Below are 71,029 nucleotides of genomic sequence, written 5' to 3' on the forward strand. Positions count from 1 at the left end.
GCTATGAGAGAAGCTATGAAGGGGTGGTGGGGAAGCATTTTTCTTCAGTGTCTGCAAATGAGTACAATACAGAACAGAATCAGGTAAGGGTCAGCCAGAGGCAGGAGTGGCAGAGGAAACAAGACTGCCTGGGAGAGAGAGGTAGCCTTGGGATGGGAAAAGGAAAAGATTTGGGCCTGGGATGGTAGGAGCTCTGTCCTGACCGGTCACCAAGACAAAGCATGTTTTACCTGGATGAAGTGGTATGGACAAGGCAAGTAATGCTCCTGAGGGCAGTCTGCTTTAAAGCTTAAATGAAGGGAATTCTCTGATGCTCCTGTGGTTAGGACTCTGAGCTTTCACTGCCGAGGGTGAGGGCTTGATCCCTAATTGGGAAACTAAAATCCCACAAGCTGTATGGCGAGACCAAAAAAATTGTTAATTAAAATTTTAAAAGCCAAAATGAAGAGCACGCTCCTCCAGGAAGTCTTCTCTGACCCCTTGGCCTTTCGAAATAACCCCCTATTCTCTGAGTCTCTGCAACATTACTGGCTGTACTCATTGGATATGTAATCAAATAAAGCCTTGTAAGGACTTCCCTGGCGGTCTAGTGGTTAAGGGCCAATGCAGGGGACATGGGTTCGATCCCTGGTTGGGGAAGATGCCATATTCTGTGAAGCAACTAAGCCCATGGGCCACAACTACTGAGCCCAAGTGCCCTGGAGCCCGTGCAACAAGAGAAGCCACCCCAGCAAGAAGCCCGCACACCACAACTAGAGACAGCAACGAAGACCAAGCACAGCCATAAATAAATAAAAGCCATTGTATCGTCCATTGCACAGTAGTTAAGAGCATGAGCTTTGGAGTTTGAATTCATCTCTGATGCTTGCCAGCTGTGTAAACTGAAAGTATGCGAGCCTCACAAGTCTCAGTTTTCTCATCAATAAAAATGGGCTTAATAAAACCTACCTCCTAAGACAACTGTGGACATCAAGTGAACTAACGGATGTGACATACTAAATGTAACAGTTAGGCCACGGTACAGATCCTAATAGAAACTTACTAGGTTCTTTACTTTTTAAAAATAACAACAATGACGACGATTAACATATATTGCTATTTGCTTCTGTTTTCTTAACTTGCACAGATTGGGAAGGGTTTGGAGCCAAGGTTTCAAGGGAATGAGGGGCAGTGAATATGCAAAGTCCATTGGAGAACTGGGGTTGCGGGGTGGGGGGGGGTGGGGGGGGCGTAGAGGGAACAGTCTGCCTCAGGTGAAGGAAAAGAAAAGGTTCATTGTGTGATGAGAACTTTAAAACAATAAAATTGACTAAAAGTCGGTCTGCTTTTTTCTTATCACCATGTGCCAGCAATTCTGTGTCAGAGATAAAATATTCCTCCCTTGGAGGAAAAAAAGAATCTTCTGTTGTGCTATGTTCTAAGCAATTACTGCAGTTACTGTTAAGTTTCAATAATATAGACAAGAACTTCAAATGAGCGCATCTCTGTTACTTATTCTTTCATAGAGATTGTACAGGGAGTTCGTTTGAAGAACTCTCCTGGCTACAGTCAGCTTAGAAAGCGCAAACCTCGCTACAGTCTTCACTCCCGGAGTCAGTTTGTAACAATTCAGGGTCATTAGTGCCGGTTTCAGTCTCAGTACCTCAGCTCCTGGAGTTCTACACATCCCTGCGACTAAAGGGCAGATTCAAAAATAAACCATGGTGTGCAGCGTTTCCAAAGACAAAGTCACAGACTCACTCCTGTCATTCTCTGTGCAAATCATTCTCAGCAGCTTGCTGACTTCAGTCTTTGGGGAGCTTTCCTCCACGTATTTCCTTCTCCCCAGCCCAAAAAAAGCCATTGCGTGCATGCTAAGTCGATTCAGTTTTATCGGACTCTTTGCAACTCCATGGACTGTAGCCCACCAGGCTCCTCTGTCCATGGGATTCTCCCAGCAAGAATACTGGAGAGGGTTGCCACGCCCTCTTCCAGGGGATCTTCCCCACCCAGGGATGGAATACGCGTCTCTTATGTCTCCTGCATTGGCAGGCGTGTTCTTCACTGGTGCCACCTGGGAAGTCCCCAAAAGAGCCATTAATGTAATTTTAAAGTATTAGTCAATTACTTTTATCTTTTCTGCAGTATAATATTCATGTTATTTATTACTTATTGGCTGATATGATTATACAAGATTCTTTTGATGTGTACCATTTTTAAAGTCTTTGTTACAATATTGCTTCTGTTGTTTGTGTTCTGGCTTTTTAGCCAAGAGACACATGTGACCCTATCTCCTCAACCAGGGACTGAATCCACATTCCTTGCACTGGAAGGCGAAGCCCTAACCACTGAACCACCTGACAAGTTCCCTGTATAAAGTTTAATGAAAGAACATTTTCACTGATTTTTTTCCAGCCATTATTGTTATTTATTTATTGTGACAATAATTTTGTTACATGTGGGGTTGTTTGAAAGGATTCACCTGGGCTGTCTAATAATTAGGTCCCCCACTGGTCTGAAAAGGTCTCCTCACCAGGCCGCCACCACCCAAACCCTCAAAGCTACCCTGGGACCCCTCCTCCCCCAAGGGGACTGTGCCTCTCTCCCACCTGTCTTCCCGAGGCCCTGCCTGTGCTAGGTCCCTCCCCCAGAAGCCCCTCCTCACCCCTGCCCCTTCCCCTCCGTCTGGCCCCCTAAGCCCCGCAGTCTCAGTGCTTACTGAGTAGGGAGAGCTCCCAGAGGAGACCATGTGTGACCTGAGAGGCAGGCACAGTTCAGCACTGGCCACCGCCTCTACAGGACCCAAAAGAACAGAATGCTCAGATCTGGGGAAATTGAAGCCCAAGGAGAGGTGGTACCCAGGCTGAGGGCACCCATCTTCTCGGTGGGTCAGGGGAGAACTGGAGCTCAGCATTCCTGGCCTCCATGCTGGGCTCTTTCCAGGACACCACCCAGCCTTAGCCCAACTGGAATGGGCTAATGGGGAACTTCAGGCATCAGGCACAGGCCTCCATGGATGTTCTTTCTGGCCAACAGAGCCATCCTGGGCCCCCTTCTGAGTCCAGAATAGCCTGGCTTGGGCCCACCTCTAGCTTGGGCTTCCCAGGTGGCTCAGTGGTGAAGAATCCACCTGCCAATGCTGGCGACACAGGAGATATGAGTTGGACCTCTGGGTTGGGAAGATCCTCTGGAGGAGGGCATGGCAACCTGCTCCAATATTTTTGCGTGGGGAATTCCCATGGACAGAGGAGCCTGGCGGGTTACAGTCCATGGGGTTGCAAAGAGTCAGACACAACTGTGCACAACTGTGAGCACGTCCACACACACACACACAGCCTCCTTTCCCCCACCCCGCCCCCCCCGCCCCCCCCCGCCCAGTGTGAGCTGAGAGCAGAGCCAAGTGTGAGATGGAATTCTCTAGATCCATGTCCGCATGACGTGCAGCCTGGAGGCATTGGTCTTTCCCTGAGGAACTGAGATTGGCCTCAACCCAGACCTCTAGACCCTTGGCCTAGACTGAGTAGGGGTGGATGGGGTGGAGGTGGGGGGGTGGATCATGTGACCCGCACAGGCAGGATGCCCTTTTTTTTTTTTTTTTTCCAGAAAAGGCAAATCCTGGGTCTCTTCAAGCCAAAGATGCTAGCATCTGTGAGTTCTACTTCCAAGAAGCCCCTTCCCTCCTCCCACTGGCTCTGCCGCTGCTGTGACGGCTGCTGCTCCCATTTCAACCAGCACCAGATCCATTAATAGCATCAATTTTATTTGCACCAGCCTTGGCTCCCTCACCGCTCCCCAGGGGCACTTGATCCAGAATGCCAGGCCCTGCTTCCTTTTCTCCTGGAACACGCTGACTCCCTCCCTTGGGCGCCCGGGGAGTTGGCAGGATAATAACCTGCGAGAGGAAAACTCTCTTCTCCCTGCCTCCTAATCTTCAGTGCTCACCAAATTAGAAAAGGCGTCAGAAGCCCATCGGGCGGACTGCCACAGGGGTGTCATGCCATTAACCCTGGGCTGCCTCCTGCTGGTATTGGCAAGGTGGGGGGAGGATGTTTCAGGCCCCCTAATCCTTTTCAGCTCCCCTCTCTAGCAGGAGCAGAACTCACCTTCACCTCTACTTTCCCATCCCCCATCCCCGCCTCCACCACTTGGAGTGAAACCCCTACCCCATCCTCCTTATGTTTCCCAACCCCCTCTTCCACCTCCACCCTCATTTTCCTTCTCCGCATCCCACCTCTATCAGAACAGCCAGCAAGGCCTCTGGACTCCGGTCCAAGCCCTTTCTTCATGTGTGAGAAGACTGAGACCCAGGGAGGGGAGTGCAGTTGTCCTGCTCCTCCTTCAGGACAGAGCTCAGCTGGCTCTTCACTTGTTCATCCAGCAAAGACTGGCTCTGTGCCAGGCCCCAGTTCTCAGGGCTGGAGATTGAGCAGTGGGAAAAACAGGGTCCCACCTCCGTGGGACCATCTATTGGGTTGGCCAAGAAGTTCATTATGGTTTTTCCATAGCATCATATGGACCTGAACGCACTTTTTGGCCAACCCAATACTTCTGCCAGAAGGCAGCCCCTCATCCCTGAGTTTGGGCCAAGTGTCCTCCATGTGGGACCACAACTGTGGGTTGACTTGTCAGCCTCCCCACTAGGCCAAGCTCATCAGGACAGCAGGACCATGTCCAGTTCCACCCCGCCTCCTCAGCGCTCCCAAGCATCTTTAGTGAATAGTCATGACGAACACTTATATTGCACTGACAATGTGTCAGGCGCTAAGGGCTAAGTGCTGTCATTATTCCCGTTTTAGAAAAGGAAACTGAGTCCTGGATTTGTCCAAGGTACCCAGCTAGCAAGCAATTCAAACCCAGGCATTCTGGAGCGCCAACTCCTCATATGTGGCTGTGAAGGAAGGACTGCATGACGCCAGTGATGGGCACGCCAGCCTTTCTCTGGGCCCTTGTTTCCATGCCTCTAGGGCAGAAAGTTCTTCCTTGCTCCTGACACCAGTCTCTTCAACTGCAAACACCACTAGAGCTTTGTTTTGTAACCTCCAAGGAGGAGGAGCATGCAGACAGCTCCTGATCTGTCAGATCATTTCACTAAGCGCAGAAGCCAAGCTGGAACCAGGCTCCTGGGGACCCCAGGAGCCCTCAGGTGTTCATTCTCCTCTCCCTGCCTCCAAGTCCTGCCATCCAAAATCCTACCCATGCCACCTCCTCCAGAAAGCCTTCCTGTGTCTGCAGTACCTGTCAGAGTAGGAAGGGGTCGAAGCCAGCCTGTGTGCCACCCCATGTGTGGTTCAGCCTGGTTGTTCTCTCCAGTGGCCTAGGGTGGGGACCCATGGTACGTGCCAAGTAAATCTTGGTGTAGTGCAAGGCCAGGGCTGAATCCTAGCCTAAGGCAAGCCACCCCCCTCTTGGAGCCTCAACCTCTTCCTGCTTCCTCAAGCCTCAACCTGCTTAGAGGGGTTGGGTGACTTAGACCATCTCTGAATTACTTTCCTCCATAAAATTCTAGGTTCGACTGTAAATATTCCTTTTATGGGTCAGCGTCAAGGAAAGTTTCCTTCCCAGATCCTGGGTGAGACCTGTCAGCTGAGACAGGTGATCATGTGAGGAGCATCTGCAAAAGGGCCTAGAGAGGAGGCGTCCTCTTCTGGGAGGGACTGGGCAACCTCTGGGAGGGTCTTTCCATAGAATCTGGGAGGCAGGAACAATGAAGGAGAATAGCAGTGTTCCTGCCCTGTGCCTGGCCCTGCTGTGGGTACCCTACGTGTTTCCTTGCAGTCAGTGCTCGCAGCCTCCCTGAAGGGAGTGTTCTCATGCCCATTGTACAGATGAGGAAACTGAGGCTCCTCTCCAAGTTCACATTTACAGCAAGTGAATACCTAAGGGAGGCATGGGGCATATCTGTCTGACTCCAAAGATCGGGCTCTGCCCATGGCCCATGGCACATAGCTGCATCTTTCAGCTGCCCTGATCTGCGTGTGCCTGGACCGTGTCCTATCCCTGCGTGGTGTACACAACTTCCACATGTGTGCGTGATGTCAAGGAGGGCATGCACGGGCTACCGTGCTCACACTTTGTCTGGAGAGGCACAGCGAGTGTGCCTGTGTGTGTGAGAGAGAGAGAGAACACAAGTGAGCTAATAGGGACCCCAAAGCGGGGACAGGAAAGAAAGGAGCAGCTGAAAGAAGAGAGGGAGGGAGTTAACACGCAACACAACAAGGCTGACAATAATAACAATAATAATAACAAGGAGAGCACAAACCTTGCCTTTTTTTTTTCCTCCAAGGCGAATGTGAGCCGAAGCTGGGCTGAGGGGATTAATCTCTTAAAAAATAAGTGCTGTGTGAGGAGACAGGCAGTGATTAAGGTTTTAACTGATCAGTCTGCATCTGACAGTGAACCAGCTATTATCTTAACGGAATCAAACGAACATTCAAAGCCGAGCTCAGCCCCAAACATGAAAGGAGATGTCATCTGCTGGCAGCTGGCAAGCGGGGGAGCCGAAGGGGAGAGAGAAGGGGAGAGAGGAATGGAGGGAGAGGAGAAGAGAGAGGGAGGGAGAGAGAGAAAGAGTGTCACGAGGCGGGAGAAGGGAAGATGGAGGAAAAGAGAAGTGACGGGAGCAGGACCGCTACCCCACTTCCTCCTCCGCTCGGAAGCCCTCGTGTGCCCCACTGGCGAAGATGAGGTGGGAGGAAGCAGAGGCCAAGGGCATGGGCTGCCAGCTCTGGCGGGAATCTTGTTTCCTAGAGAGGGGACATTAGGACCCCCTCGCTCAGTTCCCGCATACTGAAGGCTCAGGAAATTTATCTTAAATAAATGAAAGGGCAAGAGAAAAGAAACAAGGCCAAAAAAAGAGAGAGAAAATGGCTTTGTTAGACACTTCAGCTCATTTTTCTAATTTCATTCTCCCAACAACCCCACAGGAAACGTTACAGTCTGGATGAGGAAATACAGAGGCCAGTGAGGTGAAGCCTCTTCTTGCTGCAGATGCCACAGCTTGGAAGAGGTAGGGCTGGGATGTGAACCCAGGCCTCTCTGGCTCCCATGTCTCTGCGTTTCTCCCCAGGAGGGAGATAGGAGAGCAGAGAACACACTGGGAAACACCAGGGCAAAACCGGAGAGGTGCGCTGATGGGGGTTTCTGTTCTGATGCATCAAGCCTGAGAGTAAGCAAAAGATGTTCCCTTCCCATCCCACGCTCCCAAAGCAAGGATGCCGGGGCAAGGGGGACTCCAGAATCCGCTGGACCATGGGCCTGGACCAGTGCCTGATGCATCATTGGTGCCCATCACGTGTTTGTTGGGGGACAGATGGAGGGAAGAATATGGACACAAGGCAAGCTGGGCAGAGGCGAGATAGAGTGACTTGGTCTGTTACCCTAGCCCACTGCTGGCCAGGCTCTGACCCCACCCCACCCCCAGGAGAAGCCTGAGCAAAGGAGCAAAGGAGGGGGCACCCCCCGCTCCTTGCCATCCGAGCTGCCAGACGGAGGGAACACTGCCTGGGGCTGGCACAGGTGCGTGAGCCTGGGGGAGAGAGAAAGGGAAAAAAAGAAAACACCAGAAAAGGAAAGATTTTGAGAGAGAGAAAGGAAAATATCTGAAAAATCAGAAAAACTGACACACACAGGGCCCCGTGTGTGGGACAATTTATTTGCTAATGTGGAGCTGATCCCCTAACCCCACTTCTCTTCTTCCTTTGCTGACTCTCTCACCCACTTGAGGAGACATCTGTTTTCCAGAGAAAATAGACATATGGTCCGTCCTCTTCCCTCTTTGTCACACACTCACAGTCTCTCTCACACACACAGGCACACACGACAAATACACAGACAACAAATACACTCTCTCTCTCTTAACACATACACAATCTCTGTGTCATACACACACACACACACACACACACACACACACACAGAGGCAGGGCTGGGTTCCCCCTCCCAGAACTGCTTCTCTTGGCGGAGGTCCACACTGGGGACCAGATGGGGTCCAGTCATTTCTCTGGGGGTGGGGCTGACCCTGTGCTTCCCGCTTCCTGGATGCAGCTTTCAAAAAGCCTGACCCGGAAGGGAGGAGGCCAGAGTAGAAGCCAGAAGCCAGGCATGGTGGGTGGATGGGCAGGAGGCTCCCCTAGAGCTGCAGTGACTTCCCTCTCCAGGTGGCCAGTCCCTCCCTTTCCCTCCGCCACCACCTAAGTCTGGGACCTGCCCATTTCATGCCTGAATTGTGGCCGTGGTCTCCTAAGCCATCTCTCTTGTCTTTAATCCACCTGCACGCCACTGCCGGGGGCTCTTTCACACACAGCCCAGATGGCATCCCTCTCTTGTTAGAAAGCTGTGAGGATCAAGCCCAGACTACTCTAGCTGGGCTTGAAGACTCCCACGGTCTGCCCTTCGCACTCCTCTCTGACTTGGCGCCTGCTGCCCACGCCTCCACCCTCACTCCCGTACACTCTCCCCATCCCCGAGCAGAGACACAGGCACAGTCCCACTTTACACCAGCAGTCCCTGTGTTCATCCACCTGGAGACCCCTGTCCCTCCTCTCCACCTAGCCAAAGTCTCCTCCTAGGAGGGCTGATGAGGTCAACTCAGCTTGCTGAGCAGCTCTTCCATGTCAGACACTGCTGCTCTTCCTAGGAAGTAAGTCAGCTACTCCTCAGTGGAGCCCTGGGAGATACACACACGTAACAGAAAGGAAACTGACATATAGAGAGGCTGCTCATCTTGCAAGATCACAGAGGCACATCAAGAAAGTGGCAGAGCTAAGATCTGAAGGCAGCGAGCTTGGCTGAGTCTGTGCTGAAGCACTGGACTGCCCTCCGCTCCATGCACACCCCTCCCTCCTTGCAAGCCCTCACTGGCCACCCAGCCCCCACGTCCAGTCTCTTTGTCCTCCAGCTTCCTCAAATATGTTATCTGTGCCTCTCATGGGCTCTTTAATTACACAATGCCTTGAATTAGTACTTTGATCTCAGCGTGTGTTAATTTTATCTCATGAACTAGATTATTTATTATCAGGAGTATAAACTGTTTTTGCCATTACTCTTATAGCCCTCCCTCCCGCCTACCAGTTGCCTAGCACAGTGCTAGGCATATGGGTTAGAAATAAAACTAGCACCAGCTAACATGTAGTGAATACTTACTATGTGCCTGACACTGTTCTAAGTACTTTCCATGGATTTCCATGGATTCCATGTATTTATTCTTCACAGATGAGAACACAGATGGAAAATGAGGAAGGTTAAGTAATTTTCTCGCTCAAGGTCACACAGATGGTGGTGGGTTAAAGATGACTGCAGATCCTTTGTCATTCCTCCGCTAAGACGTGGCGCTTATTTCTTCTCCCCCTGAATTTAGCCAAGAGAATATGGCAGAAGTGAAGTCATTCTCCTTTTGGGCCTTCGTCTTAAGAAGGCCTGGAATCTTCCACTTGCGTGCTTCAGGGAGTTCTGAGCTGCTGTGTAAGAAGTCTGGTTGTCTGCCTGCAGAGTTCATGAGGAGAGGAGAGGTCCTGCGGGCCCACAGAGAGCAAGAAGCCTGGCCATCCCTTAGTTAATGGCTGAAAGCAACAGGTTCTCATGGGCTGGGTGTCTGGACACAGTCCGGGGCTAACTGTACTCTGAGAGTACGGAGCAGGAGGAAGGGTGGAGCCAGAAGGTAGGACCCTGGATACTACTCCCAACATCCCAACACCCCGCAAACCCTCATTCGTCTGATTTCTCTAGAACTTTCAAAAATGCATCCTGGGTTCTTTTGGTTTGTTTTGTTTTTCACTTACTGGGTCTTTATTTTGATGTTTCCCAGGTGGTGCTAGTGGTAAAGAAACCACCTGCCAATGCAGGAGACGTAAGAGATACAGGTTCTATCCCTGGGTCGGGAAGATCCCCTGAAGTAGGAAATGGCAACCCACTCCAGTATTCTTGCTGGGAAAATCCCAGGGACAGAGGAGTCTGGTGGGCTACATATAGTCCATAGGGTCGTAAAGAGTCAGACAGGACTGAGCACCGGCTCTAGAGTGCATGGGTTCAGTGGTTGCAGCTTCTCTAATTGTGGTGCAGGGGCTTAGTTGCCCTGAGACATGTGGGATCTTAAAGGTCCTCTGACCAGGGATCGAACCCTTGTCCTCTGCATTGGAAAGTGGATCTTAACCACTGGACCACCAGAGAAGTTCCCTGCATTCTGCTTTAAAAGCCAGTGGACCAGATAATCATCAAAGCCCCTTCTAGCCCTAACATTCCAGGATTCCATGAGAATGATAGGAATAAATGGATGAGTGGATGGTCAAACTGTCATGTTCCATCTCTGGATGAAAGGTGAAGGCTACTCAAGAGAGGAGAGGAATCCTTGATGCACCTGAGTGACTTGGAATCCAGAGGAGTTCTGGAAGTTGGCAAGAGAAAAGGTAGAGACTGAGATGCTAGAGATGCCTGCAGGGGCGAGAAGGGATGGAGAAGGGTGGCTTGCGCGGAGCGGGGGCTGGGAAGGCAAGCCGGGGAGACAAGCCGGGGAGTCTGGCACTCGCCATCAGGAGGCAGGGTGGTATCAGGGATGAGGCGCAGGAACTCTGGGACCAGCAGGCGTGGGTTTGAATCCCAGCTCTGCCCTTTACTAGGTGTTGCCCTGTGACACTGTGTTTCACTGCTCTAAGCCTCCATTTTCTCGTCTGTAGAAATCACCTGTTTCATAGGGCCGGCCTGAGGTAAATGAGATGATGTGGGTAAGGAGCATAACCCAGTGCTTGACGCTCGGGGAGCACATCTTATTCATTGATCGCGCTGCTGGGGCTTAGTCGCGGCACGCGGGAGCTTCCATCCCTGCTGCAGCCCGTGGGATCTTTAGTTGCAGCGTTCAGGATCTCTCAGTTGCAGCATGTGGGATCTCGTTCCTCCACCAGGGATCGAACCCTGGCACCCTGCTTTGGGAGCACAGAGTCTTAGCCACTGGATTACCAGAGAAGTCTCTGTGGCTTCTTTTTAGGAGACCTGGAGTGACTGGCTTTTGCTGAAGCCCTCATAACTTAGCTCACCCCAGGAAATCTAAAAAGGTACCCTTTCCATTCCCTCAGGGAGAGGTACACATGGAATGTGGGTCTGGGGAAGGGAGGTAAAGTAGAATCTGAGGCTGATGGGGTTTAGGGTGTCATGCACAGAGAGAGCGGGGACCAGTACCAGGTTCCCAGACACTTCTGGGCCTGCTGGGAGCTAGGGGGCCAAGAAATGACCTGCAGGAAAGAGAGTGTTAGGCCTGGGACGGGGCCCCACGCAATTGGGGATGTTAGTGAGGTCATGCAAAGGAGCGGGCCACTTGAAAAGGCTAGGGGTGAAGCTAGGAGGCTCGGGTGCTGTCACACCCTAAGAGCCACCATGAGGGTCATCCTCACTCATGAGGATCCTCAATATAAGGCAAATAGAATCTAGGAAGGATACAGCAGCAGGTCCACAGGGACACAGGACAGCGTTTTCAGGTCAGAGACAGTGTTCCCTGGCGGCCAAAAGCTCAGACTCTGCAGCCAGGCAAGTGGGGTTTGAACCCTGATTCTGCCACTAACTAGTTGCATGACTGTGGACAAGCATCTCTGGGCTAAGTGCTGTGGCTGTAGTCACAACTCCTGATTTCGTGGTACTTGTGCTCTAGCTGGGGAGGTGGAGGCTTAGAAACACGCAGGCGGCAGGTGACACATCCATTCACCAGGGCTGTCAGTGCTGTGAACTGGAGGGAAGGGAATGTCAGTGTGTTTTCTACAAAGTCTCCAGGGACCATGAAATGCCAGCTGGGTTTGGAGAGATTAAGGGGAAAGCTTTCAGGGAGAGGAGAACCTGGGGACAGGGACGCCAAGAATCTGTCCCCCCAGAGCAGGAGGTGGGGTCGTGGGATGGGGGTTATGGCTGGAGGGGCACTAGGATGCCAATCGCCTTGAATGGAGATGGAGAAGTTTGAAGCTCCAGGCTCCATCCGCTCCCTCTGAGCTGAGGCAGGTGTGGGGGCACGAAGATGAGTCAGAAGGCCTCACAGGTGCCCCTGCCGAGGCTGTGTCCACACCGCTAGCCCCTGCCAGCTGCCCCAGCCTCCCTGGGTCCCCAGGGTCAGGCCGTGATGGGGTGAGATTTATCATGGGCAGGTGTGCTCCGAGACGGTATATTATCCAGGATTATGAACTGTAACAGGATAATCTCTCTAATGTAATTCAAGCTCTCGACATGGCTTATGGCTCCTTAATGTACCTCAGACTGAAGAATTACAAGAACATTCTCCCCCAAGCTCCCCCATGTCCCCTCCCTCCCTCCTCTGTCAACCCCTAAATGATTTAGTCAATAGCCTGAAGCCAGATCTTGGCATTTAGTCATAATTCAGTGCAGTTCAGTAAACATGATGGGCAAGGAGCTTTCTCTGCCTGCCTTCTTCCACAAAGGCCTCTCTTTCCTCCTCCCCCAAAATCTATCCCCCAGGGACAGGCTGGGATGCAGGACAATGCAGGGAACTCAGCTCCCCAGGACTCACCTCAGCACCCTCTCTGGGCACCAAGGCTTAAGCTGCCAGGCTTAGGGTCAGGAGCGCCAGTCATTCAGCAGGGTGGTCCCTGGACTTGACACCCTCCAGACAGAAGATATCTCCAGAGCTACAGACTAACCGGTCCAGGAATCTTAGGATGCTCTGGTCCTGGGACTCCACCCTGTAAAACTCATGCTCTCGGGGAAACATTCAAATCTTCTGTAAGCTATACCACAAAATGTTGTGCCAAGCTTTATTTTCTATAGTTTTGCCCCTCCTGGGGAAAAAATAAAAAAACGTCCCCCAGAGAGCTGTGGTCACCAAACCAGAAATCAGTCTACTGACAGAGCCCCTTTCGCTGCACAGGTGATGATCTCGTCACTCAGATGGGTCTTTTCTAATAATAGATTGCATTTATTGAGCACTTACTATATCGCTGGGCATTTTCCTAAGTACATCACATGATTCATTCGTATAAGGCTTCCAAAAATCTCTGGGTGGGAACTACCGTTTCCCCATTTTATTGATAAGAAAACAGGCTTAGAGAGGTGAATCTGAGGCCACAGATCTATTTCTTTTATCTTATTCATTTATGTTTGTGCTGAGTCTTCATTGCTGCACACCGGCTTTTCCCTAGTTGTGGCGAGTTGCAGCTACTCTCTAGTTGCAGTGTGAAGGCTTCTCATTGCTGCAGCTTCTCTTGTTAAGGCATTCAGGCTCCAAGGCATGGTTGCTCTGCGGCCTGTGGAATCCTCCCATACCAGGGATAGAATCCGAGTCCCCTGCGTCGGTGGGCAGATTCTTTACCGCTGAACCACCAGGGAAGTCCCACAGATCTACTGAGTGGGGAAGCTGGGATGTGAACCCAGGCAGCCTGGCTCCAGAGCCCGCATTCCCGACCACTGCTCTGCAATGTACAGGGTCATACAGCACTTGAACCCGGGACCCAGTGTGCTCCACGCCCGATCCCAGGCTTTTCTCTATCCACTTAGCATCCTGCTGATGAAGCAATGGGACACAGCAACCACGTCTTTCCTGGCTCTTGGTCCATTTTCACAGTGGCCCTCAAGCCCAGCTTTGCTTTCCAATCCCTGCGGTGATCAGAAATCCAGGCCTCCCCTCAACCAGCCAGTGAGCCAAATGAAGCTATTTGAAAGCCCCCCAGCTCAATGCAGGCAGGCAACCCCTCTTCCTCTGCTGTATTCTTTGTGTCCATCACCCAACTCACCCTTTACTTTAAGCATAAAGCTAGAGGCCCCTCCAGCTGCCAGGATCCAAGGAAGCCAGCAGAAATCTCCTCTGTGGTAGGAAAGGGCTGCATGTTGCAAGGACTTCCTCCCAAAAGCAGCTCAATAAAAACGAGACAGTCTCACGGGCAAGTGTTCTGTCTGTCCGTGCCTTCTGTATGCACCATGATGGTCTTTCCTCAATGTTCTTCTTGACCTTGGCAAATCCCTTGGTCCTTTGGTGACTCACTGTTATCTCTAAAGTGGGCTAATAATAGCAAGAGCTAAATTAAAAGATGTAGGTTAGAAAATTTTTGGAGAAAGCAGTCCATACGTGCAACTACAGCACACACACCACCGTGCACATACCGCTCTGGCTGAGCTGGTCGTTTAGATGTGGATTAATTGTGCCCCCAGCCTCATCCCTGTAACCATACCCCAGTAAAAAGAAAAAAATCCAGGTGAGTGGTATATCTCTGATTTCTGGATCCAGGATACACTAACTCAAGTTATACCAGCCTCTCCGGCTACAGAGCCTTTGGCATTTGTTAATCTTTGCTCTGGGAGAGACTACTGCTTAGTCTGAGGTCCTTAGGAGGGATGCTGCCAGATATAGAGGGAATTTGCAATATACACTGTTCATTGAGTTGGATTGCATATGGTACCTGGTGTGACAGAATGAACCCAGCATAGGAGTGTATGGACACCTAAGTCATGGTCCTGCCCCTAACTTCCTTTTCCCTGAACCTCAGTTTCCTCATCTGTAAAATGGGGTCTGGGAGGAGGTCCCAGGTCCCTTCTAGACTAACATTCTGTTTCAGGATGTACTTCCTTTGCAGGTTTGCCCTGATCCTTTCCCAGGTCTTCAGGTCCTTCCCGCTCCCTCTTTGTGGTCAGTCTGGCCCTATATCTTATCAGAGACCTGTCTTGTTATTCCAGGAAATGCCACAAGGGGGAGCCTTCTTAGGATGTCTGGGGTCAGGAAGGAAGCCTAGGCCAGTAAGTGCAAGGCTATGGTGGGAGTCAGCCAGTCCCAAGGGGCTGCAAGACCCAGATGGAAAAAGAAAGTTGGGAGAACAAGGGAGGAGGCTGTAAGCTACAAAGACCATATTCCAAGCTCCTGAAGGACTGAGACCTTGCTTTGTGTTAATTCTTGTCTCTCTGTCATACACTTGTAAGTGCATATCTCATTTGATCCTCAATGTACTCCATGAGTCATACAGTGTGGGTGAAATTATCTGTTGCCTCTACAGTTGGGAGAACTAAAGCTCAGACAGGCTCCAGGCTCACCCAGGGTCACACAGCCAACCTGGACCAGATCTGTTGATGGCCCAAGTGTCCTGTCCGCTGCCCAGGTCTCCTCTGGGGTCTTGCCCCAGGCTGGACACATGGGAGACCTTCAGGGATGCTTCCTGAATGAATGAGTAGGTGCTCTGGGTGAGGCTGCAACCTCCGTGCATAAGCGTCCTCTGGTAACACCTTGGTTCCGCTTTCTACCCCTTGCTCTTACCTTCCCAAATCACAGCGTTCATCTCTTACCACATCACTTCCATGATCCAGAAGTGCTGGCACTACGGTCATGCCGTCGCCAAAAGCCCTACTCACCTCTGTTTATCTTTCAAGTCTTGCTCGGGTGTGTCACCTCCTCCAGGAAGCCTCCTTTGACATCTGCTCCCACCATGGATAGAGTTGCAATCATTCTCCTGTCGGCCCCCCAAATAAGCTTCCTGATTACAACACACCAATCATTGTTTAAAAGTTATTAGATACTAGTCTGAGCTCCCCCAGAAAGGGGACTGAGTCTAATTCATCTCTGACTCCCAGTGTCTATAAAAGCTCAGCTCAGCCATCAAAGACTCATTTTGGGTACTGCCCCCTTCTCCCTCTACAGTAGTGCCTCTGCCCTGGGGACCCTCTGGTAAAGGCATCTGAAGTGCATTTGGCCTGAACAAATGAATGACTGGTGAGCGCACTCCTCCCCGCTTTTCTCTCCCGACCCCTCAAGTATCAGGAAAGCTGACAATTCCAGATTTCTGAAGATACTTCAGAACCCTCCTCAGCCCACCTTCAACCCCTCTAAACCCCTCCCCTTGGGGCTATTTTATACAGAAGGCATTCCCCATGGCTTGGCTGGAATCCCCCATGGGACTCTCAAAGCTGAGGGGACTTTCATTGGATCCAACTCACTTGTACAGGTGAGAAAAGTAAGGTCCAGAAAGGGAAGGTGACTGGGTTGTTCCTTCATTTACTCATTCATTCAACAAATATTCACCAAGTGCTCACTATGTGTGAAACTCTGGTCTCCGTCTGAGACATTTTTTTTTTAACTAAGTGGACTTTAAAAATATTTATATGTTCATATATGTGTGTATTCAGCTGCATGGAATCCTAGTTTGGCATATGGGATCTTGTGGTACATGGGCCATAGCATGTAGGATCTTAGCTCCATGACCAGGAATCGAACCCACCAACCAGGAATTGAACCCACATACCTTGCATTGGAAGGCAGATTCTTAAACACTGAACCATCAGGGAAGTCCTGAGCCAAGACTTAAAAAAAAGTCTCTGACTTCATAGCATCTACAATGGAAGAGACAGACAAACAAATTAGCAGGTAAGCATGTAGCCTATATTAGATGGTGATAAAAGCCACTGAGATATGCAAAGCAAGGGAAGGGAGATGGAGAGCCTGGGGGTATTGGTTGGTGGAGGGTAGAAAAGAACCTTAGCAAAATGAGTGAGAAAGCACTGTAGGGATCTGGGAAAAGATTGTTCCAGGCAAAGGCAATAGTAAGTGCAAAGGTCCTGAGGCAGAAACATGCTGTCCTGCCTGTACAACAGTGACTGGAGTAGATAGAGTGAGGGGGAGAGGAGTGGGAAGGAAGGGCAGAGCACTGATCAGATCCTCTAGGGTCTTTGAAGGACCCTTTTCTCTGAGTGAGATGTGCACCCACTCGATTTTTGAGCAGAAGAGGGACAGGCTCTGACTTTGATTTTAAAAAGATAACCCTGGCTGCTCTGCTGAGAACAGACTGAGGGGACAAGGGATGCAGGGGGACAAGAGGGGCTGCGATATTCCCCGGCAGGAGAAGCTGGTGGGTTGGACCGGGGCCGGGGTGGGGAAAGTGGTGAAGGGTAGCAAGCAGATTCTGGACATATTTTGAAGGTAATGTAAACAAGATTCGCTAAAGCATTCGGATGCATGACAGAAAAAGAGAGGGGTTGAGAATAATTCTAAGATTTTCTTCCCGAGCAACTGGAAGGATGAAGTTGCCCTGTTCGGAGATGGAAAAGACAAAAAGGAGCAGGTCTGGGGGAAAGATCAGAATTTCAAAGTTGAACACGTTGAGTTTGAGATGCCCATTAAACGTTCAGGTGGAGATAGGAAACAGGATTGACAAGCCGGCAGGTCAGGAGAGAGATTACGGGAGAGCTAAGAGAACAAAAACAAAATCTCAAGCCTCCCGACTTGCCACAGTACAGAAAGGACTCTTCCCGTGGGTTGGAGAAGTTAAATACCTGCGCTCAAAACCTAGGGCGCAGGGAAAGGAAATACGGTAACCCTGCGCGCACGCCCCCACCCCTCAGTAGTGCCAACTATCAAGCAAGAGCAGGTCCGGGAGAGGGGGTGGCTATCCTGGGGCTCTTAGGCGAGACCAGAGGGGGCCAGGGCTCCGCACACACACACATCAGGGGCGGAGCGGGGGCCGCTCGGACTCGGGGGCGGATCTTCACTGAGGTCTGGGTTTCTTCTCCCGGCAACGGTCTTGACTCGTTTCCTTGAGTCACCGTCAGATATTTATTTAACCTCGTGGTTCAGCCTCCCTGGGGCCAGCAGGAGGGATGGAGGCAGGGCGGGGGAGGCTGGCGGAGATGGGGAGCGAAAGGGGAAACATTTTCTTCCCTCCGACAGGCCGCGGCTGCCTCGCTCCTACGTGGGGTCCCACCTCGGGGCCCTCAGACCTCCGGGGGTCAGCCAGCTTCTAGGAGTTAAGGGAAATAAGGAATCACGCTGGTCCACCCCCATCCCCACCCCCATCGGTTTAAGACCAGAGGAAACCTGGGGAGGAGTAACTAGTCTAACGGCCTACACTGAATCCGAGGCGGTGCCAGGCTGCCAGTCTCTGGGGTCCCCCATTCCTTGTCCATCCAATGAGCGCCCGAGGCCCAGCGGTGCCAGGGGAGCCCACAGACCTCTGAGTTCTGACCAGCCTCCTGTCTGGCCTAGACACTTCACCTCCGCGCGCCTCCGCTCCTCGGTCTGTAAAAGGGAGTCCTTACTCTTAACCCGCCTTCTTTGACTTGCTGAGGGACAAATAATGTTTTAAAAATACCAGCTGCCAGTTGCCGAGCGAGGCTGGCACCGTCCTGGGCGCCTCGACAGGGCCTACTGTTCAGCCTCGCACACCCCGCCGCGGTCTAGCCAGTGAGGATGGGGGGCTGGAGAGAGGGGCGCGGGGAGGTCAGAACCCAGCTCTCGGGTCAGAAAGGAACCCCCCCTTACCTCCCCCGCAAAACCACGTCCCCCGCCCCGCCCTCCCCCCACCCCGGCCTTAACCCAGGGGTCGGTGCTGGGAGCGCTGGGGGCGGGGAAGCTGGAGGCCCAGGGGGAGCGGAAGTCACCGCTCGGAGGCCCCACTTCCCCTCCCCCCGGCCGGCCCCGGGGCAGGTGAAGAGGGGACCGGGCTCCGCTCCAGGTGGCGGGCCAGCGACGGGGGTGGGGAAAGGCAACAATAGCACTTTTATTTGGGACTGTTTGGTTCTGAGCGGGTGGGCGGAGGAGGAGGCCGACGGGGCTGCGGGGGAGAGGGGTGGTGAGCGGCATCTGGCGACACACCTGCTCCTGCTTAACCCTGTGCGTGCCGGGGCCGGGCGCTCGGCCGGGGAAGGCGGGCGGACGGCGGGGCGACGAGCCCCCGGCAGGGAGTGCGCGGCTGCCGGGAGGGCCAGCCCCCGGGCTCAGGGCACGCAGGAATGGGGACCCCTGGAAGGACCTGGGGGAAGTCTCTGTCCCTGGGACTGTGCCCTAGACCGGGGCTGGCCTCGCGCGCAGCCCAGGGCTCGGGCGTCGGCTTCCCCAGAGCGCCAGCTCGCCTCGGGCGGGATCGGGAAGGCGAGGGGTGGCTCCAGGGCCTCTGCGCGGATTCCCTGCCGCCCTCGGGCCGTTCCGGGAAACCGGCCTTCCGGAGGCGGCGCGGCGGCCACGGCTATGCCAAGGGCGCGGGGCGCGGGCCAGGCCCAGCGGGCGGCCGCCGGGCGGGGGAGCCTCGAGCTGGGCGCGCCCTCTCGCTAAACGCTTCCAGGCGCGACGCTGCAGGTGAGCTGGGCGCCCGACGCTCCCCACCCCCTTCGGGGCCTCGCCAACGCTCCCTGCCCGCCGGAGCCCGCGCCGTCGAGCCCGGCGCTGCACCTGCCCGCGCCGGGACCCCGGCCCGCCCGCGGACCCCCACCCCACCTCCCAGCCCCGGGCTGGCGCGCTCGCCCGCCGTACAATCGGAGCTTGTTTGTGGGCGGAGGAGCCGCGCCGGGTGCGGCGGCCCCGCGCCAGCCCACTGATCCCATAAAATATTATTTGTGTTTAAAAATTCCAGTAATTGGCTATGCAGCCGCTTTTTCCGAGCCCTGTGCCAAGCTCAGTAAAATCGCAGTCCGGCTAGAGTTATTTTCATCATGCAAATTCCCATTTCTGTAAACAGGGTTAAAGCCCCTGGAAGAGGCTGGGTTGGAACCAGGGAAGAAAAGCAGACGGTTGTGTTCCCGAGTCAGGGAGTTAGTCAAACTCGGTCTCCATTCCTGCGGTGACCTGGGTAATTGGGGAGAGCTATTAAGATAATCCTCCCCGATCGCTTCTCTTTGAGTCCCAGTGACTGGACTCTATTGGTTAAACTCCCTGGTTTCCTTAACTTCCCAGGTCTCATCTGAATAACTTACATCAGATCACGGAATCATAATTCCTTTCTCCTTTGTTGAATCACAAAGCAAACTGAGGCTCAGAGAGGGGAAGAGACTTGCCCAACAGTCACACAGCAAGTCTGTGCAAGAGCCCAGGCCAGAACATAGTTTGCCCGACTTCCCAGCCATCAGGACCCCTTTAGAAAGAAAGAAAGAAAGTGAAGTCGCTCAGTCGTGCCCAACTCTTTGGGACCCCGTGGACAGTAGCCTGCACCAAGCTCCTCCATCCACGAGATTTTCGAGGCAAGAGTGCTAGAGTGGGTTGCCATTTCCTTCTCCAGGGAATCTTCCCAACCCAGGGATCGAACCCAGGTCTCTCGCATTGTAGACAGACGCTTTACCTTCTGAGCCACCAGGGAAGTCCCTTTAGGTTCTAGTAATAATAGTAGTAGTAGTAGGCTGTCTAGGGCAGCCAGCACCCAGAGCCCCAGGGCCTGGCTCTGGGATGCTGACTCTGAGTACAACAACTAAGGGAGGACTCCCCCCTCTTCAAACACACACACTTCCTGTCTCTCAGCAGCTGGGACCTGCCCAGAGATGAGGAGGAGGGCAAGGGAGTCCCTGCCAGGGTCTTGGAAACCCTGAGTAATGGACAGGGGAGCCTCTGCCCTGCCCTACCCAGGGATGGCTGCTGTCTGCTGCAAGGAGAACCACACACATGGGAAGAACGAATTTCTTAAACAGATACTGAAAGGGAGCCCAGATTCTGCAGCTGGAAGGAGAATTGGGGCTCAGAAAAGAGTAAATAATAGTATATTATTTGTAATATAATATTGTATTATATATAGTATGTTATTGCTATTTGGTATTGACACTTAGTATGTGCCAGGCGCTACTGCACAATTTGTCTCATTTAATTCCCACAACAAGTCTAGGAGAAGGATATTAACATTGTGGCCACTTTCCAGATGAAGATACTGAGGCTCTGATAGGTTAAGTCACTTACCCAAGGTTGTCTGTAAGGAAAGCCCTTTTTCTGGGGATGTTTGTGAATCTGGGTTTCCTTCACCAACCCCAAGGCTTTCATACCAGCCCAGCCTCCTCCTGCCTCCCTCCATTTCCCCCTACAAGCCTTTGTGCAGGCTACCTCTTTACCCCGAGTATTCCTCTTCCCTCCTATTCTCCATCTTTCCCATTGCCTCCCCTCTTCAAACTCTAGGCTCCTCAGTCCCAGAGGCCAAGGAATATCTGCATCAGTTCAGTTCAGTCGCTCAGTCATGTCCGACTCTTTGAGACCCCATGAATCTCAGCACGCCAGGCCTCCCTGTCCATCACCAACTCCCAGAGTTCACTCAGACTCACGTCCATCAAGTCGGTAATGCCATCCAGCCATCTCATCCTCTGTCGTCCCCTTCTCCTCCTGCCCCCAATCCCTCCCAGCATCAGGGTCTTTTCCAATGAGTCAACTCTTCGCATGAGGTGGCCAAAGTACTGGAGTTTCAGCTTTAGCATCATTCCTTCCAAAGAAATCCCACGGCTGATCTCCTTCAGAATGGACTAATTGGATCTCCTTGCAGTCCAAGGGATTCTCAAGAGTCTTCTCCAACACCACAGTTCAAAAGCATCAATTCTTCGGCACTCAGCTTTCTTGACAGTCCAACTCTCACATCCATACATGACCACTGGAAAAACCATAGCCTTGACTAGACAGACCTTTGTTGGCAAAGTAATATCTCTGCTTTTGAATATGCTATCTAGGTTGGTCATAACTTTTCTTCCAAAGAGTAAGCGTCTTTTAATTTCATGACTGCAGTCACCATCTGCAGTGATTTTGGAGCCCAAAAAAATTAAGTCTGACACTGTTTCCACTGTTTCCCCATCTATTTCCCATGAAGTGATGGGACCAGATGCCATGATCTTCGTTTTCTGAATGTTGAGCTTTAAGCCAACTTTTTCACTCTCCTCTTTCACTTTCATCAAGAGGCTTTTGAGTTCCTCTTCACTTTCTGGCATAAGGGTGGTGTCATCTGCATATCTGAGGTTATTGATATTTCTCCCAGCAATCTTGATTCCAGCTTGTGCTTCTTCCAGCCCAGGATTTCTCATGATGTACTCTGCATATAAGTTAAATAAGCAGGGTGACAATATACAGCCTTGATGTACTCCTTTTCCTATTTGGAACCAGGCTGTTGTTCCATGTCCAGTTCTAACTGCTGCTTCCTGACCTGCATATAGGTTTCTCAAGAGGCAGGTCAGGTGGTCTGGTAGTCCCATCTCTTTCAGAATTTTCCACAGTTTATTGTGTTCCACACAGTCAAGGGCTTTGGCATAGTCAATAAAGCAGAAATAGATGTTTTTCTGGAACTCTCTTGCTTTTTCGATGACCCAGCAGATGTTGGCAATTTGATCTCTGGTTCCTCTGCCTTTTCTAAAACCAGCTTGAACATCTGGAAGTTCATGGTTCACGTATTGCTGAAGCCTGGCTTGGAGAATTTTGAGCATTTCTTTACTAGCTTGTGAGACGAGTGCAATTGTGCAGTAGTTTGAGCATTCTTTGGCATTGCCTTTCTTTGGGATTGGATAGATAAACTCCATTTGGGCTTCCCTTGTGGCTCAGTTGGTAAAGAATCTGCCACAATGCAGAAGACCTGGGTTCAGTCCCTGGGTTGGGAAGATCCCCTGGAGAAGGGAAAGGCTACCCACTCCACTATTCTGGCCTGGAGAATTCCATGGACTGTATAGCTCATGGGGTCGCAGAGCCAGACACAACTGAGTGACTTTCACTTCACTTCACTTCAAACTCTATGTGATGTTGCACTTAGACCAGCAATTCAGGCAAGTAAAGGCAATCAGGTTATGAAGCTCTTTGCATAACGACAACGGAACTTTTTTCCAAGAAAACTGGTTAGTGTTTTAGAAGTGCCTCCTACATGCAACCCCTGGAAGAGGACACGGCAACCCACTCCAGTATTCTTGCCTGGAGAGCCCCATGGACAGAGGAGCCTAGAGTCCACTGGGTCACAAAAAGTAGGACAAAACTGAAGCGACTTAGCATGCATGCACCTACATGCACATCCAAACACACACACACAAACCCCAAAAACAAGAGTCTTGGTTGTGGTTCCCAAGAAGGAAAGTATTTCTGGTGGTGCAGGAGTATTCTGCCGCAGAATGGGCAGCCTTGTGAGGCACTGAGCCTCCCGTCACTTAAAATGTGTCAGCAGGGGCTAGAGGCCCCCAGCCCAAGGGTGGTGCCAAAGAAAGTCCTGAGTCCTCCTTGGCTTGTTTGCTCAGAAATCAATCTAACCCCAGGATTCCACCTACATTACTGTACAAATGTAGGTCCTCAGATCAGATCAGATCAGTCGCTCAGTCGTGTCCGACTCTTCGCGACCCCATGAATCGCAGCACACCAGGCCTCCCTGTCCATCACCAACTCCTGGAGTTCACTCAGACTCACATCCATCGAGTCAGTGATGCCATCCAGCCATCTCATCCTCTGTCGTCCCCTTCTCCTCCTGCCCCCAATCTCTCCCAGCATCAGGGTCTTTTCCAATGAGTCAACTCTTCGCATGGGTGGCCAAAGTACTGGAGTTTCAGCTTTAGCATCATTCCTTCCAAAGAAATCCCAGGGCTGATCTCCTTCAGAATGGACTGGTTGGATCTCCAATTAAATTGAATTCTGAGTTAGTATGTAGGTTTCTCTTCGATCTCTGAATTGAAACACTATCCAGGCAGCCGATGTCCATGGGAGAAAGGAAAAGGACCCTCAGGTGGGAGGACAGCTTTTAAGGGCGAGAAGAGATACATTATGGTGGCGGTCCTTGAGAAGTCCATGGTGTAGGGGAGGGGGTCCTTGAGAAGACGGAGCATCCCTGAAAGAGTAAATGGGAAACAGTGTCCAGTGGATTCTAGTCAGGGGAAGAGGTTAGCAGCAGAAGACTCTAGCAGGAGGAAGGATAAGAGAAAGCCAGGGACCTTCCTGGTGGTCCAGTGGCTGAGACTCTGAGCTCCCAATGCAGGGGGCCCTGGGCTCAGTCCCTGGTCAGGGAACTAGATCCCACATGCTGCAACTAAAGATCCTGCATGCCACAACTAAGATCCGATGCAGCCAAATAAATAAATGTTTTTTAAAAAGAGAAAGAGAGAAAACCAGTGCCTTGAATCCCCAGGGCCTAGTGGGGTCCCCGGAGGGCTCCCCTCCCACTGGGAGCTCATCCCAGCCCCGGGATTTCCTGCCTTCAGTCTTGCTCCCTGCTCTGGTGGGTTATGTGCAGTGTGTTATGTTCGGGTGGGGGTCCTTCTTCCTCCCAGCTCTGGAGGCCTGGATACGGGTTCAGGGCCCAGGGGTGTTTGAAGGATGCCTCTTCCTGCCCTTGCCTCCAGGTCCTATCACCCTCCTTCCCAGAGCTCATCACAAGAATTGAGATGTGGGGTGACTGCCTCATCCCTCAGGGAAGGAAAGAGCCTCCCCAATGAGCTGAGGGCCATCTGAGGGGCACAGGGAGAAATGGGGGTATGGTGGGCTTCCAGAGACTCTGCCCAGGCCAGGCTTGGTAAAGACACCATATCTGTGGGGTGTATGCCCCACAGATATGGTGTCACAATGGGATTTGGAGGTGTGGTTGGCACCTTTGAGCTCTCTTCTTTTTGGACCTTGAAGGACTAAGAAGGGGCGCCTCTTTCCTCCCAGGCCCCTGTCCCTTCACCCACCCCAGAGAGGGTAGGATGGAGTGGGGTGGGTTCCATAACCTAGAGGTGGGTGCTAGGTATAAAAGATGTCATTTTAATGTTTTACTTGATATTGGTATTAAAGTTATTTTTTAAGTCTGTATCTTTTTTTTGATACATAAATATTTATGGCTGAAGTAATATGCCTATGATTTGCCTTAAAACCATATAGGGAGAGATGGGACAAAATTGACCATGAATTGCTTCTTGTTGAAGCAGGTGATGGGATACAGGGCGGCTCTCATACTATTCCGTCTACTTTTGTATATGTTTGAAATGTTTGGAGTAAAAGCTTCAAATACTAGGACAAAACTCACTCCCAGTCGCCCCATCTAGAAGCCGTTCCCGATTGCTCTCACATAGCCTGCTATCTGCTCCTGCTCTGTAGGTGTCTTGGGTCTCTGTTCATGGCCAGCCTGTGGGTGGGGTGTCCCCTCGAAGTGGTCACCACTGGAGCATCCCCACTGTGGGGGTGCTCAGCCTCAGAGAGGGAGGAGCTGCCCCCACCCGCCATGCCCACGTGCTGAAGTGTGGCGGGCAGCGCACCAGGCATGGTCACAGATACAAATTATTTCTCGTCATACAGTCCTGGGAAGTGAACTTTATTCTTACCCTGGATTTACGGATGAGAAAACATAGATTAAGAGAAAAAGGTTAAGAGAACTTTCCCTCTTGATCCATTTCCCCCACTGTTCACCTCCCAAGTGCAAAGTCATCTAAGATGTAATAGAACCGCAAGAGTTCTGGTGTGCCTGCCTCAAGTTTTCAGGAAATGGTGTTCACATCCGCCAGTCTGCCCAAAGCTCAGCCATCCTCCTTCAAAAAAACATATGTATTATATATATAAACATTATGTTATTTGGCTGTGCTGGGTCTTAGTTGCGGCACACGGGATCTTCAGTCTTCCTTACGACATGCAGGATCTTTAGTTGAGGCATGCGGGATCTAGTTCCCTGACCAGGGATCCAACCCGGGGCACCCTGCATCAAGACCATGGAGTCTTAGCTACTGGGGCATCAGGGGAGTTCCATCGGTCATCCTTCTCTCCAACCCATCAGCCAGTCCTTCAGGGTCAAATTCATGCTCAGTCACTCTTCCACTGCTACCACCAAGGTCAGTCCCTCTCCCTTCCAGCCTGAGCTCGGCTCAGCCTCACCAGCCTCCTGCTCCCACCCTTATCCTCACCCATCCCTTTTCAGAGCAGCAAAGATGACCTTGGAGCATTCATCCAATGGCGTCTCTCTCCTCTTTCCTGTGACCTCCAACTGCATACAACAAGGAACTCTCAACACCCTAGGATGGCCAACAGCAACCTACACACACAGCGGGGCCTTCCAGTGGCCTCTCCCCTGCATCTTATTGGCTGCTCTCTTCCCTCCCGCCTCCACCCCAGCTTCCTCTGCACCATCTGTCCCTCTGCCATTGTGCTTTCCTCAGCTCCTTCTCATCCTGCAGGTTGGCTTTCCATACTGTGCTTTTGGATGACCAGCCATTTTAGCCTCTGTTTAATTTTCTTGCAATTATTTTGCAGTTGTCTTATCAGCCCTGGGATTTCTTTGGAAGGAATGATGCTAAAGCTGAAACTCCAGTACTTTGGCCACCTCCTGCGAAGAGTTGACTCATTGGAAAAGACCCTGATGCTGGGAGGGATTGAGGGCAAGAGAAGAAGGGGACAACAGAGGATGAGATGGCTGGATGGCATCACTGATTCGATGGACGTGAGTCTGAGTGAACTCCGGGAGCTGGTGATGGACAGGGAGGCCTGGCGTGCTGCGATTCATGGGGTTGCGAAGAGTTGGACATGACTGAGCGACTGATCTGATCTGATCTGATCTGATCTATGCATCCATTGATTTTTTTCTTTTTTTTCTTTTTGGTCTGTGTCACTCCACTAAAATGAAAGAAACATGAGGGCAAGAAACATGACCATCTCCTCAGCACAACTGGCCTAGTGTTGGCCTTGCACATAAAACATGTTAAAAAATTCTACATTTGATCAACACAGGAATTCTCCATCATTCCTAAAAGGCCAAGGCCTTTAGGAACTCGGTAAAGATGCTGAAGACCATTTAGTTACCATCTTGGTCCATCCCTGAACCCTTCCAGACTTTTCAAAAGGTCTCAGCACCAGGAATTCTTTGAGCCTGCTTTAGTCTGCCTGCCTCTGGCCACCTTGGCCTTTTCTCCTGCTTCTGCTCTCCCCAAGCATACCTTTAACAACATGCCTGGAATAAAGCTTCATTTCTAAAACACCTACTATGTGCCAGGTATAGCTAGTCCTCCCAACCAACTCCAGAAGATAGATTTAAAAAAAGAAATGAAAAGACATGGCCAGAAAGAGGCTAAATCATTTGCCCAAGACCACACTAGTGAGTGGGAAGTAAGTAAGTAAGTGTTAGTTGCTCAGTCATGCCTGACTCTTTGAGACCCCACGGACTGAAGCCCACCAGGCTCTTCTGTCCATGAGATATTCCAGGCAAGGATACTGGAATAGGTTGCCGTTTCCTTCTCCAGGGGATCTTCCCAATGCAGGGATCAAACCCAGGTCTCCTGCACTGCAGGCGGATTCTTTACTGACTGAGCTACAAGGATAAGAGTGGGAAATACAGGACAATCTGATTTACTTTAACTGTCCCAAATTAGTGGGTGGGGCTGTGAGAAGGTTTTTGTTTTTTAATATTTATTTTTTATTTGGCTGCACGGGGTCTTAGTTGTGGCATGTGGGATCTAATTCCTTGACCAAGGATCGAACTCAGACCCCCTGCATAGAGCATGGAGTCAGCCACTGGACCACCAGGCAACGTCCCTGTGAGAAGATTTTAAGGCCTCCTTCCTTGTAGCATGCTTACCCCTCCCTTGATGCCCCGTCTTGCCCTTCAGCCCTGGGGGTTCCACCAGAAGCAGGAGATAAGAAATCAGGACCCCCAAAGTTAGAAATCCAGGGAGGGTGAAGTCAGGGTGATAGTGTCGGGGGATGTGGGGTTTGGTCTTAGGCAGAACAGAGCTCGGGCTTCAGGTGGGCATATGAAAGGAGGGGATGGTAAAAGGGAAAGACGGCCTGGGTGGGGGGTGATGGGGAAATCTAAGCACCCCGGTTCTGAACGCCTGTGTCTCCTTGCCTCGCCTGCCACACAGCTCCGCTTAGGAGGCTGCAGGTTTGCCATTCCCACTCGGGCAGGCAGGGCGGGGCAGGAAGGGGACCGCTCCTCACTCCTTGACCTACCTGCCTGTAGTCCCCACAGCCCACCTGATAGGCAAAGCATTCGCAGGAGCTGAGTCGAGAAGAGGGGGGCAGGTGGGAGGGAAGTGGCTCTGCTCATCTTTGGGAGAGAAGAGTGCAGCCAGGAAGGAGCGGGGCAGGACAGTGCAGCCAAGTAGGGGTGAGAAGCCAGGGCTGGTGGAGAAGGAGGGGCTCTGGTGGGGTGGGGAGAGCAGGACCCAAGGTGGACCACTGTCAGAACAGCCTCCCCCACCCAGTTCAGCCCAGCCTGGGAAGGGAAGTGGGGAGGGGTCCTGTCACCAGGAGACCCTTTGTACTGCTAGCTTTTTGCAGCAGAAATAGCCCCTTTCTAACTGGCAGCCTCCTACTCACCGGGCTGATAGGAATTCCCTCCCACCCCCAGGGCCCCAGGCCTGGAGAGTTAGGGACAGGAGGACGTGTAGGCCAACCCCACACACCCCACCCTGAGTGTCGGCAGACTCTTGCCTCAACTTCAGACCCTGGTCCCATCCCAGCCTGGGAGAGGAGTGCCAGGGATCAAAAGAGTGAGATCAGGTGGTCTCTGGCATTCTTGAGAGCTTTCCCTGCTGCTAGGCCACTCCCCTAGCCCAGGGGTGGGTGGGTTTACCATCCCATCCCAACCCCCTCTCCTTCCTGTTCGGACACCTTCTTCCCACATGCATGAGGGGGAAGACTATAGACACTCAAAAACTCAGTTCAAATCCTGACCTTGCTTCTAAGTAGCTGTGTGGCCTTGGGCAAGTCGCTTAACCTCTCAGAGCCTGTTTCCCTATCTCTAAAATGTCATCTCTAAAAATCATGAACATAGGAGCTAGACTGACCTTATGATGTCTTAGGGAAGACGGAGCGACAGGACATCTGGTAAGCCAAAAGCATCTCACAGCATTGTCTACAGGTCTCTTTCCCAGGGAGGGGAAGCCCTGGCGAACTTCCTGGAGGAGGTGGCTGGGGAGTGTTGAGGGGCCGCCAGGGGTCGCTGTGAGTGCGCAGGCCCATCGGGACCTCCCTGGGGCTTTGGGGACGGGGGTGTCGGGGGTGGAAAGGGCAGTGGAGCTTCTCTGAGCTGACACGAACCCTCCCCAAACAGGCACCACCCGCCCAGTCTCTTGTTGCTCTCAGCCCAAGGCGAGACTCGGGCCGCACCTCCCGGCTCTCTCCGCCGCCCCCCTACCCAGGGCCCCCCTGACCCACACCCTAGGGCGGGCTGGTCTCCCCTTGGGGGGCCGGGGCCAAGAATGGGCGCGTGAACTGGGGCAAATTAACACGTAGGAAAACACCCCGGCACCTGGAGAAACAGGAGCTGGGGCCGGGGGAGGGCGGCCAGAGCCTTGGAAGTCAGAACCCGAACGGAGCGATAATTCACCCGAGTGTCCGCGGCCTCCCGCCCGCTCCCCGCCCCCGCCGCTCGGCCTCCGGTTTCAAAGGCGGACAAACAGCACACTGTGCTGGTCCCGGCTCCCTCGCTAAATCTTCCTGTCTTCAGCTTCTGGTAACCTGAGCCGGCAGAGCTGACCCTCCCTCGGAGGCCTAATGGGTACCGGGAGAGGGGAGAAGGCGGTGGGAGGAAGACGGAGGGGAGGGGATGGAGAATGCCGACCCGCGCCGCTGGGACCTCAGCCCTCACCCCCTCCTTCTTAGGGGCGCCCGGCCAGCCGCCCCCATCCCTGCACTTTGGGGGTGGTGGGGCGGGGGGTACAGTGGGCGAATGTTGCTTTAGAGCAAGCCTTTGCTTTCACATACACTGCCGCTTTGGCCTGTGTTTGCGCTTCTAGATGCTTCTGCGCGTGGACAGAGTGTGAGTCTGTGTGTGAGAAGGGAGGGGGGTGGCTGTTGTGAACTCACACCTCAGCATGTGGAAAAGTCATTTTTGTGCTTAAGTCGGGCACCCTCGTCGTGGGAAGACCGAGGAGCCCCGCTCCTTCCCCCTCCCTTCTCCCCTTCCTCCTCCCCCCCTCCTCCCCTTTCTCTGCTCCCTCCTCCTTCCCCTCCCCGTCCCCTCACCCCTCGGGAGAGTGAAGTAACCCCAGAAGGGCCTCCCACAGCCACTCCTGACCAGAGGCAGGGCTGAAGAGGTTGCCGTCTGCCCAGAGTCCTTCTCCAAGGCTCTTTAACAAGTGAGCCTGCCTGCCTGGGAACTTGGCCCTTAGGAAGTAATCTGGGCCAGAACATCCTGACTCCCTGTCCTCTCTTTGGGGGCAGGGTTGGGAGGGGGAACGTGTTCACCTCGAGAGGTGTGCGCCCCCCCACCCCCGTTTTGGGATTTCCAGTGGGAGGTCCTACTTCAGGGCCGAGGGTGGAGTGGGTCCTCAAAGCACAGGGGAGCTGGAGACTTCTGGGAAGGGCTGAGGACCATTTAATTAAGAAGGCGCTGACTGGATGGCGGAAGGGTCAAGATTTGATTGGTGAGGGCAGGGGTAAAAGCAGAGGTGAAGGGCAGGGCTAGAGCTGCAGTTGAATTGGGGGTCAGAGAGTAGGAGTGAGAAATGAGGGTCAAGAAATACTTAGGGGGAGGGGTTCATGTAGTGGCAGGCCTAACTGGAGGGGTGGACACGGAGTTGGAGCTCGGGTTCAGAGTAGGGAACTGTGGTGGGACAAGGGGCGGTGGTAAGTGCAGAGTTCATTCATGCTGTCTTTAACACGCAGTCTTTTAAAATTTTATTTGGCTGTGTCGGAACCTGCAAACTCTTAGTTGCAGCATATGGGATCTAGTTTCCCTGACCAGGGATGGAACCCTGGGCCTCCTGCGTTGGGAGCCCAGAGTCTGAGCCACTGGACCACCAGGGAGGTCCCCAACCAGCAAATATTAATTGTCTCCTGTGTGCCAAGTACTGTTTTACTTACTGGAAATAGATAGCAGAACACAAAACTCTGCCCCCCTCCAAGGTTCCATGCCAGTGGTGGACAGACAATAAAATTAGAAACTGGATAAATGATATTTTAGATGGTGGTAAAGGCTGCAGAGACAAAGCTGGAAAGGGGGAGACGAATGATGGGGCACGTCTTGCAATGTGTGATATGGCCTCACTGAGAAGGTGACACATGTGTCAAAACCTCCAGGAGGTGGGGAAGGCCGCCAAGCAGATACCTTGATGAAGAGCTCTGTAAGCAGAGGAACAGCAAATGCAGTTTCTGCTGTGTGTGTGTGTGTGTGTGTGTGTGTGTGTGTGTGTGTGTGTGTACGCCTGCGCAGCTTGTTCAATTCAAGGAACAGCAGAGATGCTAGAAGGGTGGGGAGGGTGGGTGCGAGCAGGAGGGAGGAGGCCAGAATGGTCAGAGGCTAGGGTCAGGGGTAGGATCAGAGTCAGGGGTCTGTATCAGCTCTATCTTCTCCCTCTTGAGTCATGGGGAGGCAGACGGCCTGTAGGCAGGGGCCAGCAAGGAGGAAATGGGTGAAGCTGGGAGGACTGGTGGGGGACCATGAAGCCAGCCCACCCCTGGGAACTGCAGGTCAGGAGAGCCTCTGCTTGGAATGGGGCATCTGACTTCGGGGACCTCCTGGTCTTATCCAGGATCTCCCCTCCAAAGCGTGAGACACCACTTCACTTGGAGCTTCAAGAACTTTGTCGCCCACCCCCCATTTGTTTGCTAATAAAAAGATGAAGGGGGGCCTGTCTGCCTTCTCCGGATCACTAGCCTTCTCCTTCCCTTCTCCCCTGCCTGCCTCCTCTCCCTCTCCTTTCTCTCCCCGAAGGAGAGCTGATGCAGTTAATTGGAGCGTCTTGGAAGTGCACATTAACACACAGAGCGCCAAGGAGACGTCTTGGCAGCGAAATATCATTATCACTTCTTGAGCTCCAGCCAAAATCCCCTCGCGGTCAAAACACAATTCTTTAAACTAAACAATTAAAGATTTGTGCAAGTGTGGCTGCCATGAGGTATCAGCCTGGGAACGGTTGCCCCTGCCAGTGTGTCAGCAGAAGTTAGCAACCTGCTCCACGCTCCGAGCCAGGTGACGGGCCGAGTGTCTCCCGGGAAGGAGGATAAACAGCAGGCTCACGGTGGTGGCCTGGCCACCAGTAACAACCTGTCCCCATCCTTAGAGGCACAAGGATTTTGAAATGCCAGGCCCCCACCCCCTTTTATTCCCTGCTTTGTCTGCAGGAGCTCCTGGCCCTAGAGGGAGAATCACTGGGCACCACACTGCCCCTTGTGGCTGGGGCTGGGAGTGCTGGAAGTCACAGGCTAAGTTTCCGGGATTCCTAGAGCCCAGTCTCACGCCCACCCCCTCCAGCTCAGCCCTCTGACACCTGGGCACACACAGGGCCATGCACACCACACAGCTGAGGTTAGAGCAGAGAGATTCTGGGCCACCATCCAGGCCTACCCCATAATGTGTAGTTTCTACCCTGCACAGCCGTCAGTGAGTACCCCAAGTACTGTCATGGGGCAAAATCTGGGCTACGAATCTCTCTGGATAGGTTGCAGGGTAACCGCGTCTCTCTGAGCCTCAGTTCCCATGTCTGTACCACACAACTTAGGCTTGATATCGAAGATTCTTCCAGTTTAAATATGCTGTGGGTCTTTGACTTTAGGTACCTATTGCAAGGGCCATATTCAGTGAAATGTGTCAGTCGCTCAGTCGTGTCTGACTCTTTGCGACCTCATGGACTGTAGTCTGCCAGGCTCCTCTGTCTGTGAAATTCTCCAGACAAGAATACTCGGGTAGGTAGCCATTCCCTTCTCCAGGGGATCTTCCGAACCAGGGATGGAACCCAGGTCTCTAAAGCTGGCATCTTGGGAATTTCCTGGTGGTCCAATGGTTAGGACTCAGCATTTTTCACTCTCTAGTCGTGTCCCATGGGTTCCAGAGCATGTGGCCTCAGTAGTTGAGGCGCACGGGCTTAGTTACTCTGCTGCATGTGGGGTCTTAGTTCCCCAACCAGGGATGGAACTCTTGCCCCCTGCATTGCAAAGCAGGTTTTTAACCCCTGGACCACCAGGGAAGTCACTGCATCACACTTGAATAAAATCCAAAGCCCCCCAAAGAGACGGCTCTACGGCCCACCAAACATAACATGTGCCCTGCTCTCCCTCCGACCTTGTCTCTCATCATCTCTTTCATCCTTTCTTCTGTTCCAAGGACTCCTCGTAATCCCTTGAACACACCAAATAGGCTTCTGCCCCAGGGCTTTGCTAGTGCCCGACCCTCTTCCCCCTATTTTCTCAACAACTCAATCCTCCACTTTATTGGGGTCCCTGGCCAAAGATCACCTCTTTGGGGGAGTCTTTCTTGAAATAGTAACCCCTCCCTAGTCCTTCTAATATTCCCTTCTCTGTCCTTCCCTGCTTTCTTTTTCCTCAGGTTACTCATTGCTTGGGCTTCCCTTGTGGCTCAGCTGGTAAAGAATCTGTCTGCAATGCGGGAGACCTGGGTTCAATCCCTGGTGTTGGGAAGATCTCCTGGAGAAGGAAAAGGCTACCCACTCCAGTATTCTGGCTTGGAGAATTCCATGGACTGGATAGTCCATGGGATCGCCAAGAGTCAGACATGACTGAGCAATTTTCACCTCTTCACTCATTGCTACCTGCTATTTTTTAAAATATACATTTTATTTAATTATTATTTGCTTATTTGGCTGTGTTGGGTATAGTTGTGGCACACAGGCTGTTGTGGCGTGTGCACTGTTCTCTAGTTGTGGAATGCGAGCTTAGTTGCCCTGAGGCATGTGGGATCCTAGTTCCCCCAGCAGGGATCGAACCCATGTCCCCTGAATTGGAAGGAGGATTCTTAACCACTGGAACCACAAGGGAAGTCCCACTACCTCCTATTAGACTGCACGTTTATTTATGCATTGATGTTCTGTCTCTCTTCTCTCCACTAGAATGTAAGCTCCCTGAGGGTAGAAATTTTGTTTGCTTGGTTGACCACTGAGCTCCAGGGCTTAGAACAGTGCCTAACACATGGCCCGTCTCAAGCAACAGCCGTAAGATAAATGAATCTCCCCTATTCCAGAGACGGGAACCGAGGCCTAGAGATGGGGCGGGGACTTGCCCAAGGTCCCACGGCTCCTTAGCCTGAGCCCAGCGCAGAGCTCTCCCTTCCTGGTTGCTGTCCCAAAGGGCTCCCCGCCCCTTTGCGGACGGGCGGCCACAGCCACGCCCTCTGTCACTCAGGCGAGCCAATAGCCCTCAGTTCCTTCAGTTGTTTCTGTCAAACAGTATTTACAATAAACTTTGTTTGAACTTTTGTCTAAGTGATAATAATAATAACACGATAATTATATGGAGTATAACGTACAGCCAGCTGTATTTAATTAAAGCTGTAATTTCACTAAGGGTTTCTGGAAACAGTAAACCGCAAGAGTTGTACCACCCGTACCCCTCTGTGGGGGATTACAGCTGCTCAGGAGCGGGGTGGCTGGCGCGGAGGCCCCAGAAGCCAGAGGCCACCAGCAGGGTCCAGCTTCCGGAGTCTGAGCGCTCCCGTCCTGGGGCCACATGCAGAGGTGGGTCTGCGGTGGCCTCGGGCCAAAGACCGAGTCTGGAACCGCTCAGAAGGCGCGCACGGGTTTCTTCCGGCCTTCGCTGGCTCATGAGAGAGTAGTTTCTCTCAGCACTCTGGGATAGAGGGCTGGGGAACCAGAAAGACACCAAATAGGAGCAGGGAAGATGGCTGGGAAGGCCAGAGGCCCAGGGTGTGGGTCAAAGGGAAGGAATTCGCGCTAACGGAGGGAGGGCAGGCCAGGCATGGACTCAGTCAGCACAGTGTCGATTGGTTGCCTATCATGTGCCCAGCACCACGCAGGGTTAAGGAGACTTCAGTTTTGTTCTGCCGAGAGTTTGGTTGAGCAAGGAGACAGTCTCTTTAAAAAAAAAAAAAAAAAGAATAAGTTCTTTATTCATTTGGCTGTGTTAGGCTTAGCTGTTGGGTCTTCGTTGCAGCACACAGGATCTTCATTGGGGGATCTTTCGTTGTGGCGTGTGGGCTTATTTGCTCTGAAGCATCTAGGATCTTAGTTCCCCAACCAGGGATCAAACTCACATCCCCAGCATTGCAAGGCAGATCCTTAACCGCTGGACCACTAGAGAAGCACCAACCACAAGAGGAACCCTCAAGAGAGGGCCTGATAGCCCAGTGGCTAAGAGCCCTGCCTCTGGAGCTAGAGTCCGAATGGTTCAATCCTGGCTCTGCCCCTCTCAGCTGGGCTTGCCTTTTCACCTCTCTCTGCCTTCCTCTTTTCATCCGCCAAATGGGGATAATTGTATTTACTTTAGTGTTATTATGAGGGTAAAACCAGGGAATCCCTATTGAGTGCTTAGGACAATGGGAGAGTGGGTCAATAAATATTAACTGTTATCCTTGGATATTCTGGGAGCACAGAAAGAGGCAGAATCATCTTGACCTGGAAATAGGGTGACCAACCTTCCTGGCTTGGTTGTGGAACATTCTGTGCTGAAACCAGGACAGTCACAGGAAAACTGGCCCATCGGTCACCCTACCTGGAAAGCCAGAGCTGGATCTCAGAGAGGAAGTGACGTCTGGGCCAGCCATGCACTAAGAATGACAGGGACTTAGCGCAACAGAAGACAAAGGATGCGTGGAAAGGTCATCTGTGAGCTCCCTAAGTGACCCTGGGCATTCTCACAGACTCAGTTGTCCCATCTGTAGCCTAAGAGGGGACTGATTGCTCCCAGAGGCGGGCCCCTTGGAGGTCTACAATCTGGGGAGACAGGGCCTGCAGGAACGTCTGGTGAGAGAGCATCAGGGTCACCTACTCCTGCCCCAGGCCTGTGCACACACATGCACACACACACACACACACACACACATCCACACACAACTGTAGGGCAAGGCTGAGAGGTCAGCCTCACAGGATAAGGGAGACACTTACCCATATGACACTTAGCCTTGTGGGGCCCGGAGTGGCCCCATCAGAAGGTCTAACTGGAGAGTCAGCTTTAATTGTCTAAAAAGGCTTGCTGCTGAGGGTGGGGGTTGAGCGAGAAGATCTCTGAAGAGATGCAGAAATATTCCTGGGTAATAAAATATCCCCTTTTCAGTGTCAAAGTTAATGTTCCAGGCCTCAGGTAAAAACGGATTCTTATCAGCCAGCGCTCTCCCTGGAGAAGGCTGGGCGGCTGTGGGGAAAGGAGGGGACAGGTGCGTTCTCCTCATCCTCAGAGTCGGGGGCTCAGTGGTCAGAGGGGGCCAAGCTCCCATTGTGAGCCTGCCCCTCGGTCCCTTGGACATGCCGCCTGGATGTCAAGCTGATGCCCCTCCCTCAGTCATTCTGCCCCCACCGCCATCCTTCCCTCATGGGCTCCTTTCTCCTTTTTTCCTCCCATAGAATTCTGCCCACCGGCCTGCCTCCATCCCTTCTGCATGTGCCGGCATCTGGGACTATTTCTGTCTGTCTGTCCTGCTGCAGTCTGTCCCCTGAGGCCAGGACAAGAGGCTGGAGGCCTGGCACACTGCTTGGGAGGAACACACGCGCGCCGCACGCGCATGCGCCCCCTGCAACTCTGCAGCAGCGGGTGGGGGCGCTTGGTGGTCTTGCCCCTGGACGCCTCGGCCATGCCCAGGGCTGCTGCCTGCACCCCTGCTTCTGTGCTGGGCCCCAAGCCCGCTGGCGTGTGCCAGCGGCGCAGCGGCTCTGACAGGCCACGGGTTTAAATATAGAGTTGCGTATGCAAGACGAGGCTAATTTTAGCAGGAATGTGCTGGAAACTTTCTGAGGGCTCTGTTCTCTAGCTGTCTCCCCTGTGCTCATCACTTGGGGCTGGGAGTCAACCTGCTGGTCCCCTGTCCCTCACCTTCCCACTTCTCTCTCCCAGGCACCCCTCTCCCCAGACCAGGACCCCAACACTGGCCCTGTCCCTTGCCTCCCCAGGGCTCTGCTCCCAGGGGCCCAAGCCCACCCAGCTGCCTGAGATTCTGAGTCCCTCGGGTCCCCTCTCTTGCCCCAGTCTCTGGGGCAATACCAAGACTGGCCAGCCCTGGGGAAAATGATCCATCCAGCAAAATTCTTCTTCCTCCCCCCAACCCCAGTGATGCGTCCTGGCGGAGCGATACCCCAGATTCATATGCTCACCCAGTCACTGAGCAGTCACTGTGTCTCAGGCACGTTGATGAGTGCTTTCGAGAGTTACTCGTTTAATCAGTACGACAACCTTGCAAAAAGCATGAGAAATAGCCCCATTTTACAGAACAGCACACTGAAGCCCAGAGAAGTTCAAGGACCTGCCCAAGGTCATTCAACATCACAGTCTGGTCATGAAATACACTAATTTTCCCAGGGAGGATGCTTGTGTTGTAAACGAGAACTCGGGAAGGAGGGGGTCACATTCAGCACGAAGGAATCACTGACACGGAAGTTCAAGGACTATGATTCTGGTGGAGTGCAGCTCCTTGGAGGCTGGAAGGGGGAAGGCTCTTGCCTCTCATCCTTCCTGTGTCCTGTTACCTCACCGGGGGCCTAAGGCAGCAAGCTACGCTTCTCCTCCAATCAAATCCCACATTTGTTTTGGTTCCTCTCCTGTCTTGCATCTATGGGGCACCAACTGTGTGCCCAGCACTGCCACGTGTGCCCAGCTACAAAGATAAAGGGAGTGAAGGGCCGGCCGGGCTCTGAGATCCTCCTGGCTCAGCTGGTGGCAGGCAGCAGCCTGCAGTAAACAATTAGCTGCACGCTCGACGGTAAGGATGATAATAGGAGCTGGGAGGACAGAGGAGAGAAAGAGTTGACATCCAGAAGGGACTGCATCCCCCGCGAGAAACTCCAGAAGGCATCAACTCTTCCTCCCTGGGCTGCTCTGACTGTTCTCCCCGGCAGCTCCAGAAAAATGCCCTGTCTCCCCGCGGAGCTGTGTAACAGGCTGCGTGGTTGTTGTGCTTGAGCGTGAGGACAGGTCCCTGTAATGAGGATCAGAATAGTAACAGGAGGATGACACGCTGCAGTTAGAGAGCAGCGGAGCTCGGGAAGCGCAGCCCAGCCCCAAGGGAGGGGATGCCATAGCCCCCCTGACGCGTCTGACGGTCCCTGGGCCTCTCCACTGGGGCCCGTGGGGCTCTCCTTACGCCCTGGCACTGGGGGGGGGGGCGGGGGCAAGGGCACCCTGGGAAGGCAGAGGACCCACTTAAGGTTGTGCCCCTCTCTCCCTCCTGTTCCGCCTTCAGGTCTGTCCACGGCACTAAATTCCTTCTTACACACGAAGTAAGTTCCTTATTCATTTTTCTTACTGTCTAGAGTGGACTCCGGAGAAGTCAATGGCATCCCACTCCAGTACTCTTGCTTGGAAAATCCCATGGATGGAGGAGCCTGGAAGGCTGCAGTCCATGGGGTTGCTAAGAGTCAGACACGACTGAGCAACTTCACTTTCACCTTTTACTTTCATGCATTGGAGAAGGAAATGGCAACCCACTCCGGTGTTCTTGCCTGGAGAATCCCAGGGATGGTGGAGCCTGGCGGGCTGCCGTCTGGGGTCGCACAGAGTCGGACACGACTGAAGCGACTTAGCAACAGCAGCAGAGTGGACTCTCCAGGTTTTGTCTCCTGCCACCTCTCTAGTGACTAGGACAGTGCCTGGAGCATGGTAGTTGTTCAAGAAATATGTGTGTGTGAACAAATAGTTGTGGATTTCCATGGGCTGTGTGGACTTGTCAAACCTATGGGACTGGAGATGGGCTTCCTGTGGCTGAGCCTGTCCGTGGGAGGAAGGCTGTGAGGGGTGTGTGTGTGTGTGTGTGTGTGTGTGTGTGTGTAGGCTTTCAGCCTGGTCACTGACTCCCTGCACACCACGGAGCAGGTGGTTGTATGGGCTCAGGTACTGGTCTGGGTCTTCTTTGCACAGATGCTTAGGGAGCAGAGGGGTGCAGGTGTGTGTCTGCGTGCTCCAGTGATGTGCGTGGTGTCTCCCTGGAAGATCCCTGCTGATACCCTCTCCCCCATGCCCACCGCACACTGGGTCTCTGGGACTGACTCCATCAGGTGTGCCCACATTTAATCACATCCCCCCGGGTGCTGGGGTCACTGTGCCAGCTTTGGGACAGAGGCCACTGTCTGCAGGAGGAGATACCATCCAGGGGAGGTGATGGTCCCAAGCCGGTTTCCATGTGCTCCTCATGGAAAAGTCAAGGCCTCTTGGGAAAATAAGAAAGATGGCCCAGCTTCAAGTCGTGCCTGCTGCGTGCCAGGCATTGTGCCAACAGCCTTCTGATTCCCCCAGCCCTGTGGGGTGGGTGCTGTTGGACAGATGAGGAAACGGAGGCACTGGGGGAAGAAGCAACTTGTCCAAAGTCACACAACTGGGATGGGGACTGGACCCAGCACCACACTGATGCCTCACATCTCCTGCTCTCGCCATCTGAGGGCTCCACCCAGGTGAGAAAGCTCCCTTCCCCCCTCCCCAGACACCCCCCACCTTGTGCAGGGGAGGGATGGGGAGTGCATGAGGGAGCTGCCTGCTTTCAAAGGGTCGCATGTGGGTTTATCACCCAAGCTTTACTGACAACCACCCCATCCTACAGTTATGTGCCCCAAAAGATGTATTCAAGTCCAGACCTCTCGTACCTGTGAATATTATTTTATTTGAAAATAGGGTCTTTGCAGATTGGTCAAGGTAAGGTCACACTGGATCGGGGGGTGCCCTTAATCGAATGTTTGGTGTCCTTATAAGAAGATGGGAACGCAGCCTCAGATGCAGAGACACGCGGGGAGAACACCCCCGCGACAGTGGGAGCAGAGCCTGGAGTGATGCCCCCGCAGTCAAGGAACATGAAGGGTGGCTGGCCATTCTGAGAAGCGGGGAGCACAGCGTGCAACAGACGCTCCCTCTGAACTTCCACACAGAACCAAGCTCACCTCAGCCCTGATCTCAGGCCTCTGGTCTCCTGAACTCTGAGAGAATCAGTTCCCCTTGTTCTAAGCCACCAACTCCGTGGTAACATGGCAGCCTTAGGAAACAAGTCTGCCCTCCCCTCCCAGTATGAAAGGACACGTGTACACACACACACACACACACACACACACACACACACACACACGGTAACTTAAATACACAATTACTGAGGCTCACACTTTGACCAGGTCACACAAGCCTGTGTTGGGTGTCTCCTGGGTCCGGTGCTCAAAGCTACCCCACACCTGCCGGGCACATGCTTCCCTGCACGTCACTGGATGGAATTCCCTTCTCTGGGCCCACCAGGAACTCACAGCGGAAGCCTTGCTGAGGACAGAAACCACACTCCTCCTGGGGCTTCCTCCCGGGTGTCCCCTTGGTTCACTTCCCAGCCTCAGTCTCCTGGTTTCCCTTCCTTCCTGTCTTCCTTCCTGCCTGCCTCCCACCCTCCCTTCCTCCCTCCTCCCCTTGCTCTTCCCCTTTGAGTAAACACAGCCCCATTGCAAGGCCCTGTTCTGAGAGCTGCACATTGCCACCTGTTGCTATGGAGAAGCCTCTTTATCACAAACACTGGGTAAACAGCTGCTGCTGGGAGCCCCTTTCTGCTGGCCAGGGGTTTATTTGGAGAAAGTCAATAAGGAAAAATAAACATTCCCGGCCCTGTGTATATACAGCCTTGGGACGAGTGCTCCACAGAGGCTCGGGGCCTGCCAGCTCCCCAGAGGGTCCGGCAGGCTGAGCCCCGCCCCTGCCTCTGATCCCAGAATCCTCCGTTCTGAGGCAGGGTGGGGGCCAGACAGCCCAGGACTTCCCTCCAGACTCACCCACCCTGCCCTAGGCCAGGCCCAGCTGAGGGGTCATGGCTTGGACCCCTCAGCAAGGGTGTGATGAAAGAAATCCTTTCAGGGATGCTCCCCCAGGACACCAGAATTCCTGGGAAGAACCAGGCTCAATTTGGCTAGATTAGGTTTCTCTCTTAAAAAATCAGTTTCTTTAGCTGCATCAGATCTTAGTTGTGGCGTGTGGGATCCAGATCCCCAATCAAGGATCGAACCGGGGCCCCCCACACTGGGAGCACGGAGTCTTAGCCACTGGACCACAAGAGACGTCCCTAGGCATCTCTCTTGTTTGGCATCTTAGTTTCAGTCGAATTCAATGTTACCTGTTTAATACTATAACCATCCATTCATTCAGCATGAACTTATCTGACAGTAATGATGTGTCAAGAGATTGTGCTGGGCTCTGCTCGCTCCCGCCCTCAAGGTGCTTACAGTCCAGTGGGGAGGACAGAGCATCAGTCACCATCCTGATGCACTCCGCTAAATATTTGTAGGGGTGTGACGTGCAACACAGGAGACGTATAGGTGTTGTGGGAGTGTGTAAAGGTGCTCATCCCTCTTACATGTTTTAATTCAGTTCGTCCTCAGAACAATCCTGTGAGGGGATAATATTTTTATTCTCATTTTACAAATGGGGAAGTTACTTTACCTAAAGTCAATTAGCTTCTAAGTGGGAAACTCAGGATTTAAGCCCAAGACAGCCAGAGGCAAAAGTCCCAGGCTCTAAATCACTGTGTAATTCTGTCAGGCTCTCAGTAGAAAAGCCACAATTCCTACCCTCAAGAAATTCGCAAGGAAAGTTTTCTTGAAATATGTCCATGTCATTGTGGACAGGCAATGATCCGCGTGGTCAATGAGGAGCACCAGACATTCATTCAGAGAACATCGGTGTGACACAGAGGGCTCGGGGCCAGAGGAAGCCATCGGGTTGAGCTTTGCAAGCTGAACAGAATTTAGATCGAAGCCAGATGGCAAGGGAGGGATCTCCCAGGGGCGGAGCTGGGGACAGTCTGGCTAGGGTGGGGGACCAGGAAGACCTGCTTTGGAGAGGTGGGAGGAAGCCTGCCACCTTGCTTTTCACTCCAGACCCCTATGCATCTCTTAGAAACTCACCCCCATCCACACCACCCTGCTTTGGGCCAGGACCTCATCCTCTCCCTCCTGCAAATCTAAGCAGCTTCCTTCCTGGTCTTCTTGCCTCCAGTCTTGCTCAGCTGTAATCCACTCTCCACCAGCACCCAAGATCTTCCAGAAACACAAATCTTTTTTTTTTTTCGGTTGTGCTGGGTCTTTGTTGCAGCACATGGTCTCTAGTTGTGGCACTTGGGCTGCAGAGCGTGTGGGCTCAGTAGTTATGGCCCCAAGGCTTCGTTGCCCCGCAGCATCTGGGATCTTAGTTCCCCAAACAGGGATGGAACCCGAGTTCTCTGCACTGGAAGGCAGATTCTTAACTGCCAGACCACCAGGGAAGTCCCCAGAAACCCAGATCTCCCCATGTTGCCACTCTCCTACTTGCCAGCTCCAGACAGACAGAGGCCATGCCAGCTTTGCTGTCATCGCTTCCTCTTTTCCGTAAGCATTCGTGCTTGTGCACCAAACGTGGAGAAACACTCATGCTTGCCAAATGCATGGGTCCCTCCTGTGCCTTTGTGCTTTGCCCTCATGCTTCCTCCTGCTTGGAAATCCTTTCTGAAGAGTCACCTTCATCCACAGACTCTCAATGAGCACCTATGTGTGCCTGGTGCTGTCCTGAGCCTTGGGAACAAAACAGTGAAGAAAACAGCAATCCTTGTCCTCGTGGAATGTATATCTCAGTGAAGGATCTGCACTACAACAAAACAAAGAAGGCCAATACGTACAAGAGTGGGTGCTGCGGAGTGCTGGGGGGAAAATACAGTGGGGAAGGGGAGGGTCGGAGCTAGAGGCCACTGTGATGATTCTGAGTGAGACGAGGGACTAGTTCTCAGGTTTTATGGCAATCCCTCTGGCTGTTGTGTTGAGAAAGGGCTGAAGAGAGGGTTGGGTGGAGGGCGATGGAGCAGGATTCCCTCTTCCTCACAAGGCTGGCAGGGGCTCTGTCCAGGGTGTCCTCCCCCACCTGCCCAAGCTCCCCAGGGGCTTCCTGAGGATAACCTAGGATGAGAAGACACCCTCTGCAATCCTCATCCATCACCCTAGGTCCCGCCAAGGTGCTCTGGTTTATGGCCACATCCCTGCAGCTCTCCAGGCCTGGCATTACCTGATTCTCTCCAGGCCGCCTGCCCATCTCCCCCGCCCCCACCCAAGGCTCTGGGGAGGGCAGGAGCCCTGCAGAGCAGTGATCCACGTATCAGGAGCAGAGGAATTAACATTCCCAAGCTGTAATTATATCTTCCACGGGTGACACCTAAGGAAGCATCTTTTTATAAAAGCAGGTAAATTGAAGGCTTATGGGATTGTGGGGAATGGGTATATTTTTAGCATGCTCCCCTCACCGCCCCTGATTGCCAGAACCCTGATAATTGCTCTGGTGCCAGTGCTCAGTGTGGGGTTGAGGGATCCTTGCGAAGGGGATCTGGGAGGCACTGAGAACCTAGTTAAGCCAAGTGAGAGTCTAGGAAAGAAGCCTGGAGAAACTCCTCTTGATGAGGGAATCATGGGATGAGTCATTCATGAATGGGTTGGGTGTAACCCTTAGATGGTACGTATTAAGTGCCAGATGGTGTTCTAAGTGCTTTCTGTTAATCTTCACAACAACCATACGAAGTAGGTATTGCTATTCCCCCATTCTGCAGATGAGAAAACCAAGGTATTGAAGGTTCAAGTGTGATTTTGAGTCAGACATTGGAGATACATACACATGTTTTATACACATATCAAAGAATGCTGACTTCAGTGGTGAATGAATGAATTCCTTCACTCTGTATTCCTCAGATGTTTACAAAGAAACCTAAAGCTCAGCCAATCAGAAAGCTCTGAAGTTAGGAAGTCCCTACCCTTTGGGGTGGGGCCTCTGAACACGCTTCCTGTTCCTGAGAGCTGGAGGTCCCCACTCAGCGTAAAGTCAGCCATTTTGGTTGGTGGATGGCCCCTCTATGTCCTGAAGCACAGAACCCTGGAGCTTGAGGCTGTGATAAGATGTTTAAGACGCTAAGAGGAGGGTCTCTCGGGCTTACAGGATCTTCTGCCCATTTAGGGAACTGGTTGGATTAGTAGATCTGCTGACATTGGAGGAAATGGAGACGAAGAGAAGAAGAGAAGGAGGAACTGGGGTCTCCCTATGTGTTGTCCAGTGGCTGCTGTTGTCTAGGGAGACCCCTTCTCCAGCAAGGACATCAGCCTAGAGAAGGCACAGGAGAGAGAGAGAGGCAGGGGGAAATGTGATTTTTAATGCAGGCCTCGGTAATCAGCTATTTGTGATGGAATTTTATCTGTCCTGGTCTCTGAGGGACGTGAAGCGGGAGTGAGGGAAGAGGGGTCAGAAATTAGTATGCAGAAATATCTGATCAGCCAAAGTAATTTTCTTTAATAATCGTATTCATACTGCCTGCTCTCTGCTCACTAGAAGAATTAAGTATTTAATAGTAATATATTTCATCTGGCAGTGGTTCCGTTTCGTTAGGAACCGTGATGCCTCGTTGGTGTATGTGGGTGGGTGGAGGTCTGGTGGGGGGACAGGTAGGAGGTGTGAAAGCAGAAAGAAATAGATAAGCGAGGAAGGGAGTGGATATGTGTGGGAAGGAATAGAAGAGGAGAAGCTGTGTGCCAGGGTTAGCCCAACAACCCTCCAGGACGCCATTCAGGTGCTTTCATCACCTGAGCTGGGCTGTCCAGCTCTGTCCTCTGGCCACAGTTAACATGTCCCAGAGGTGCCCAGTTCTGACCCAGTTCCTTAAGCTTCATCCCTAACCATCAAAGACGGGTTCTCCTTTCTGACCTCTGATCTGTCTCTAGCCCAGAGCATGGAGACTTTGCCGAAGACTGATAGATGAGCTGCATGGCAAGTCTTGCTGGGGGTAGCATGACACAGTGAATCCCAGATTACGCACTGACACCCATGTCTAAGCTTCTGGACAGACTCCTGGGGCTGCCTCCATGTATTTCCTGGGTTTATGTTGTTCCTGACTCATGCCTGAGTAGCGCAGGTACAGAGGAGAGAAGCAGCTTATATGCTGGCTAGCACAGCTGACAGCTGCCTCTCTGCCCCGCGGCTGCAGGAGCAGTGTGCTTTAGCTATTACATGATTTTAATAGTTAAAAAGCAGGCCCAGCGCGTGCCAGGGATGTAATTGATGACACCTAGGGCTTGGGAACTCATTCTCCACTGGAGGCACTTGGAAAAGCTTTTGGCCTCTTTTGCCAGGCTCTCTGAGCCCATCTGCCCCAGAGGAAAATGCCAGTAAGCAAGGTGCAACTACATTTGCCCGATGAGATGGAGACAAGACACAGAGGGCCGAGCTACAGAGAGCAGAGTTCAACTTCTCACTGTTCTTGTAAGAGCAAGCTCCACGAACTGATGTGCAGTGATGCTGGCATTTCCAGGCACCTGACAGGCTGGAATTAAACACCTGTCCGTTAAACTGACAGCCCCGGGAAGGAAAGAGAAGGGGAGAAAAGGGAGGTACGGGGGGAGGGCTAGCTGGTTATCCAAGCACAAACTGGCTCCTTCCCCGCAGGAGGTAACGTACCTGCTGGAGAGAGCAAGTCACATCTTGGTCCCCACTCTCCAGTTTCTGAGGCAGAGTGAGGGCAGACTCACAGCAAACCAGTATCCAGACGTGGACATTGCGGGTGGAGAACAGAGCATGAGATGTCCCCAAGAGGCTGAGCCAAGAAGAAGCTGGGGGAGTTATCCGCATTTACCGAAAGCTCCAGCTCATGCTGTAACAGCCTCCCTAGCCTCTTCTACACAGATGTTCTTCGTCTGCTCTGAGCCATTTCGGCATGTACCAGGCGCTGGGCAACTCATCCTGGGCTGCCCCAAGACACCTCTTGGGCTGTTGCTGAGCATCTGAGTGGGTCTAGCCTGCCTCCCCAGGCTTCCCAGATGGCTCAGATGGTAAAGAATCCACCTGCAGTGCAGGAGACCCAAGTTCGATCCCTGAGTCGGGAAGATCCCCTAGAGAAGGGCATGGCAACCCACTCCAGCATTCTTGCCTGGGAAATCCCATGGACAGAGAGGAGCCTGGTGGGCTACAGTCTTTGGGGTTGCAAAGAGTCAGACACGACTAGTTGACTAACACATACCCACACATCCTGGCTCCCCAACTCAGGTGTCAGCTCCTAGAGAGAAGGAAGTTCTTCTACTTCATAGATGCTCCCATACAAGTGCTCGAGTCTGTACCCAGTGGGTGGGACTGAGATGGAATGGGTTTATAAGGTGGAATGAGAATGTGATAATTGATGGGTGCACAGCTGGATGGACATAACGCTGAGAGTTGGGTGGTATATAATGGTGTGCCTGTCCTGGTGGTTAACATTTCCATACCAGTTAGTAAATCATCACTGCCCCAGCCCAATTCCCTACCAGCCTAGCCATTGCCCTGAAATTTATTGGACTTCCCCAAGATTCAACAGCTAAACATTAGCACCCAGCCCAGCAGGGGGCCTCAGGACCCTGCTCCATTGCTGTGACCAGTGTCCATCCCAGTGGGCCAGTGTATGGGCTTATTATTTTAACCCACACCCTTGGGTGGATAGATGAACAGAGGCCAAGATTGAAGAGATTAGATGGTCTTAGGAAAGGCGGAATGGGAAGGAAATAGGGTGGGACAGAAATGGCAAATAGCTTGTCAGGTGGCCAGGTTTTGGTTCTCACACCAGCCACCACCTTGGGCTCTTCACTTGAGTTCTCTGAGCCTCATCTTGCTCACCTCTTGAGTGGGGATGACATCTGCCTTCCCTTCCTTGGAGTATGTGCGTGCCCAGTTGGAAGCTCCCCCTCGGGCCTCTGCTCATTATTCTTTGCCATATGCCTCCCCATTTCTCTAATAGCTGATGAGCTCCTTGAAAACAGGGATACTGGGGCCAACATCTCTATATCCCAGCACATGCTTGGTAAATGTTTGTTGACTGGATGGATGGATGAGTAATGGAGAAATGAGTGCAAGAAGTGGCAGACTCTGAAGAGTATAATGGGAAAGGGAAAGTGAAGTTGCTCAGTCGTGTCCGACCATTTGCAACCCCATGGACAAGACCCCAGGAGCCCACCAGGTTCCTCTGTCCATGGGACTTTCCAGGCAAGAATACTGGAGTGGGTTGCCATTTTCTTCTCCAGGAGATCTTCCCAACCCAGGGATTGAACCTAGGTCTCCCACATTGTAGGCAGACGCTTTACCGTCTGAGCTACCAGGGGAGTATAACGGTAAGGGGATTACAAATGGGGGAAGCTATTAGGAAATGGATAAGGAAGTGGTGGAAGGAGGCCTTGGGATGGTGCTGCCAGGTATCAGAAGAGATTCTCTCACACCTTTGGCCCACCCTGCCATATGCCACCCCCCAGTTCAGGACCACACAATGCATCACTTAACTAACAATGTCTACTAATTATCAAGTCCTTACTATTTCTTTCTTTTTTCTTTTGGCTGCACCACGTGGTGTGTGGGATCTTAGTTCCCTGACTAGGGATCGAACCCGCATCCCCTGCATTGGAAGCTCAGGGTCTTAACCACTGGACCACCAGAAAAGTTCAGCATTTACTTCTTTCCCATCTGGAGTAATTCCTGATTTGCTGGTGTGAGTCTGGACTGCCCATGAGGGCAGTCTCCCAGGACATCCATCACCCTCGACTCTCTGGGCTAACACAGCTAATCTGTCTGGGCAGGCCACTATCCTCTCCATCAGGAATTCCAGCAAGATCGAAGCTGCCACAAGTTGGGCAGGGGGGCGTGGTGAGCAGCAGCTGGCTGGACCGAAGTGTGTTCCTGGTTGCCCCCCTGCCAGAAATCACATGTATGTGAGCATGGATGTTAGAGTCCTGGGTTCAACTTCCAGATCCATCATTTATCACCTGGGTGACTATGGACAAGTTACTTAACCCCTCTGAATCTCACTCACCCACCCTGCCCCACTTTAAAGGGCTGTCTTGAGGATTTAAGGCGAGGAGGGATGTGAAAGCTCCCTATAACTAAAACGATACGCAAATGCCCAGGAGCCATGCCACCATGATTGGTATCATTGTGACGGTCACCATCGGTTTGGGTGCCGCTGAGAAAGCAGGAAGGAGCGACGGCCGGATCTTATTAAGGCTCTGCCGTGGAGCAGAGTGATAATGTGCAGACTTGTAGGGGAGAATTCTTTGCCATCTGTTTGTGTTAGAGCAGAGCCTTTAGCTGCTGCTCCAGCCCACACCGGCCTCTCTGAACCGACCCTGAACCCCTTCAGGACTCGGCATCGGCACTGCTCATCCTAACAGCAAGCTGTCCCCTGTCCAGCTGCTTTCAGCCTCCTCTGACTGGTCTCATCTCCTCGCCCGGATGGACTGTAAATCTTCCCTGGCCAAGATGGCTGTTAGTATATCTTTATAGCATTTATCACTTGGGGGGTGGGGGAAGAAGATAGGTGGAAAGGAAGGAGGGGAATGCCGGTAGGGGGGCGGGTAGGAAGAAGAGGAAGACCAGCCCTGGTTTTGGATCAGATCCTGGCTCCCCCCAACCCTCACTAATTTGAGTGGCCATCACCAGGCAGCTCAGCCTCTCAGTGCCTCAGTCTCCCTATCTGCTCATGGACCTTCCAGCACCTTCTGCAAAGAATTAGAGAACCAGAGACTCTCAGACCTCCTTTCTTGCCCCCCACGTCCTCTGCTAGCCCCATCTCTGCAGGGAACCAGCCCCCTCATGTTCACTTTCTGGACCCCTGGTCCCCCACAGTCTTTCCTTCCTCCCCCCGCACCCATCTCCTCACAGGGGCACCCCGGCTCCAAGCCTGTGTTTGTGAGCTCACCAGGAACTGCGGGACACGGGCCTTTCTCTCTGCCGTAATGAAACCCTTTAATCATATTCAAATAGGTTACTGTTCAGGGGGAAAATAGAAATATGGATTTGATAGCAATAAATTTCCCTGGCTGGCTAAGCCCAGTTCTTAATTGTCCTGTCCCAGGGCTCGCACATTTCATTGTTCGTTAGGTGCTTAAGTCCCCACTCTCATTTTGTGGCGGTGACATTACCGTTGATGGCTCTAATACTCTCATAATTTGAAAGGGGATTTGCATGATAGAACGCAGAGTATTAAAGAAAAAGAAAAAAGGGAGAGAGAAAAATGGGAGGGGGAAAGATGGGAGGAGGAGCTCAGAAGGGAAGAGGGATGGCAAGGGGGGGGGGTGAGGAACTCAATCCAGTTTTCACTTTAAAAAAGTCACTTTCTTCAAAGTCAAATCATTGTTTTCATTAAAGTAAAAAGGGGGAAAAAAAAGGAAGAAGGAAAAAAGCCGAGGCTGCACATTGGGCTGACTGGGCACTGGTATTCCTTATTGTTCCTAATGGTTATTAATTATTATTCTCCGGCTGTGCAGGGTTCTGTGGACGTGATGTCCCCAGTGTCCTTGGAGTGGGTTGGGGGGGTGTCAGGGGAGGGACTGACTGAATGGGGGGATGTACTCCTGGGCCACTGGAAGGTGCCTGCGCCCATCTTGTGGCAGATGACAGGAGGAGCCAGGTTTGGGGAGGTGGAGGGGAGAGGGGACACTTTCCTGGAAAGAAGGCCTCTGTCTGAGGAATCTAAGTTTCCTGGGTCACGGCCAACTCTTCTTGAGTTTCCTAGAAGTTTCTTCTTTCTAAAAGCCAAGGACTTGGACACCACCAGCCTTGCTGGACATGAAACAATTTTGGTCACTGTTGGGGTCTTCCAAGTCCCTTTTAAAAACTGGATTCTGCACCCCACACACACCTCGCCCCCACCTTTCCTGTTTGCCCCAGTCCAGAACTGAGGCCTTGCACATCTTTGACTGGATTCCCAAAAAGGAGCTCTCCTAACTCCACCATTAGGGTCAAGGAATGCTAGGGCCAAGCTACCCTTTCCTCTCACTGGGGAGTCTCAGGTTCCCATGATACCATCACCCCACCCCACCCCCCTGCAACAGACACACACACTTAGCATCTTTCTACCTAGGGGGACATAAGTTCTAGAAATCACTGCAGCCCTGGGTTTCTGAGGGTTGAGGGATGGCTAACTCAGCTTTTGTTGAGGCAATGGATCTGTGTCTCAAGGGCTGAGGAGTATGGCCAGTCTAGGCTCATGAGTTTAGGTAGTGAGTCCCCTACCCTCTCTGCAAACCCCACCTCTTCAGTTTTGTCACTTTCTAATCATCACCCTCACTGGCCTGAGCCCCTAGTATGCTCCCTCTGGGGACAGAGCTGGGCCCCCCAGAGAGCTCAGCCCCCCCCAGACACCGCCAGCCCGGGAGCTGCTCATACCTGCATTTCCCTGGTTCCTGCCTGGCCCATCCTCACCCCCTCCATTTCCCAGGGACTCTCTTCTGGATTAGAACTTTAAATCAAATAAATTCCAGGATTGGAATAAAAGTCGTCTGCAGAGAACTTATTCAGCCTCCTGCTTCTTCCTCTTTTGGGCCTGCTGTTGGAATTCAGGGTGCCGGGAAGGCACACCCCAGGGCCACCTCTGTCCCCTTGCCCCAACATGGCCCCCCCAGCCCTGCCCTGTCTGTTAGTCCACCAGGCTGCCCCATCCCCACTCACCCCACCCCCTCACTGGGAGTCCAGGACCATCATCGGGGCTAGCAGACACCCAGTTTCTGAAGGATGGGCTTCCTCAGACAGGTGGCCATTGCCCAGCCCTCTGCAACTACAGAAATCTAGATTATTCCCCATTTAATGGGGCTGAAGTTGTAGGGAGAGGGAGGAAGGGGTAAAGGAACAAGGGGAGGTGATGGGGAAGAAATCTAGATCCCCACAGAACGAACTTCCAGTCTATGCCAGACTGGAAAACCGTGTCAATACATTCTTTATTGGCTTTTGTCAATTTTTTTTTTCAATATTTATTTGCCTGAGCTGGATCTACATTGCAGCACATAGGATCATAGATCCAATCTTCCTTGCAGCATGGGAGATCTTTAGTTGCCGCATGTGGGATCTAGTTCCTTGACCAGGAATAGAACTCTGGCCCCCTGCGTTGGTAGTGCAGTCTTAGCCACTGGACCACCAGGGAAGTCCTCCGATTATTGTTTTATATTGTGAGGATCCAAGTGGAGGATGAACCAGGGACAGGAGGGTCCTCGTCTCTCCCTCCACACAAGCATGGCAGGGCCTGGCCTTTCCCACCCCCTCCCCCTGCCTCCCCACTCCACCCTGGAGTGATGGAACACCACAGACCCAGCCTGCTCCCCAGCCTGCTCCCCTCTCTGCTCCCTAGCCTGACTCCTGGACTCGTAACATTCCAGACATGACGGGCCTGCAGTCTGAAGCTGCAGGGTAACAAACTTGGTGCCCCTCTCCCTGTATCTCACCATGAGCCCCCCAAGGAGAAGCTGTTTCTAGGAAAAGGGAAAAAAAAAAGCCAGAGAGACAAAGTGATTCTTAAATATTTTCCTTCTCTGCAGTCACTCAGGGAGGAGGGCGTGAGGGGCGAGGGAGGCTGGAAGGGGGGACAAAGGGGGTTTAATAGGCTCCGGTGACAGCACAGTGTCCACATTGGGAAAAGATTAATGACGAAAATTAATCGCCTGACCTTTCTTTCCAGGAGCTGGAGGTGAGGCGGGCCATTAAAGCCTCTTATGTTGTAATTAACGTTGGAGGGGAGAAGAGAGCTGCCTTCAGAATGGATGTGATCATTTAATTAGGCTCAGGCGTAGGTGCCACAACAGGTCCGGAGAAGTCATAATTTAACTATGGCTTTAAATTACACAGGCCGAGTGGGGATGGCGGACTTTGAGGGTAGGAGAGCCTGGCGCGGAGAACTCAGGAAAACAACGGCATAAACACCCCGAGTGAGGGAGAGAGACGGTGACAGACAGACAGACAGAAAGACAAAGCAGAAGGTGCTGACAGCCGGGGCTGGTGGAGGTGCAGATAAGGACTGGGGAGAGCGCTGCTAAAGGGGCAAAACTGGGAGTCAGGTGAGGCAGAGAAACGTGGGATCGCCAAGAGCTGGAGTGACCTGGGGAGGGGTGTGTGTGTGTGTGTGTGTGTGTGTGTGTGTGTGTGTGTGTTCACATGCGGGTTCTGGGGCGAGTGCCTCTGAGCACCTTCACCTCCGACCGCATTCCACGAATACATCCCGACCTTGGAGAATTTTGCAAAGACGCCGAGCTTTCAAAATGCAAAGTGGGCCAAATATTTCATTTCGCCCAGGCCCTCGCGGGGCGCCCCTCTCCCCGCAGTCTCGCCACCAGCACTCGGGCGAGAGCGGATACCCCCTTCCTAACCTGGAAAGTCTGGGGGATCCGAGCGCTACGCACCGCCCGCGCGTCCTGGAAGACGAGCAGGGTCGGGCCCCGCGTGCTCGGGCCGATATCTAGGCGAAGGGCGCGCGGCCGCGGGATCTAGAGCCGGGTAGGATGGCGTGAGCGAGCGGGGTCGACCCTGGGCCGGCGAAGTTCAAGGCCAGGGCACTGCGCCGCGCGGTGGCGGACGCAGCTGCGGTCGCCAGGGCGCCGGGGCCGGCTAGTTGCTCAACCAGCCGGATTAGTCACCGTCGGAAAACCGCGAACAGGCGCTTCCGCGCAGGGGGAGGAGACAGAAGGGCCTGGAGGGCGGAGGAGGAGGGACTGGCGATGCGGCCCAGGCCAGCGTGGACCGGAGAGTGAGGGCCCGCGGGGCTTTTGCCGAGCGCCTCGATACGGTTGCCGCCGGCTTTGTTCTGGACGGTGGGAAGGGTGGGAGCTGCTTCCTTTCGGGTCCAAGAAACGCCACGGGCGCGGCCCTGGGACACCCGGCCACTGCTCTGCCTTCAGATGCCGGTCACTGTTGGGGCTTCCTGGGCCCTGGGGGACCCTCTTGCTCTCCCTCACTGTCCCCTCTTGCTCTAGAAGGGATGGAGTCGCAGACGTGAGGCAGGGTAGGACTTCCCTTAGGGTGAAGCCAAGCCACCAACTTTTTTTCTTTCTTTCTCTCTCTCTCGTTTTTTTTTTTTAGTTTTTATTGAAGTTACTGTGTCAGTTTCTGCTGTGCAGCAACTCTTCCTATACACATATCCCCTCTTTTGTATATTTCCTTCACATTTAGGTTGCCGCAGCACTGAACAGAGCTCCCTGTGCTTTACAGTAGGACCTCGTTGGTTATCTGTTTTACACATAATAGTGTATATATAAGCCACCAACTTTTAAAACCTGGCCTAAATTGCACTGCTCCCTCTCGCTACCATCTAGGTTGGAAGAAGAGACAGGAAGGATCAGAAGGAAGACAGAGACACCTCACAACTTCCCATTCATTCACTAGCCCCCACCCCAGATTGTCAAGCCATGGGACCCTGCCTCCTGCCCCACCCCCAGGGCAAATACAAAAGGCATCAAATGGTCAACTGTAGGACACGGATTCAATCCCTGGGTTGGGAAGGTCCCCTGGAGGAGGGCATGGCAACCCACTCCAGTACTCATGTGTGGAGAATCTCATGGACAGAGAAGCTTGGTGGGCTACAGTCCATGGGATGGCAAAGAGTCAGACTCAACTGAAGCGACTTAACACATCACAGGACACTTAGGGCTTCACAGGTGGTGCTAGTGGTAAAGAACCAGCCTCCAATGAGGGAGACATAAGAGATGTGGGTTTGATCCCTTGGTTGGGAAGCTCCCCTGGAGGAGGGCATGGCAACCCACTCCAGTATTCTTGCCTGGAGAATCCCATGGACAGAGGAGCCTGACAGGCTGCAATCTATAGGGTCACAAAAAGTCAGATGAGACTGAATCAACTTAGCACTCATGCAGGACACTTTTACCCCACAGAGCAAGGCAGAGTTTCCATTTTGATTAGACATCCACAAATTCTCCAAATTAGTGAACCTCTCAATTGGAGTTTTGTCCCTGCCTACCTACTTAATTGATGGATGGAATGATTGATAGTCTAATGGGTATTTTTGAGCTCTCTTGCAGCTCTGACCTCTGTCCTGAGAATCTCCATCCTGCCCTAGAGGTGAAGGGGGAGCTGTGGCCTGAGCTGGGAGTGGGACCAGGCAGAGAGGCAGGGGTTCCAGATGGAGGATGGGGCTCCTCTCCTCAGACCAGGGCTCCAGCTGGCCCAGGAGGCTTGGGGTCATGTCTTGATGGTGCCCTGGGCTGCTGCTGCTGTGTGGCTGACCTAAGGGCTCCACAGCCCAAATCCAGTCGCCACGTCGTGTCTGACTCTATTGCGACCTCATGAACTGTAGCCCACCAGGCTCCTCTGTCCATGGGATTTCCCAGGCAAAAATACTGGAATAGGTTGCCATTTCCTTTGACCCTAATCAGAGTCAGATGGGGAGGGAGGTGGAGGTTGCCGGGCACCCAAAAGGCCAGATGGGGAGTGCAGAAAGAAGGTGGGGAATGAGGCAAGCAGAGGGGAGTAGGGGTTCGTGAACAGAGAGGAAGGGAGGAGGAAAACCCGACCAGGCCCACAGGCTTCCTTTAGCCCCTTCATTGAGACAAACAGGGAGAGTGCCTACCCCCACCCCCTACGTGGGCAACATCCCTCACAAACCCCAGCTCATAGGAGACCTCTTGTGGTACCTCCATGTCAGATGATCCCTTCCTCCCTCTACAAGACTGTGGGCCTCTGGGCACCTCTCTCCTGCCCCTCTTGTTCTGATTAGAATAAAATCCGAAAGGGTGAGGACTTATAAGACCTCTTATAAGGTTTATAAGGCTGTGCTTCGGTCCTCTTTCTCCACTTAAGTCTCGTCTTCCTGGTCCCCCCTCACTCTCCTCCAGCCATACCTCCCAGCTTTCTGTCTCAACTAGAATTTAAGCTCCTTGAAGCCCAGACCAGGCTGTCAGGATCACTCATCTTCTGCAGAGCCTTAGAATGGTGCCTAGCCTGTGGTAACCACTGGGTAATCAATGTTGGTTGATTAAATCAATTTCACAGTTCTGTTTCTGCAAGCCTCCCCTACCCCCGGCACACACAGAAGGCCTCTCCCTTTATGGACCCTAATGTCTGGCTTTAGCTCTTCCTACGTTTTTTTATAATGTTTCCTTCTTTGCGAAGCCTGGAATTGAGTGTTTCTGGGAGGTTGTTGTACAGGGGCCCCAAATTACCCCCTGCCAAAAGAAAACCCTCCACTTAGGGCATCTGACCCAAACAGCCGGGAAGCACCAGGGCTCCCCTGGCCAGCAAAGTGCCCCCAACCCACCCCATCCAAGGCCCCAGCAGGGCATCCCTGGAAAATGGGGCAGGAGAAGCAACTGGGATATTCCAATAAAATTAAAATAAATTGAAAAGCAGCTGGGGGAAACAGCTTTTGGGCATGGACAGCAGGCTTCTCCCCTTTGATGAGCTGATGCGCTGAACGGAAGCGCAGGGGCCCTGCCTGGAGGAATTTAGTTGGGGAGAGTCTGGGGCTGGGGGAAGGGAGGATGGGTCTGCTTCTCTGTGAGAACAGCCCAGGCCTTGGCCTGTTTGTTTTTCTGTCTGACTATTTGTTGGATGGGGGGGTGGGGAGATAAGGACATGGAAACAACCTTAAAATAACCTCCACAATTCCCTAAGCACCCATGGGGACCCGGCACAGGGGTCTAGCTTGGGGCCTGCAGCGTGGCTGAGGAGGGTAGGGTTCTGGGCCGTTCTGGCCTGTGTGTCTGTCTGTCTGTCTGCATGGGTGCACTGCACTCTTGCCCTGTCCCCGGCCCCCGGCTTGCTCCCTGAGGGCTCTGGGTGAGCCGGAGTTGACTTCAGCCCTCTCAGCTGACACTAGCAGGAATAAATAATCCCATGACTTGAATTAGGAGTCAGGGCTCCAAGGAGGCCTAGCAGCTGCATAAATCCTGAAGATGTGGGGCTCAGGTGGGCCCCACAGAGCACTCAGGTCAGTCCCTGGGAGTTATGGTGCCTTAATTCAACTCTTGCCTCCTCCTCCTCCTCCTTTATTTCTGCCCAGTGGTGTCCCACAGAGAACCTCTGCTTGGTGCCCTAGGAGGCTTGCGGAATGGGCTGGAAGTCCAGTGATGTAAAGACTCCCTCTTGGGCCCCGGCTCCCCGACGCACCTCTCCTGGACAGGACTCCCTTCTCCCTTTTCCCCACCCTACAGAGCATTCACAGCTAAGCCCTGGAAGCCAGACTCTTCCACCTAAGATTACACCTGCATCTAGGAATCCACAGGGAGGCTCAAGATAATCTACCCTTCCACCTGGGCCTCTCTTTGCCCCAGGGTCTTAGATAACAGTGCAGAATGTGGAATGTTTGTCTTGAAACCTACGCCCTTTGATTACTCTTCTCTAGGCCTGGACTGGGGCTCCCACTCTGCTACACTGGGAGCTTGACCTTGAGCAAACAGATTGGTCTCAAAGGGTTAGGTCTGAGTTTTAAAAGAGGGGCTTTTTCACCTAGAGATTTTGTCATTAGGTGGGTGTTTGAGGATGGGGGATATTTCTGGAGAGGGACTTTCTAATGGATGGTCCCTGGTCTTGGAAGACCCCTTCACATAGCAGACATTTGCCAGTTGGCCCCTTAACTTTGCAAAGGATGGGCTCTCTGTCATCTTCACCCCAAACCCAAAATAGCTGGCACTGGAGAGTTTTTAAATGTTTCTAAACTCAGGGAGACTGGGTCCCAAACTGCCAAATATAAAATCATTTTCCAATCAGACTTGAAAAGAGCATGTCATTCATACCTTCAGACATTAAACATTTATTGAGCAACACATTCAAAGCACTGGGCACCCACACCAAGATCAAAACCAAGATAAGTAAGACAATCTAGGTTCCATCTGTGTGTTGATGGCTCACCGTCTAGGAACAGGAAGTCAGTACAGCCATTCAGTGAGACAGAGACAAGAAAAAGAACGGGACAGGGACAGGGAAGGGACAAGAGTACAGTTAGGCCAGGCCCTTCTCTTCCCCTTGACCCTAAGGGGTACTTCTCTCTCTTGCTGGGTGGCTGACGTTCACTGGCTTTTTCTCCACCTCAACTGTAACTGCTAGATTGAGCCTGAAGCTAGACTTGCAAATCACAGTTTCTGGGAAGCGGGGTGTTCTGCAGCAGGTTACACAGGCTATTGTTGATTCATTCAACAGGTATTTCCCAAGCACAGCTTAACAAAAGACTCCTAAACCACAGATGAAGGAAAAATTTAGCCAATGGCGATGCTGGTCAGAGTGTGCTCAGCATCCCACAAAGCGGAGGGCTGCAGGAGCTCAAAAGAGGGCAGTCGTGCCGAGGTGGGCTGGGGATGAGCAGTAAAGGAAAGCTTCTGGAAGGAAGTGGTACTGCTGTTGTCTTTTGGGGATTGGTATGGCTGGCACAAACTGGTATAGACTAGTATAATGAAGGGAGAAAAACTTCGGCCCTCGGGAAAGAGGAAAGATTGAGATGGAAAAGAAAACATTGAGTTAGGCAACTGAGAGCGAGAGGGAGTGCTAAGTTTCATGGGATGTTGGATGGACTGATTTGGCTGGACCTGAGTTGCTGGAAATGGGACTGGAAAGGTAAGTGAAGGGAGACCCGCTTGGAGATGACCTTGAGGCTATGTTAGTCAGCCAGCACCACAGTAATGCTGGCCCGCAAATCACAGGAACATGAACACTCATGGTTTACAACAACAAGGCTTTGTTTCACTCACAGACTGTGGGTGGGGCTCCAGACGGCTCTGTGTTCTCCTTGGACCAGCAAGAGCTCAGGAGACCAAGCCGAACCTCACATCCCTGTGCCCTGGCCACATCCACGGCCAGGTCATTGGCCAAAGCAAGTCACGTGACCAAGCCACCCAGACTGCAGTGGGAAAGTAGAGTCATGTGACAAGGGATGTGGCCACAGGATCCCTTTGCTGGGAGTGAAGGATTGAGACAATGATCCAACCTCAGCTGCTATGCAACAGCCATCGAAAGTGCCTAAGCAGTGAACTGGTGTGACACCCTATGGCTGCCAGATTCCTCAGTCTCTGAAGCTCTTTTCCAGACGCTACCCCATTTTTTCATCTTCCCAACAATCCTTTGAAGGAGGAGTCGTCCCATTTTACAGATGACAAAGAAAGATTTAGAGAAGCAAAGTGGCTCACCTAGATGACACAGCTGGCAAAACATGGAACTGAGATTGAAACTGGGATCTTTGGGCTCTAAGCCTGCTCCTCCCCGACCTCTTCCCCACCGTTTCCCCAACAGCTGATTTAGAAGGATGCATATGCTGCTGTGTGCAGTCTGGGGAGAGGCTGCAGATGGCTGACAGCTGAGAGATGAAACGGCCGTCCCCACCCTGTGAGGAGCCCAAGCTAGGCTGGGGGCAGAGGAGGGGAGATGGTGATCTAAGTGTTTTTTTGGTTTATTTTTGTATTTCCTTCCTTTATTGAGGTATAATTTTCATAGAGTGATAAACACACAGATCTTAAGTGTACAGCTGATGAGTTTTGTCAAATGTAAATGTGTTATCAGTACCCCAGATCAAGGGGGAAAACATTTCCATAATCCCAGAAAGTTTCCTTTGTGCCCCTTTCCAGCCAACCCTCCTTCCCCCAGGAAGTTTTTTTTTGTGGATCCCTTATCACCTTAGATTAGTTTTGTCCATCTGTGTACTTTATAAATGGAGTCCTGGGTTACATGTTCTTTGTGTCTGGCTTTCTTCACTCAGTGTAGTGTCTTGAGAATTCATCCATGTTATTGCATGTAGCAGCAGTTAGTTTATATTCTTATTATAATGCCTATTCCATGGGATGAATTTACCATAATTTAATCCATTTTCTTGTTGGTGGACATTTGGGGTTCTTTCTTTTTTTTCGGTTTTTCTGTTTGTTTTGGGGGGCCTCTTTCTTGTTGGTGGATGTTTGGGTGGTTGCTATCAGTTTTGTCAGCTGGGATGAAATTCTGGTGCAAGTCCTTGTGAAGAAAGATTCTCACTTCTCTGGGTATATCCCTAGAGTAGAATTGCTGGGCCAGAGGGTAAGTGTATAAATAACTTCCATAGAGATTGACAAACAATTTTCTGAAGTGGCTTTTACCATCTTGCACACCATCTGCCAGGTGGGAGAGTTTCAGATGCTCCCCCTCCTTGTCAACATTTGGCAGAATCCATCTTTTTCATTTTAGCCATCTAGTGAGTATGAGGAGGTGTCTCATTGTGGGACGGTCCATTTTCAAGTCCGGTTCTCCTCTCCCTTGCTCTCTTCTCGATCTCAGGCATCTGCTCCCCTAGGCCGCCCTGTGCTGTCGTTTAGTCGCTAACTCTTTGTGACCCGTGAACTGCAACAAGCCAGGTTTCCCTGTCCTTCACTGTCTCCTGGAATTTGCTCTAATTCATTGAGCACTGAGTCGATGATGCCATCCAACCATTTCATCCTCTGCCTCCCGCGTCTCCTTTTCCTTTCAATCTGTGTCTCCGGCCACATCTGCACAGATCCAGCTCCCAGCTTACACCTCACCATGGCTGCCACTTCTGCTGAATGACTCCCATCTGCGGGGTCTAAAAACACCACTTCCTCCTTTTGTCTCTGTTGACTAGTGGCATCCATCCATTTGTTTCACCGATGCCTCTTTGTCTTCTCAGCTCTTCCTTCACCTGTGTAACCATTTCTTTTCTTTTTATTGAAGTAGAGTTGAGTTGCAATTTTATATTAATTTCAGGTGTACAACGTAGGCTGTGTAACCATTTCTTGCCTCTGGGATCTTGTATTTGCTGTTCCTTCCATTTAGAATGCTCTCCCTCTCCTCCCCACAGATATCAACTCGGCTCTGCCGGTGTTTGCTCAGATGTCTCCATCTCAATAATGCCTCCCTCCCATCACCATCCAACTTAAAATTAACCTTGCAGCATCCTACCCCTTTGTCTTGCTTTTTTATATGTATTTCTCTATATTGGCATCTTCCTTCATACTCTTCTTTATGTGTTTTACTTATTTCTATTCTAATTGCCTTTCTCCCTCCATCAGAATACAAGGTCCACGAGGGCATGATTTGCTGTCTGTTTTGTCTCTGGCTGTAGGTCAACTGACCAGTGACCTAAGTAGGCAACCAAGCCTTTGTTGAGTGAATAAATATGGGTAGAGAAAGCAGAAAGTCCCCAAATTCTGCAAGAGAATCCCAGAGTCAGAACTCCACAGGGCATCTTTTCTTTTTTCTTTTTTAATCATATTTATTTGTTTGTTTTTTGGCTGCACTGGGTCTTTGTTGCTGCCTGCAGGCTTTTCTCTAGTTGTGGCCAGCGGGGGCTACTCTCAAGTTGCAGGGCTCGGGCTTCTCAATGCAGTGGCTTCTCTTGTTGCAGAGCACAGGCTCGTGGGCTCCTGGGCTTCAGTGGTTGCAGCACACAGGCTCAGTAGTTGTGGTACACAGGCTTAGTTGCTTCTCAGCATGTGGAATCTTCCCAGATCAGGGTTGGAACCCGTGTCTCCTGCATCGGCAGGCAGATTCTTTACCACTGAGCCACCAGGAAAGCTCCACAGGGCATCTTTAAATCTTGTCATGGGAGTCCAATGGGTGGTAGAGTCCCAGCTGAAAGGAGGGAGTGTGCTTCATCTCTCTCCCCGGTTTTCCTCCTGTGCCAGGGCACTTCCCAGAAAGAGGTGAGCCAGGCACAATTCAGAACCACACTTGTTGAGAGCTCTGCCTTGGACCCTACATGGAGACCCAGAGGGCTGCTTCTGAATTTGACTGTGAAAGGGCACATTTGGAAACAAAAGCCTTTCTTGATTAAAATAGGTCTTCATTTGAAAGTGGATGAGGTAGGTCTGAGGTCAAGATGATGCTAGCCCATGTTTTAAAAATGAATCTTAAAAAAACAAAAATGAATCTTGACCCATTACCTAAGAGTATACACAAAAATCAACTCCAGATGGGCTAGAGATACAAATATGAAAGACAAGACAATAAAGCTTCTAGAAGAAAACATAGAATATCTTCATGGCCTTAGGGTAGGCAAATCATTCTTTCTTACAAATATTTGTTTGGCTGCATCAGGTCCGAGTTGTGGCGCCAGGCTTAGCTGCTCCACAACATGTGGGATTCTAGTTCCTTGAGCAGGGATTGAACCCGTGTCCCCTGCATTGCAAGGTGGATTCTCAAACACTGGACCACCAGGGAAGTCCCCATAGAGTTCTTAAAGAAAGGACACAAACCTATTTGTAAAATATATGTCCACCAAATGACTTATATCCAGAAGATAAATGTCCCCTATAGATCAATAAGAAAAAAAACAAAAACAAGAAAAGAAAAATGGGCCAAAGACTTGATATTCATTCCACAGAAAGCTGATATCCAAATAGCCAATAAACATAAGAAACAGGATTCAATTTCCTGAATCAGAGAAATACAAAACTAAAACCACAATGCAACACCTCCATACATTCAGCAAAGTGGTTAAAATAAAAAGACAGAGAATATCAAGTGTTGATGAGGATGTGGCAGCATCAGAATTCAGTTGCATTGCTGTTGGGCATATAAATTGGTTCATCGGTCATTGAGATCCATTGGCATTATCTAATAAAACTAAAGGCATGCATGGTCTGTGACCCAGAAATTCTATTTGTCGACAAATATTCATGGCAACTTTATATGCAGTAGGAAAAAAATCTGGAAAAACTCAACAGTAGAATGCAGCAATAAATGGGGATAATATTGAAGCAATGGAACACTACAAAAAGTGAGGAAGAACATGCTATTGATATACAACAGTACAACAAAGCATATACAGCAGCAGAATGCAACACCGATAATGTATCTTGTCAACAGAACATTCAGCGAAAGGAAGAAGATGCAAAGTGCCTACGTACTGAATGATTCCATGTATATAAGATTCTAAAGCAGGCAAAACAAATCAATGGTCTTAGAAGCTAATACAGAAGAGTGGTGACTTTGGGGGGCAGTGAGTGGGCAGTAACTGGCAAGGGGCACCAGGCAGTATTCCAAGGCACTAGTAAATGTTCTCTTCCTCCTCTGAGTGTCGGTTACACGGTTGTATTGGTTTTGCAAAATTTCTTCAAGCTGTACATTTATGACTTATGCACTGCTCTATGTATATTGTACATCAATAAGAGGATTATTTTACAGAAGAAGGGTTAGACTGGGGGAAACTAGAGCAATGAAGGCAAGTAACCCAGAGGGGGAGGGTGGCACGGGGTAGAATGATAGGGAGGGCTTCTGGACTTGCCTCTCTTATAAAATCTGGTTCTTTCTCCTCGGGTATTGCAGCTATTCTTGGGTTCTGGGGCTGAGGTGTACGTAATGGAAATACAAAGAGGAACACGGTCACGGAGCAGCTCTGCTGTTCCCAGAAAGCGTGTCACATCTCTGAGCCTCAGGAAAACATAAGGAGGTCACTACCTGGTGCGTGGCAAGGAGCGCTACATCAGCCCACTGGTGCCGACTGGTGAGCGCTGCACCAGTGGGAGCGACAGGGGACTCCCTTTTGCTCCTCAGGGTGGAAAAAGAGAGACACACAATTATAACCTGGAGATGGGGTGTGCCCCAGTGAGCTGGGATACAGGGCGTCATCCGACAGCCATCCATTCTTCCCCATCAGCCCAGCACACCTCCCAGGGCCCGAACATCTCCCTGTCCATGAAGAGGCTCATGTTTAAAAGAGAATTTTTTTTTAAAATTTATGTATGTATTTATTTTTGGCTGAGCTGGATCTTTGCTGCTGCACACAGGTGTTCTCTGGTTACAGTGAGAGGGGGCTTCTCTTGTGGAGCACAGGCTCCAGGTGCGCGGGCTTCAATAGCTGTGGTGCACGGGAATAGTCCCACAGCATGTGCCGTCTTCTGGGACCAGGGATTGAATCCGTGTCCTCTGCATTGGCAGGCATATTCTTAACCACTGGACCACCAGGAAAGTCTGAGACTGATTTTTCAATAAGCGAGGGCCCTGAAAGGAAACCAGCTGCTTCTTGGTTGCCTCGTCCAGCAGTGGAGGCACTGGCAGTGGAGGAGCCGCAAATGCAGGGCAGCAGGGAGGCCTCTGGAGAACGTCGCAGTAGATGCAATCTGCTCCCACCACAGTCGAGCCCTCAGTGCTGTGTCCGGCCCTTTTGTGCCCCTCACCACCAGCATGGCCCTGTCTGAAAAACCCCACTGCCCTTTAGCCTGTCCACCATCACCTGCTCCAGGGAGACCAAACGCTCATTTCCTCCCAGACTCAATCCCTCCATCTTCTGGAATCCCCCCACCCCATTCTCAACTCCTGCATTGACAGCCATCAGAGCTCTTCTCACTGGTCTCCACAGTGGGGTCCACCTCCAGTCAGAGAGCTTCTTGGGAGCAAGTTCTGTGTCTGATTCACTTTTGTGTCTCTGACGCTCAGCAAATAGGAAGTGAACAATAGATGTTTTCTGAAGAAGGGGAAGGAGACTATCCCATAACTAGGGTCAAATTATAAAGGATCTGCTAAACTCATTCCCATGACGATAATAAGCCAGTGAATTTCAGGCACAGTTTAAAAAAAAAAAAAAAGGATAAATACCTTAACCCAAAATACTGATCACAAACTGATAAGGGAAAATATATTTCAGCTGGGATCCCTTACAGTGATGTCATTGTGGGAGGAGTTATCTGCAGGAGAGCAGTCGGCACATCCGTCATCATACCATCACCACCATCTCGGGTCGTACTCCAGCAAGGTGTGCTGTCCTGTTAATCCTCCCTGAGCCTACGAGGTGGCTGCTACTGTCATCCTTATCTTACGGATAAGGAAGCTGAAGCACAGAAAGATGTAGCAACTTGTCCAGAGACACGAAACTGCTGAACAGCAGAACAGGAATCTGAACTGGGGCTGGCTGACTCCCAGGTCCAGGTGCGAATCACCCAGCTAGCTCCGAGCCTTCCTATGACCCTGCCCAAACACCCTCTGCAGGGTGGTTTAGGAGGTCAGGGTCCCAGCCTTTTGAGCGTCTTAGAGTTTAAGGTGAATGTCCTAAATTAAGGCTAAAACATATATGAAGTCTGAGAGGTGAGAGAGGGCCAACAAGAGCCGCGGGTATCTGTGCTCGCGTGTCAGCATGTGTGCCTGTGTGCCTGTGCACACATCTGCGTGCTTGTGCGTGTGTGCATGTGCATGCACACACATACATGGGTTGTGTGTGGATGCCAGAGCCGAGGGGAGGGGTTGGCCAATTAGAAGAAGGTAATCGATGTGAAGGCTCCTCACATGGCCAGCACACAGTAAATATTTGCAGAATTGAATTGAAATGCTAAAGAGAGGGCTCTCCAAACGTGCGGTGTTATTATTACTATTATCTCCAAATTGCAGGCTTTAGGAGAAGAGAGGCAGGTGGGGAGTTGGTTCGTTGGCCTCCAGACCACACTAGGCTGACTGCCCCACCACCACCACGTGGACTCTCTGTGGCTGGTTGGCCTCCAGAGCTGGCTGGAGGGGGGTTCTTGCAACCCGTGAGGATGGCGGCAACAATGACGAGGGTAACTAACAAGGATGGAACCCTCCGTGTGATCTGGCCCGGAGCTCAGGGCCTGTTCCTCTTTCCCAGCAGTCCATGAGGTGGGCACTGTTCATCTCACTAGCATCCTCAAGGTGCAGAGGGGGAAAGTGAGGCTCAGATGGGTTGGCCCAGAGAATGTGTTCATGGCTGGGTATTGAGAACAGATAGAGGCCTGGGGCCGTCCTTTCTCCACATCCAGAGACCAGTCCTCCTACACAACACTAGCACCCGACGGGTTTACAGGTGGTCAAGGCCCTGCGGCCGGCTGGCTAGTATGGAGCCATGGGCCCTTGATCCGGTCAACCCAGAACCGGGCGCTTCATCCCCCAAGACCTTGGTGTTCTCACTGGCAAAGAGGGACTGCAGAGTTGCCACGCAGAGGGTCGTTGTCATGAGAGGCCACATGCAAAGCACCTAGGGCATTGTGAGCGCTCAAGTACATCAGCTATTATTCTAAACGTGCTCGAGTTTTCACTTGAACCTAATATTCACTCCTCACAAAGCCATGACGTTAGAGAGCTGGTGCTCTAAGTGCAGGAATGACCCAGTTCAACCCCTCTGGCGACAGGCAAGGAAAGTGAGGTCCCAAGAACAGCACCAAGGTCCCAGGGCTCCCAAGTGGCAGGGCCTGGATTCAAACACAGATTTGCTGCTCCCAAGTGGGCCTCTCCACCTGCCAGGACTGCCTCAGGGCTGGCCTGAGGGCACAGAGGGCCCCGCACAAGTGTGGGTGGAGGGGGCACTGGGGTGTTGGGGCCCCTGCCCCAGCCTCCAGAGGAGGGAGGTGGGAGATTCCGAAGCACGGCTGCCACATACCTGGGAAGGAGGCCAGAGGGGGGCGAGGACGAGGGGCTAAGAGCTGGCCCAGTGGAGGGTGGGAGACCAAGTGTCTCTCGCCAAGGCCCCGAGCCCCTCAGCCCTCCTCTTCTCATGAGGGAAAGCCCTGTCTTCTCCCCGCTCACCCCCCTCAAGAATGTGGGAGCCATGACCAGGCCCGGGGCGAGGGGGAGAGTGCCACTGCAAGCCCTGTGTGCCCCTCACCCTCTGCCCTGCCCCTGGGCCTGCCCCCTGCCCACCGCTTCCTAAGGCCTGTGCCCGCATCCTCAGCCCGTCAGCCTCCCGGCTGCCACGGAAACCCAGAGCCCACAAAACGCCCCTGTCAACCTGCCTCCTCCCCGGAGGTCCAAGGCCTTAAAACTTAATAGTCTCTCAAATGCTGTAACGCTAGAGGGGGCTTTTATGGACTCAACAGGGATAATAATATGAAGGGGCGTTAGCCGCCTCAAGTGGGCTGCTCACAGTGGGCCACCCCCTCCAGCCCCTCACATAACACTTGGAGGGCCTCTGGAGGGGCCCCCTGCACCGCCTTCTGATGAGGTTATTAGAGCACAGTTCTCTGCGATAGGGGCCTAGTGCGGGGTGGGGACCCCTGTGGCCCTGGCTCTCGGAAACCGGACCGGTGTGTCCAGGGGAAGGATCTTGATGACTAATGAGCAGGCAATTGAAAGTGCCTTCATGTCAGTGGGGAGCAGATGGAGAAAGAGGGGAATTCCTGTGGCCTGAACTCAGAGGTGTGGGTGGCTGGGAGGGAGGGATGAGTGAGCTGTGTGGGGTCAGCAGGTGGGGGAGGGGAGGAACGCCCCCCCAGCTTCCACCCACACACAGAGGCTACAGGTTCCCGGGCCCAACCCAGGGGACCAGGCGCTGAGCTAGAGGCCACGCTCTGGCGTCTTTTGGGCCACTTGGCTTTACCCTCTTCTCCTCTTCCAAGGGCCTTATTTTTCTGTCGTTCCCTTTCTTGCCCCCTCAGTAAGCCCCTCCTGGTCTGTCCTCACCGGGCCCCCTTCCCTGCTTTTCTTTCCTGTTCCCGCTTCTCACCCACCTCACCTCTTATTACTGGGAGACCTCAAATAGAAATTCTACCCAGTCTTCAACAGAAGTAGGCGGCCCCTCCCCCAAACAAACAAAATACTAAATAACACTAAATAGAATACCCTGGCTGACGTGCCACCACCACACACACACACACACACACACACACACACACACACACACGCAGGCCACGCTCACATGCCACCACCACACACACACACACACACACACACACACACACACACACACACGCAGGCCACGCTCACACATATTTTCTTCATTACCTCCCCTAACACTGTCTTTCTTCCATCTTGAGTTCAATGTTGTTTTTTGTCTCTTTGCAGCCCTCCCCCTCCACTTCCCCTCAATTTATTCCAGCTGTGAAAACCTTTTTCCCATCTCCTCTGTCACCCCGGCAGATAGGTGAGTGGCAGGCAGAGGAGTCCACTCCGCAGCCACCGTTGGTAATTGATGCCAGATGTCGAGCTGGCCCCTGGCCCAGCCCCAGGCAGGGCTCCCGCGCCGCCTCCTGCATCTGGGTGTGAAAGGCGAGCCGCAGCCCAGCCTGAGTTCTCGGGGGGCTATGGAGCCAGCTCAGGGGACGCCCGGTGGGACAGGCTGGGAGTGTGGGCTGCCACAGGGAGGAGGCTGGGAGCAGAGGGTAGGGGGTGGAGGAAGATATAGGCCACTGACTACACCTTGGTTGGCATGAGCGAAGCCAGGACCGTCCAGAGGCAAGACGTGAGAGCAACTTCCCTCGGCCCCTTGTCAGCCTTTCTGTTTCCTGGGGATGAAAAGTTTGTTGTTCCTGCTTTTTATAAATATATGTAATTTGGTAAAGAACCAATTAGGAAACTCTAGAATTCTTCAGGATGCTTCTACTACCCTTGGTATTGAAACTAGTAAACATTTTCTGGAGTATTTTAGGTGCTTTCTCAGTCATTGACCGTGAACGCTCTCACCCTCTCATTTCATTTCCACAGCAATCCTGTGAGGTGGGGCCCATGATTGTCCCCATTTTACAGATGCAACCAAAGATGCCTGGAACATCTAATAGGCCCAGCTAGGAAGTGGTAAAGAATCCCCCTGCAATGTGGGAGACCCAGATCCAATCCCAGGATTATGAAGATCCCCTGGAGAAGGGAATGGCTACCCGCTCCAGTATTTTTGCCTGAGAACCCCACGGACAGGGGAGCCTGGAGGACTACAGTCCATAGGGTCACAAAGAGTCGGACACGACTAAGCAACTAACATTTTCATTTTTCAGGAAGTGGTGGTACCAGGATTTGAGCCCAGACAGTCTGACTCCAGAAACCACATTAGGCTCTCTGGAAAGACTTTAAAATCTTCAAAGGTCAGAGATAGAAGGAACCTGGTCTAAACCCTTTTTAAAGGAGGAATGGAGGTCCAAAGGGGAGAGGTGACTTGCTCAAGGAGGCACAGGGAGCTGGACCCTGAGCAGGGCTGAATCTCAATGCTTCTGTCCCTGTTCAGAGCCCTTAGTTCTGACTCGGGTCTGCACACCCTTGGCCAAGAGCCAGGCTTCCTGGAGGAGGTGCCTTTTGTAGGACTTGGAACAAGACAAGGATCAAAGACTGGCAGATAGGCAGAAGGAAGCACTTTCAGCGCACAGCCTTCTGTTCAAAGGTGGGGCTGGCAGACAGCATTAACTGTGTCCGACTGCCGGGCACTGTGGTCACAATGCGGACTTAGAGACAAACTCTGCCCTCAAAAAAGAGAGAGAGAGGAAAAAAAAAAAAAAGCAAGGCACGTGGGATAGGGAGGACCATGGTGGGCAGCAGTATGCAGCAGTAGATTCTTGGTAAGGTGATGTTTGAACAGACCTCAGATGAGGGAAGGAGCCATGTGGATATCCGGGTACGAGTGTTTCAGGCAGAGGAATAGCACATGCAAAGGACCTGAGGCAGGAGTGTGCTTAATGTGTCCAGAGTGCAGGGAGCGAGGGAGAGAATAATTAATAGGAGGCATGTCAGAGAAGGGAAGGGGCCAGATCATGTAGGGCCCCATGGTTACTGTAAGGGCTTTTACTCCCAGTGCAATGGGAGCCATGGGGGATGCTGAGCAGAGGGGTGACATGGGCCCAGAAACGCAGCAGTGGAGGTGCCGAGAAGTCATCAGATTCTGGATGTACTTTGAAATCACAGCCTAAAAGTTGGGTGCGAGAAATGAGAGAAAGAAAGCAGTCAAGGATAACTCCAATTTTTTTTGGCCTGAGCAATTGGCCGGACAGAGTTGCCTTTTCTGGGACGGGAGGACGCTCAAAGGAGTAGATCTAGGGGCAGTTCAGGAATTTGCTTCTGAACCCTCTGCGTTTGAGGTGTCTGCTATCAGACCACAGTGATTCATACTGGAGGCCAAAGCAACAGGGCAATCAGTAAAATGGACCAACTTTATTAAAAATTATGCTATTTTGTTCATTATGGATGTTTTAGCATTGCTTTTGATTTTTTAAAAATTACATCAAAATATTATTTATCTTGATTACTGAGGTGTAGGGCCCGCGCTTAAATTTGTATCCTAGTCTGGACCCTGCCTGTTACAGATATTCACATGGAATGCAGGGTTGGGCTGCCACCTCACTTGATTCCCACCCTCTCTCTGTCCAGAGTGAGCCATGGTCCTCCCAACAGGATCCATGGCAGGCATGTGACCCTAAGAGTAGCCACATGCAGCCAGGAGGTGGTCCTGATGGGGACCACAGCCAGGGTAGGCAAGGAGAGGGTCTGTTCGGAAGTGTAGCTGGCTGACCTAGAAGCAGCCAGAAGGGTGTGCGTCCATCAGCTCACCGCACCCCACCCGGGGCCCCCGTGATGGATGGCATCTGTCTTCTGCTTTATTAAACTCACGCCGCTCAGTTCAGCCCTGGATTTGCAAACGGCTTAATAAGCATTTGGAAGGGATCGGGGGAGGGAGGCTGGGATTTCAGGGGGTTACCAAGACCCAGACAGGAAATGGCTTGCACCCTGAGTGGGCCCCAGGAGGGAGTCAGGTGTCCTGGTGGGCCACTGGGGAGTGTTTGGTTTCACAGAAGGCACTGGGGGGCCCAGAGGAGGGGGACCACAGGTCTCTGGTGCCACCCCACCCCTGGCACTGTTGTTACCCCACACCAGTTCACAGTGGCACCTAGAGGGGTGTTCTGGGCACTCGGGAGGGAAAGGGATGCCGAAGTGACCAAGGGTCGGAGGGGAGGGGAAGAGGTGGTCCTGCCCTTTAGGAGTTCCAGCCACGGAGGACAGAGGGCTACACGAGACAGCACCACCGCCCCCTGCTCCATGCTCCCTTCCCACTTCTAAACATCTACAAATTCGATAGCATATGCCCTTGGTTTAGAATCTTCGGTTCAAATTAAAAAAAAAAAAAGAATCTTCAGTTCAGCCCCTGGCATGGGCACTGAGTGTGGGTGCCAGGTGCCTCTACTCTCCTGAATGAGGCAGGAAGCTCCCCGGGGTGAGAGCAGGTACACGAAAGTCACCTTCTGTCTGCACGAGCAACCTGGGCCCCACTTACCCAGCCTACCCAGGCTTCGGAGCAGATTGCAGGCATCTCTTCCCGACTCCTGTCCAGTCAAGGCCACCCTGGTAGTGGGGAGCCGGCCATGGTGGGAGTATTTACACCATGGAAATTGGCAAGCACTCTTTTTTCCCTCCTGGAGAACCTCTGCCTCGCCTGCCCTTCCACCAGCAAGAACCGCAAGTCCTTTGGTTGTATAAAAATCAGCTTCTCCTGTGGAAAAGGCAGTGGAGCTCCTTCTGGACAGTGGGGATGGGGACCATGTGTCTCTTCTTAATAAGGATGGGGCTGTAGGAAGCAGTAGTAGACGGTTCTCAGCTGACTAGGACGAAATCACGGCTCCACCATGGAACGGATTGATTGTGATTTCACAGTGCTCTCCAGTCAGGTCTTGGAGGGGCTCGTCTCAGATTTAAATGAGATAATACTGGAAAGATTGTTTAGAACAGAGGCTGCAAATACCAAGTTGCAAATAGACAGCAGTCTTTACTCTGGGTCTCAATGATGCCAAGACCTTGTCCTAATTTGAACCTTACAACGACTGTTGAGGGAGACTGTTGTTATTACCATTCTATAGATGGGGCGTGCTAAACCACTTCATTTGTATCTGACTCTGTGACCCCGTGGACTATAACCCGCCAGGCTTCTCTGTCCATGGGATTCTCCAGGCAAGAATACTGGAGTGGGTTGCCATTTCCTCCTCCAGGGGATCTTCCCCACCCAGGGATCCAATCCACATCTCTTAAGTCTCCTGCATTGGCAGGCGGGTTCTTTACCACTAACACCACCCCACCCGGGAAGTCCTCTGTAAATGCAGAGAGGGAAGCTAAGATGTTTTTGTCCCTTGCCTAAAGTCAGGTAGAGGCACAGCACAGATGAGGACCCAGGACTCTTGTGGCCCAACAGCCCAGCTTTCTCACTGCTCAGTCATCAGAACTCTCCGACGTGGAATGCAGTGGGGCCAGGAGTCTTAATAGTGGTGGAAGTGGCCCCTGGTTTTCCTTCTGTCTCTATCTTGCCACCAGCAGGAGGGATGGATCCTCTTCCTACATGACCCCCAAAGAAGCCTCCTCAGAGCTGTGTCCCCCAGCCCATCACCCCCACACCTGATGGCACCCATCAGGGACTGGGAGCTACCTTATCAAGGAAATTCACATTTCCCTCGGGCCTTGTCTGTCCACGGCTTTTCCAATTCACTACCTTTATCCAGCCCATGCTCCATCTCCACCCCATTCCTCCCAAGCTATAAAAATACCCGCTCCACACTGGCCCTGATCCAAGACCAGGGTCAACAGAGCCAGCGCCAGGGAAGGTCAAAGGCCCAGCAGGCCCCTGTGCAATGCTCTTCTAGGTCTCCGTTCTCCCCCGGCTTCTTGCCAACTTCACCTCACCTTCCTCCATTTGTGGTCTTCTCCTCATCCTCGTTTGCGTCTTTGGTGTCCCTGGCTTCATGTCTTCAGTCCCCCATCTTTCTACCTTTGTCTCTCTCTGGGTCGGGCTGTCTGGTGACAAGTGTGTACATGCGTGTTTCTCTGTCTCCTCATTTTTTGTGGATGTCTGTGTGTCTGTCTTTCTCTCTATGTCTCTCCCCTGACCCATATCTCTGTTCTTTTTCTCCAACACCTGGAACGTGTGTGTGTCTGTGAGTGTGTAAGCTTGTGCTGTGTTCTTGTGTCTCGGTATCTAACTCTACCTCAATGCTTTTCCTGCTCTGTGTCTGTCTGTCTGTCTTCAGGGCTGTCTCTCGGGGTCTCTCTCCAGCAGCATCCGTTAGGGCTGCACTTTGGAGGCTCCCGGAGGAGACCCCCCACTCACCCCTCCCAGAGTTCACTGCCTTGTCAAATGGAGCTAATCTCTTACGGGAGGAAAAAGCTTCATTCAGACTGGGGGGGCGGGTATGCAGGGGGAGCGGAGGGGGAAGG

General features: G+C 52.2%; 1 long non-coding RNA gene across 1 annotated transcript; it reads right to left on the reverse strand.

The window, feature by feature from the left end:
* Positions 1 to 13,019: 13,019 nt before the first annotated feature.
* On the reverse strand, positions 13,020 to 17,477 carry LOC109576782 (uncharacterized). The gene is made up of 4 exons (XR_002183430.2): positions 17,212 to 17,477; positions 16,185 to 16,272; positions 15,298 to 15,395; positions 13,020 to 13,960 (listed from the first exon to the last, which is right to left on the reverse strand). It is a non-coding gene; the product is annotated as an uncharacterized lncRNA (long non-coding RNA).
* Between the last annotated feature and the right edge of the window lie 53,552 nt (positions 17,478 to 71,029).

This window comes from Bos indicus, chromosome 23 (genome assembly GCF_029378745.1).
Source record: "Bos indicus isolate NIAB-ARS_2022 breed Sahiwal x Tharparkar chromosome 23, NIAB-ARS_B.indTharparkar_mat_pri_1.0, whole genome shotgun sequence".
Classification (NCBI taxonomy): Eukaryota; Metazoa; Chordata; class Mammalia; order Artiodactyla; family Bovidae; genus Bos; species Bos indicus.